We start from the raw sequence: 71323 nt of genomic DNA on the forward strand, positions 1-71323 counted from the left end.
GGAAAAATTTTAACTTATTCGCTTGATTTAATAGATTAGTAAATTGAGACTCTACTAAATGTGCTTCTTGACGACTTGTAAGATACCTTTATTGTTTCTTACCATTAAACTTGATCTTTGATGCAAGAGATAGTCTCCTAGTTTTGCTTAACCTTCCAAGTGTTGAAGTAAACGTGGGGTACCTACATCTCCTTCCACATCCCATTGATCATTCAATTGCTCCTTAATAGCTTGAATTCTAGATGTCTCGTGATCCTTTAGGTAAGTCTCAACCTCTTGCAAGCATGTGTGAAATTTGTTATGATGAAATAAAACAAGAGAGGAAAGCAAACAACTTTAAACTTGGGCAGAACAATCTACAACCACCTTTTATTCTCTGAGCTCTAGCTCTACCATCATTCTTCACAACAACAGTGATAGAATCAATGCATTGCAACCATCTTTCAAAATGGTCGCCTTGCATGGAGTTGGTTTTTGTCCACACATTCTTAACTTCATTTATAAAGCCTAATTTGCTAAGAAAAGAAGTATTAAATAGAAAGGGTTGTGGACATTTTCTGGTCTTCTCACATGCAATCACTCAAGAAACAAAAGGCAAAGAACAATGTTGTGATCTCAGATTAAGAAGTCCATTGCCCTCCATAATTGGTGTAGTTTTTTGTTTAACCTTGCAACCCTCGAAGTGTCCTTAATATGGTGATTGCTGTGTATACTGATGTGGATTAGCATCATGAAAAGCTAAGGCCGTGTCCTCTAACCATGACCAAAAAGTTGATGGGCTTGCTTTATCCTAAACTTTACTGGTTGAGCCATTACAAAAGCATTCCCAGGGCAATCCTAATAAATTAAACATGAGTAGAACAGAACAATCTGCGACTCAATGATAGTTGTGTTGTGTGTGTATATATAGCCGCGCTTGCAGTAGAGAATCTAGAAATGATGATGATAAGAGGAGAGGGAAAGTAAGGTGAGGGAATATGGTCGTAAAAGGCAAAGACGGCGAAGATATCGAGAGAGAGAGAGAGAGAGAGGGGGGGAAGAGAGAGAGAGAGAGAGAAGTGTTGCTTTCGAGAAAAAGAAAAGAACATAACAACAAAGGTTCTAAAGCTGCAAGGAAAGGACCAACCCCGTATGTCAATAGGAGAAAGCGGTCAATAGTAGAATATATCATCATACAGTAGGTAGAAGCTGTCTACACAACAAAACAAACAGAAAACATTATCAAAGAGAAATTGCACAATGGAAAAAGCTGTGTTTGATACTCATGTGGGTCCGGAGCGGGCGGGGAAAAAGTGGTTCGATTAGATTGTGCGATGATGGGCGGGGGACCATTTACACCCAGAGTGAGAGAGAGAGAGAGAGAGTCTGAGAGAGCGCCTGAGAGAGAGGGAGAGATGGAGAGAGCCTAGAGGTATGTATGTATATCACCCTACCCGTGTGCATTTATAGTGCTGAATTCGCTCGATCAGTTGTCGCAGTAAGATGAGGCTGAGATTGAATGCGATGAGATGATCAGGAGTTGTTTTATATTTTCAAAGAGAAGTTCTTGTTATCCGTTCATAGTAAGTGAAACATATACTAGGGTATAATTTAGTTGATGCAAGATTTATGCGTTGTTACCACTACTACATATAATATGGACCAGTATCAAGGCAGCAGTAGTGGATCGTATCCAGTGGTGAGCTACTTGCTTCAGCAAACGCTTCGACGCCTCTGCACCGACTCTGATTGGATTTATGCCGTCTTCTGGAGAATCCTGCCTCGAAACTACCCGCCACCCAAGTAAGAAAAATACCGACCAACAGAAGAGATCTTATTAATCAATACAGAATCTGCACTGAGTTTCTTCACATGGACCATTTATATATTACATATACACATGAGAGAGAGAGAGAGAGAGAGAGAGAGAGAGAGAGAGATCGCCTTACTTCTAACAGCCTGATTAACCGGCGATGTTTTTTAAAAAATCTACCAGATGGGATGCTGAGAGTAGCATGGTTGACCGGTCTAAAGGAAACAAAAGAAATTGGTAAGCTGATCATGATCAACCTTATTTGGATAACGGATGATTAATGGAGGTGATACTGTGTAGTATTATTTCAACTATCAATGGTCATTCATTATACTGATGCTTGATCTCAGGATCCTTGTGTGGGAGGACGGCTTCTGCGACTTTGTGGCTTGTGCCAATGCAGCTCACGATCAAGCAGGTGTTATTAGGTCTTCTGATATTAATGATCAAACAGCAGCTAGTCCAGCAAAGTCCAGCAGCAGTAGTCACGCGGCAGCAATGGACGATCATTGTAATGCGGGAGCTGATTCAGCCGTTAGTTCTGGTCATCGTCACTACCAGTACATGCAACCAGAGCTCTTCTTCAAAATGTCCCATGAGGTCTACAACTTTGGAGAAGGGTACTTAGATTCGATACTATGTAAATGTATAGTTATGGTCTAAGCAACTTCATCAGTTTTGAAAACTGATAAGAATGGCATGCTAGAACCATATGCATACGCTCTATTATCAGGATCCTAAAACTGATAAGAATGGCATACCAAAACCAGAAGCTCCATTATCAGCTAACTTGTTTCTTTGATCTCAATTTGAACAATTCCAGCTTAATGGGTAAGGTGGCGGCGGACAACAGCCATAAGTGGATTTACAAAGACCCTCCAGAAGCTGACCCACAGTACCCTCCGTCATGGCAAGGAGCTTTAGACCCTGTAGGTAATCGCATCATCGCTAATTTGTAGCACAAATATTGTTGATAAAAGATCGCCTTGATGATCAGACTAGTACTAAGTATCCTTCTTCCAATCAACCCAACTTATATTAGAATCATGAGTGCTAATCGCATGCTTATTTTCTATAATCATCAGTGAACGACGATTCATTTGCTTAATTTTATATTGATTACTGAACCCTTTGTCCGTTTGCCCTGGATTATTAAATATATGGCAGCATCCCAGGACTTGGGAAGCCCAGTTCAGGAGCGGCATCGAGGTATAATCACACGTTTTTACCACTGTTAATTCAAATGGGAATCTAAACGTTCTTGTGCGAGTACCTAAGCTTTATAATTTTTGCATGTGTTCGGATGTTTTGGGCAGACGATCGCCATTGTGGCAGTAAAAGAAGGGCTGATCCAGTTGGGTTCTTTGAAAAAGGTAAGTAAGTGAGTAAAAAAGGAGGGAGCTGTGAAAAGAAGAAAGGAAGGGGGGAAGGGGGAGGGAAAGGTACCTCTCATTGAATTATTTTTGACAATTGGGGAGAGGCGTGCATGATTCATGTGGGGTTTAGACGGGTAAATGTGGGAGGCTCGCACTGGGATCCGACAACCCCCTTCTCTGCCCGCTAGTCACACGACACGATGCGGATATCGCACATGACATGATGTGTGTATTGCACACAGTGGGTGTGTATAATCCTCAGAGAAAAGACATCTCCTCATAAGGCTTATACCACCTATACGACCAACTTTGAGTAAAGCTACCTAAGTACCATTTCCTACCTATCAGGGCTACTTGATGATGTGTCCAAGGAATACCTGCATTTCCGAGCTCAATACAATTGTGTAAATCTTCCATCTTTTCCAAGTCTTTTCTGTCGCGCAAACTCCCTAGAAAATAGTCTCAGTACAGGGCCAGTGCAGGAGAGAGATGCATTGAATGATGCCCTAGAAAAGCATGTTGAGCCTTCCACAGAGTCCAGACTCCAGACTACTACGATGCAAAGATAGGAGGATACCATCATCATTCAGTTGAAACTTACTGGTGGTAATTGGATCTGAGCTATTGTGGTAGCTGTAAATGTGTGTCTGGGGTCTAGTTTTACATAAGGTAGTAATGCCTCCGAAAGAAAGCTAGCGAGTCCGACTAGCGAGGGTATGGATATGATGCGTATGACAAGACTGCTACCATATTCGGAACTGATTCAAGACGAGTTAATCTGTAACAGTAAGTAATTAACACAGAGACACACACACACACATAGAGATAGCGACTATTGTCGAGAGAGAGAGAGAGAGAGAGAGAGAGAGATGACTCCTGGAAACGATTTGATGTCGTACTTCCTCTGTCATGATCTTCACATGTGTTTTGGGCAGACGGCGGAGGATCTGAATTTCGTGCTGTTCTTGCAAAGGAAGTTTAACTATCTGCAAAGCATACCGGGAGTGTATGCAGTGCACCCGGTGCAACTATTGCAGCAGCAGCATCAACTGCAGGCAGCGCCTCATCAATATGCCAGCTGTACTACGTCCTCCGCTTGCGGTGCAGGCGTACCGCCAGCTCTCCTAATGAGCGGCAGCAAGCAGGCCAGCGTGGCGGATGACCGACCAGATCACCACGCCGTACAGCCAGCCGGCGCGGGCCAGCTATCAACGCGGCTGGCCGCTGACGTGGCGCCGGGCAGCGGCTCTACTTACGGCGGCGGCAACGACTGCAACGATCTCCTGATGCACGATCAGATGATGATGCAGTCGATGATGATGGGCGGGGCGCCATGTCAGCAGCAGCAGGCCCATCTCATGGCCAGCAGCTTCCAAGCCCTCCTCTCGCGCCTGCCGTCCGTCCTCGTCAGTAGCGGCAGCGGCGCCGTCGGCCCCACCTCCAGCCCCTCCTCTCCCTTGTACGGCCAGCCTATCAGCAGCGCCGAAGTGTCGACGTCATCCCATGCACGACATGAATTCATGACATACCCAGTAGTACAGCCGCAACAACAACAGCAGCAGCAGCTAGAAGTAGCCCAGCTCCTTCATAGCAATCAACCATTGCAGCCATATAATACTTCAGCCCCTGCTCACTACTTTTTATCACCATCTACCCCTGTCCATCCTCATCATCACCATATTCATTACCCTCCTCCAGCTTCCCTAAACATGACAACAGCTTCCATAGCTAATAATTCCGCAATAAATCTGACATCCCCTTCCTTTTACCGTCCCCTCCATCTCGTCCCTCCTCCACTTTCCCAGCCAGCTCTCAGCAATGTTGCTCTTGTAGATCCACATACCGTCAGCTTGAGCTCTGACCAGAGAACCTCAGTCGATCATCATCTACTCCTCGGCCACTCCCATATAAGTTATACCAATCAATTCAATCAACCGCGTACTGACTCCGCCTCGTCCCCCCCTACACCTACAACTTCCCCTCTTTGATTCCCGTTTTACTACGCTTGCTTTAGAAAATATGGGCTGATCTGTATATACCTGAGAATACAGTCATTTATTGTATGATCCGTGTGAAACACAGTTTTATTGATTCTGGTGTGCCATAGTCAATGATTTCCTATCTTTTGCTCCCGAGTCCCCATAACTCTTCTCGGACCATCATAGAAATCGACAGGAAAACGCCCAGATCAAATTTGAGTTTAAACTTTCTAAAAACAACTGTTACCAGGTTTATATTCATTTTCACCAGCATTCACCAAACCTTAGCCACATGATATATAGAGAATAGGTCTCCTTTGGGATCAAATTGCAACCCAAATTACCTAGGCTTCCCTAAAAATCTTATGTAACCTTAGGTATGCAAATTGAGCTTTAACTTGGAAGTTTATTGTTATTGTCGGGTATCATAAAATGTAAATTTTGTGTTTTGATGCTTTTGTAAAATGTTGTTTCATTGTATCTATTAGGTTTCATAAAATGCAACTCTTATCATTTTTGTGTTTCGTAAATTTTCTCAAGGGGTCTATGCATAAATATGTAGGTCTATCTTGTGGATTCAACAAAAAACACTACATTAGGGAAATTTGAAATTTCCATGTACTTTGGGAACCCCCCAATACCTTTATTATTTGACCACATGATCAAATCTTGTTGTTTTACTTAAAGGTAGAGTCTACCCTAAATGTTATATAAGCTACCTTCTCAAATCCTACTTTCAAATATGGATCAAGATTTAGTTACATGGTCAAATATTTATCACTTATTTGAAATTGGGAGTTCCGAAATTTCCAAAATCTCTAATATGGTGTTAAAAGGAATTTCTCAAAATCTTTTTTTCAAACCTTCTTGGCTACCTTTTTCTATAGCGATCTACTTGGGCAGCATTTTTTCTTATGTCATAAAATAACAAATATAGAGAATAGAGTATTATAGTTTATAATTAGTCTGGTTTCGTTGTTCAGGTTGATATCTTTCTCTAACCTCCTAAGTCTTTCTTCAACATACTAACATGGTAACATTGCATAGGACATTCCAAAATGGCCATGCTTGCCCCTCCCTGATCCCTCTATTGCGCACCTCTTTGTTCCTAATCTCTCACCTAAGGTTAGGTGCATTTCACATAAGGATGGGTTTCCAAATGTAAAACAATAGCCTTCCAATAAAAAGGCTCCACATTACCTTGTTCCATTCACATCAAGGCAAAATTTGTTTTTCCCACTTTTCAATGTGGTGTGCTAAGTCATTGCTGGTAAAGGATATTTCTTGATCGATAGGAAATCATAGCCTAAGTAGAGAATCATCAAGCTTTTTGAAATAGGAGAGGAGCTCCTTCTTGGCTTTATAGTGTCACAAATCACGTGGGGAGACTTGCTTGAGCTATCGTGCCAAATACACACCATATACACAATAGGAAGCTCACTCAAGAATACAAGAAGAGAGATAGAGACCAAAATGTCTTCTTGCTAATTTCTTCTTCTTTCTCACACAATACAATATACACAAAGTATATATAAGATATAATATAAAGGAAATTCTCCTACTAAGTTAAACAATATATAATTGATTATACTAATCTTTTCTCGCTATAACTATGCCAACTATAGGTAGGTGCGATAAAGTGATAAGTCAGTTGCCATGTGAGGATCATAATGACCAATGATGTGCTAAGTGTACACATACACACCCGTCTAGTTAGGTAGTCCATCATCAACGTTCATATGTATTGAGCTTGCTATCTCAATACTTCCTCTTAAGCTCAACTATATCTCTGTAGCTCCAAGTAAGCTTCGATATTTTCAAAGCTTCTCTACACCCAATGTCTTTGTGAAAATTTTAATTATCCGATCTTTTGTAAAAATGTAAATTATCTAATCCTCTATGCTCACATGTCCCAAGTCAATCTTTCTTGCAAGTACCTTCTCAAGTGATGATGCATCTTAATGTGTTTTTTCCTAGCATGGAACACTAGTTTCCTAGCTAACTATATACTACTCATATTGTCACCATGAATACCAATTGAACCATCTCCTTGTGTATCCAAATCACTCAAATGATAACTTTTGTAGCCATACCACCTCATATGCTGCCATAGTAGCACCTCTCTACTCAGCCTCTATACTTGATAAAGAAACCATAGATTGTTTTTTGCTATTCCATGTAACTACTCCACTACCAAGGGAAAACATGAATCTCTTGGCAGATCTTTTGTCAGGCGTACTACCAACTGACTCTGCATGTGTGTATCCAAACACCTGTATATCCATACCTCTCTTGTAAAAAAATTCTATAATGCAAAGTGAACTGCACATACCTCAATCTGCATCTAACTACATCTAAATGAGCCTTTCTAGGCATCTCCATAAATTGACTGACAAGACCAACATCATAATTCAAGTCTAGCTCTATAATAATCATGTACATTAGACTCCTAGTATCCTCTTAATGTCTATTAGCTACTCCATATATACATCTTCTTGCAATTCACCATGCAATAAAGCATTCTTGACATCCAATTGGTGCAAACTCCAACCTTTGGTTGCTATAAGACAATCACATATCTAAGAGTTATCATTCTAGCAGCTAGACTAAATGTATTTTAATAATCTATACTATATGTTTGAGCATAGCCTTTTGTAAAAAGCCCATCCTTATGTCTACCAATAGAACCATCTGCATTATGCTTAATTTTGTAAATCCACTTATACAGCCAATAGCTTTCTTGCCCTTAGATAGCTGTACTAGATCTCAAGTCTTATTGCCTTCTAATATAGCCATCTCGTTATCCATTGATGTATCCCATATATGCATGACCAATAATATCCTTAAAAAACAAGTGGGCTTAAGATGCTCAATCACCTTTACCATATAAGTATAATGATGAGTACATAACCTTCAAAACTAAATCTTTTAATAGGATATCTAACCTTGTTACACTTGTATACCACTAGATCACTCAACGGAGTCTTTACATTACCATGTGCTCTTTGTACACTTGGTGTCCTAATTGAAGGAATAGTAAGCTTATCATCCCAATTCTCTTAACCCCTGGAGTAAGTTACTCATGAATATATGTGTGCATCATGTGGGCTCAAAATAAGGCATTTTTAAAATACTATTTTTATACATTTTTTATATACACAAGGGTGTAATACAAATGGGTTATTTACAAATTAAATAGAAAAGAGTTATCTTTTATTTAGAAAAAATTCACAGATAAGGATATTTATAAAGAGTGCGTGCGAGAAGTGAGCTTATTGAGCCAACTTCTTCGGGCAACCTCCATTTCTTGTTCCACACAGTCTACTTATTTCACCCCTTGATTTTTTAAAACCTCCCCCACCACTACCACCGCCATTGCCACCACTAGTGCCACTTCTGCCACCACCACTACGCTACGTTCACCACCACTACCACCATTTGTAACGCCACCGTCAATACTATTGCCACCTCCTCCACCACTACCATTATCCCCACCACCTCCACGATTGCCACTACTACCTTCACACACACACACACACGCACACACACACATACACACACACACACACACACACACACACACTCTCTCTCTCTCTCTCTCTCTCTCTCTCCTCTCAGTTTCTCCCTATACGTGTATATTCTCTTTTTCTCTTTCTAGCATACTCGATCAAATAGCACTCCATCTCATGTAAACGCTCTCTCAAGCACGTAACATTTATCCATTAATGTGATCACCCCAGAAGAATGGAATACCACGGCCCACACCTCTCTCTCTCTCTCTCTCCCTTCTCTATCTCTCACACACAAATTACTCCATGTCTTTACTCTTTCTTAGTTTAGGATTGTACATTCAATTTCTCCCTCTCACTCTATATTCTCTCTCTTTCTCTCTTTCTCTCACATATATATATATATATATATATATATATATATATATATATATATATATATATATATATATATATGTTACTCACTCACTCACTCTCCGTGTTTATCTCCCTCCCTCTCTCACTTTCTCTCTCTCATGCATGTGATTAGTCCACATTGTATCATAATGCCTCACATAAGATTATGGCATGTGTTGTAACAAACACTTCTCTTAAATCCTAAACACGTCTCTCTCTCTCTCTCTCTCTCTCTCTCTCTCTCTCTCTCTCTCATACACACACACATAATGTGAATGCTTGGGTAGCCACTCAGTGTTTTTAGAACTTTAATTTTAATGCGTTAATAGCTCCCTCCCCTCCCCCTCTCTCTTCCTTCCCCTCCTCTCCCCAACAAATATGATACAATACAATTCATATAAGCAATCCAAATGTACATTTATATTGTGTTAACTCTGGGAAACTTACTTTTGCTTGTCAAATTAAGAGAGACAAGTTCACCAAAGGCTTGCCATCCAAATGGATTCTATAATGGTGACTTCTCAACAAAATAAAATGTGGTTGTGCTAAGAGGTAGTGCTGGTATTGCATTGCTGGTCACTATATAGGTGGTGTTGGAAAAGTTCTTATGCTTCCAAATACAATGTGCAAGTTTTCTTCAGTGAGTGTGGGTTGGTGTATAAACATGTTGACATTTGCATCCATACTAAACACTCGGAGGTACACATAGCATAGGTGCATGCATGCCAAATACACTTTTCCTTTTGTGGCATGGTCCAAGAAATCCCGACAATTACATGTTGGATTCTTTGCAATGTGACATCATAACACTCATACATGACACTTGAGTTAGTTGTCTCTATTTTGAAAACCTCATGCTTCAAGAACTTCACCACTGTGCGGCCCTTCACAATTGCATCTAGAGCTGACGCTAAGTCTATCCTTTTCCCTGTAGCCTGTGAAACACCTCTTTGATATCTACATGAGCCCTCGTTAACATTTGCCTCTTGTGCCACATTTTGTAAAACAAACCCACCACTCTCCAACATGTGGATTTCTTTTATGGTCAAATTAGTGCCTCGTGCCATTGGCCATACTTGTGGAACCTTGGGCGGTGTGTGTTGAATGGAAGATAAAATGTTCCATGTATGGTCCACACTATCATTACAAAACCACATGAACTAGCGATGCATTCCATGTTGATTGCTAGCTTCTCCTCTTGAGCTAGACCACTCCATGATGCCCCAAAATGAAGGTGCACGAACCCCATGTGACGTATTTTTTATAGGCTATTTGCATTTTTTCTCTCTAGCTCCCAACATCCTTGACATTGTACACGGCTGCAAGCTGGAATCCTTCTTATAACCCAAATGGTGTCATGAAGGACTGTCTTGACTACCATTTCCTTCGAAAAATTTGGTGACACTACCCTTGATTAGTCAAAAGGAAAAGGGTCCTCAAAGTTTAGTTTTCTTATACCCTTTCTTCTAGGTATGTTTTCAGCCACATACTCAAGCTTGTGAGAGGCATTGGCTTCCTTGGACCCCACTTTCCCATCAATCTTGCATTTTCTTACTACAGTCACATTGTCCCCTCAAAAATGGAGATGTTTATGCAATTCAGTTCCTCTTGCCACACCTCCTCAACCATCCTTATTGTTGCTGAAGGTGTGGGGCTAATTCCTTGTTGTAGTCGACTCAAAATCTTCTCTACATTGGGTCTTGCATACCATGGAGGTTTTCACCAATGAATGCATGTCATTTTGTGCTCTGTAGTAGAGCATTGGCCAAATCACTGACACATACATCGTACAAGCTGATAGATCCCTTGAGTCCCTCCCCTGCCAACCAACTTGCATACATTGTCTCTCCCAAGTTCATGGTTGGCATATGAGCAATGTCCTCCACCACCTGGACAAAAATATAGCACGAGAAGGTATGGAGCGTGAGAAAACAAATGCACCACACGTCACATCCTACTATTACGAACTAGTCTTACCCTGACAAAGTGCCGCATCTCCAACGTGGATATTTGATATGCCACCAACTAAGCCAACAATCCATTGCTGGTATATTGCAATCTGCAACTTTCCCTGAGGCCCACCAAGCCCGAATGAATCACTATTGCATTGTTTGGTCATCTTCCATGAGTGCACACCTCCACATACTACACAAGCACTTATGCTCATTTTGAAAACTCTTATGTTTCCAATGAAATAAGCAAGATCTCTCCCTTCCTTGCATTGCATTGTTTGGACCACCATTGAACACTATTCGGATGGCTCTCCAATTGGTAGCTTCCTGGTCTACCATGAATCCTTGAAAATCAGTGCTTGGGTGTCCACACTTCTCCATCACCTCATTCATCTTTGTCCAAAAAAGAGCTTGTGCATATGTATCCTCTTCTTTCATGTCACATATTGCTAGAGTCATCAACTCTTGTGCACTACAGAAACACAAGAAAGAAATGGGAGAGTAAGGAGACCTATGTTGCTTAAGTTTTTGTTGTGACAATAGAATTAGGTAAGAGAAACTACCTTGGGTCATACACATGTGTTGCCATGATGCGATGCACGTGGTCAAAGTATACCCAGCTATTGTGTAGGTTGCCAGTGCCATTCATTTGCATACAATTCACTAAGTCAACCCCTAAGATTGGCCTATGTGTTGACATTTTGAATATAAAGCACCTACTATCATTGTCAACGGCTTGCCCAGGAAATAGACTACTATGGAAAAATCTCTATGCACAACGTTGCTTTAACTTTAGAAGACAAGATTCCATTCCTTGATCACTCTTAGCGCATGCTGCACAGACCATGTGTTTGAACCTACATGCATAAAATATTGATCTTCGTATGCATGGCCTTTTAAAGATATTTTGAAGTGTGTTGTGAATAGAATAATAGGTTACATGTTTCTCTAAATGAGTGGTTGGAGTTCCTTGAGCATCATCGAGAGTTTAGGGTTGGACATGGAGACACCTTGCTCACGAATCAAGGCACCCATCACTAGCCTTCTAACCACAGTCATTTGCAACTGTCGAGGTCCTGCTGCACTAAAGTCTCTTACCATTTCCTCTATGGACTTTTGTATCTCTTTGACATGAGCTCTACATGTGCCTCTTTGCACCTCATGGTTATGTGCGCCTTGATGAATAAATACTCTTGACATTGGCCTTGTTGACATCACATAATACACTACACACATCGTACTTGGAGAGCATGATGGGTGGTTCTTACAATAGAAGCATCCAAGGCTTTCGAGACCAACAACTGACATTTCAACAGTTGGTATGGTGGTACTGAGCTTACCTACATAGCATGCATTTGGACTTGATTAGTGTGATTTACTTGCGATAGGGTACTAAAACCATGTCATGCGACTCTGCAATCACTTTAATGATAGTGGAGTGAATGAAGAATCTTGCACCTGTCCATGCCACCTTGTTTGGGAAGCCAAAAATTGACTTGCCAGTATAATCTCTATTGGGACACTCTATCTCTCCGATACATTTGCTTTGGCGAATAGTACTGAGGAATGCCATCAATGTTGAAACATTGTACTTTTGCTTCATACCCTCCATTGGACACATATTGTCTATTACTGGTGGAAGCTCGTATGCCACATTGCCATCATGCAAAACTGGGATCTCCTCCACTCTCTCTATAGCGCTCATATTCTAAAGCAAATAACGTAAGACTCAGTGTTGGCCCTCGAAGACATTATGTACTCAACCACATTTACATTATAAGAGGATTGTCACATCCCCTCCTCTTCCACATCAAGCGTGATAGGGATGGTTTTGTTTTTCTCAATGTCCAAGAGGGGTGGTGAGGCTTCCACAGTTGTTGTTTTCTCAATGCTACAAGGGCTCAGGGTGAGATCTATAGTGGGGGAAGGCTGGAATGTAGACCCATTTCCTTATTCAACAAGATAGTGTTGTGAGACCAAGGTATCCATAACATATACCTAGACAGCCTCATGGTCATTGTTACAATGGACTAACGTGCTTTGTGTTCGGCCATTTGCATCGGTGATAGCAAGAACACGGTAGCCATTGCCATTGCAAATGTATTCCTTCTTCAACATTAGGAACCAACTTGTGTAGTACATAATAGGTTTGGTAGGGAGGGACGATACATATATGTAGACCTCGGTATTTGGTGTAGCACTAGATGTTGGATCCAATTCCAAAGCTATCTACACATGTACTAACACTCATGTCAAATATGCATATCATTGAAAGACTTAATGTGGCGGTGTATGTCAAATACAAGAGAGGGAGAGAGTATATAAAGTGTGTGAATGAGAGAGAGAGAGAGAGAGAGAGAGAGAGAGAGAGAGAGAGAGAGAGGGAGGGAGATAGAGAGTGTACATGCATGTGTGTGCATGCGAGTGCTATATATATAAAGTATTTGGTATGACAGAGAGAGAGAGAGAGAGTATGTGTGTGTGTGTGTATGTATGGATATGGGTGCTAGATATGAGAGAGAGAGAGAGAGAGAGAGAGAGAGAGAGAGAGAGAGAGAGAGGATATAAAGATTTGTATGGGAGGGAGAGAGCAAAAGAGGGAGATAGAGAGAGAGTGTGTGTGTGAGTGGATGTGGGTGCCACGGAGAGAGAGAGAGAGAGAGAGAGAGAGAGAGAGAGAGAGAGAGAGAGAGGATTGGAGAGCACCAAGAGGGAGCCTAGGAGAGAGATGGGGGTGATGGATAGAGTGAGGAGGAGGAGGAGAGAGAGAGAGAGGGAGGGAGGGAGGGAGGGAGGAGGTGTATGTACCTGTGAGATTAAGTAAATAATCCACAACTTGAGGAAGGGAGAGGCGTTGTGTCATAGGGGGTGTGTGGCCTTGTAGAACCACTTTGACATAGTGAGACATTAAATACATGAGAGAGAGAGAGAGAGAGAGAGAGAGAGAGAGAGAGATAAAGAGATGGAGAAAGGGACACTGGGAGACATGTTCTATACGAAGAGAGAGATGTGAGAAAGGGGGGGTGCTAGTCATATTTTTCTATACCAAATATTGGGTTGCTGCCGGTGACCCCTTCTTTGGCGACAAAATGATCCCAATCCATATGCACTCTCTCTCATCAGCCATCCTGGCCCACACGCACACACACACACATTCATATCTTGGACTCTAAACCGAAATAACTAAGACAGATGATGCAGATGTACCGACCTCTTTCTCCGTGGGTAGAACGATCTTAATCCACATGCACTTACACTCTCCCTTAAATTTTTTAATATTTTTAATAAAATAAATATATAATATCATCATTCACAATTACTTCTGAAATAAAATATATTTCTTGGTTGTTAAAAACTAATTTATAACTAATTAAAGATAATTAAGTAATTCATGAATATTTAATACTTAATCAATTATTATTTATTAGTTATTAATTTTAAGTAACTAGTTGTTGGTTATTACCAATTGTTTTTTTATTTATGGTTATTAATTTAAAAAATAATTATTAATTTCAACTAATCGATCAATATATAATTTTATTGGCTTATTAATTAATTAATAACTAATATAAATTAATTACCTATTAAGTATTAATATTTAGTATTTAATTTTTTAACTAAATAAATAATATAAAATATAATAGTACTTGTTAATTAATAGGTAATTTCTTAATTGATCAAATGATTCCTTAATTAGTTACTTGATTTTTAATTAGATAATTAATTATGAATTGGTTATTAATTTATTGGCTTGTTATTTGCTTGATTGATTCATTACTTATTAAATATTTAAATTGAAATATTAATTAATTAATTAATTATTCAAAAATTTATTACTTAATTTTTATTAGTTACTTTATTAATCAATAGATTGATTAGTAAGTAAAGTTGGTTAAAAATTAATTAAAATTTTAATAGCTAATTAATTGATTTAGTTAATAGTTAATTTTATTAACTTATTTTTTGACTCAATATTTTTTTTCTTATTAATTATTTAGCGTAATTATTTAATTAATAATTAGTTGACTAACTAATTAGTAATCTAATTACTATCAAATAGTGATTAACTCGTTAATTAATTAACTTACTAAAATAAGAAATTAACTAATTTATTAATAGTTAGTTTTATATTCCATAATTAATTAATTATTTAGTTAGTTAGTTATTTAATTATTCATTATTGATTAGTTAGTTAATTAATTTCTCAATTTGAGAGAAATTAAATAAAGTTTTTTACTTTTTTAGTTAACTTACTAAAATAAAAAGTTAACTAAACTATTAATAGTTATTTAGTAAGTTTAAAAATAATTAATTAATAATTTAATTAGTTATTTAATTATTAATAGGTATTAAATAGTAAGTTTATTAATTTCTCAATTCAAGAGAAATTAAATTATGCTTTTTACTTTTTCAGTTAACTTGCTAAAATAAAAAATTAAGTAATTTATTAATAGTTAATTAATTAGTTCATAGTTAATTGATTATTTACTTAATTATTAATTGCTATTAATTAGTTGGTTAGTTAATTTCTCATTTTAGAAGAAATTAAATAACACTTTTTGCTTTTTTTTTTTGTCTTTATATGAGTGATATATACTACAAGATATAGGCCTTATACCGACGTTAAAAGCAACGTAAATGTAAATAAAAAAATTTACCCCCATCCTCGTAAAAAGCGTCATTATTGGCGCTGATACCGATGTAAACAACGATATTGATAATAACGCTTTGCGACACTAATAACGATGCCAATAACGGCGCATGTAGGTAAATTTGCAACGCTAATAGCGACGGTAACAAGATTTTTTTTTTTGTAGTAGGCACATTTTGCACTATGTGGGCCATACAAAATAGTTTCTGCACTATGTATAATGCTTGTGTAAATAAAGACAAAGTATACTTAAATCATAATACTAATACATGAAATAAATACATGATCGCATAATGAAAGCGACTGGTACAATCATGGCAAGATATCACTACTACATAGAAAATGTCTACATAGATCAGGTGACCAAAAAAGAAGTTTGCGTGAGCTCCAGGGATCCAAGGGCGAGCTATACATCCTTGCCATCTGAAAGATCGTCCCGCTGCAAAGGAGCATTGAACAGACTTTGCAAAATAAGAAACAACTACACATCAGTCCACCATACAATAATGCATTCTAATTAGACATGGTAACTACGCACAAGAAAGATGAGTGAATTACACGGCTGCCGCGTCTATACAATCGGTCGATCAATGCAGTGAGACTGTGCATCTCTGCATATCGAGTCTCAAGGCCGGTTGAATCGCGATTTGTAATGAAGTGTTGCAAAGAAGACAAAATACTAAATGTTAGAAACATGATTGTCAGTACAAAGGATATTGCAAAAAAATAAGCAAGCAAAACAAAAGAACAACTTACAAAGTCCTCCAAATATGTCCTATGGCCGCCACTCCCAAGATGATGGACCACTCTGGCCTCTAGTCGTACCCTCGTTGCCTCGCGCTGCTGACTCTAATGTCCTGGAGAATCTGTACCCTCCTCCCTCAATCGGCACCAATCGTCCATCTAGCCACTCGGACTTTACAGCCGTACTCTTGAGTGCCTTGCATGTGTCCGATCGTTTGTGTGACATATATGCACGTATGCCCTACAGAATCCAGCTCGTAGAAAACATGTCTACTGTTGCTGAAACCGGAAATTTCTCATGCAAGGATGCTACTATGTAGTCCTTCTCCCCTCCGGTATGTTTTCCCAATGATCTAAGATGTTGTGCTGAAAAACTTATTGGCACAACTCTCTCATGCGACCCATCACCCTCCTCCCCTCATCATTCATGATGATGGCTCCTGACCTATCATCGACAAAATAGGTATATCCCTTTAGGGTATGCCTAAGATGGGTCCTCTCCCACATGCAACCATGCTCTTGGGCATATCCAGGAGACCCCTATACATTTGGTATACCGATCGGGGTAGTATCTATCGGTGTAGCATCCATAGGGCTGCCGCCTGCCCATGGCTGAGCAAAAGTCCAAGTAACTGGGGTAGACATTCCCACAGGTGTGACAAATCCTGGAGGTGACACAACTCCAGCAAAAAGACGAGACATAGACACCGCATCCGTGCCTCCACACCAACCACCTGAGCCACGCGCTCTGGAACCTCCACGAGAGCAAGGAGTAGCACCTGTATCCCGTACCGACCGCGGGCTCATTGCCTCCATATCTCTGCAGCATCCCCCTCACCCTGAAGCAATCCCTCTCTCTGGCCCAATTTTAGAGCGTCGACCTTGTCTGCACGAAGCTGAAGCATTTGATCGTGCCGAAGTAGATCTAATAGAGCGGCATGACGATGTTCGAGATAGCTCCTAGTCCACCATGTCTATGAATCTCGCCATCTGATCTAGAGACATGCGCGTGAAGATATCCTAGCAACTCCTCATCGCTCATCCCTCGACTCATCTTGATGATCTAAGTATCCACAAAGGTCACCTGCATATATAAAAAATGATATTAGCATAGTCAATTTAAATCATACAAAGCATGATAATATAAATCTTAAAAAAATGATCTCACTTAAAATGCATATCTTATGTACCCTTATAAGCGATTAGTCAACAAATTGAGTAAGTGAATGCTCCAAGTATGAAGTATCCTATGGTCCTATGTTAATCTCCTGACACAACTCCGCATACACTGGGAGGTCGATAGAGATGTTACCACAAAAGGATGAATCCATCTCATTCTCAAAGAATTCTTGGACTCTTGTATTTCCATCATTGTTACCCAATGCTGGCTTCTCTACATGCTCCAAGCTTTCGGTGGCCTCCACTCCTTGCAATATCGACACCTCTATTTGCATATTGTCGTCATCTATGCTCGGAACATCGCTTTGATAATATATTCTCGCACTTCAGGGAGCTAAAGGTATAACATACCACCATCGAGGTTGTCGCGGGTTTGGATAGAAAATTACTTGTTCACAAACACGTACAAGAGATATTAAACTATTGTGATATGTACCATGTCATAATACAATTAACAAACAAATAAATTCATGCACCTGCTCACAATGGGCCGGCAACACAAAGGTATAATGCAAATTTGTCTTTTTTTTTTTCAAAATCTATTTCGAGAAATCCAGATAGACCTCGTCGAGTTGTTGCTCCAACTCCTTCAAGTATCACTTTGAACCACTGCACATCGAATAGTATAATGGAGAAGCTACGGTAATCCACCGTAACAATACTTTGCAAGTTCCCAAAATACTCCATCTCATCTATAAGCGTGTTTGGATCCGTTGCTCGTCGTCGGCTCTCATGCTCGAACCTTGCCATGATACCACAGTCTGTTGTGGAGCGCATTTTGTCAATATGCTCCATGTAAAAATGCCGTCCACGCGACCACACTGCACTATATATTTGGTCTTGTACATTGAAACACTCAAATTAGTTATCACATATAAAATATAGATACGAAAAATCCTAAACACATCATCACCTTTGGATTACATCCCCTTGAGAATTCCCACTCCTCGGTTGAGACCTCCACTCCTTCGCGAGACGTTGCGGTCAAAGCTCCATGCAATCATCGCCTTGACATGAACCGCGGCATCTCCTCCATGCCCTTGGGACATTGAATCGGTTGATGGCATGCACTACGTCAAAATTTAGATCGCGCTTCCTCTCGATCTTGCCTAGCTTGCTGGTACCTAGCGAGCCACATCTCCATAGAGGCATGGTGCAACATACAAAAGCGATTAACCTTCTTCTCCATTGCAACATCCATTCTTTTTTCTACCCCATTTCAAACCGCTACATCTCTGGTCAGTCTATCATCGTTCTTCAGCGACCATAGCATATTGTTGTTTGGATCCACTATTGGTAGCCATTGTGAAATATGCACTAGCGCCTCTCAAACACCAACCAACCTTCAACCATGCTACCTTCTGGCTGAGCTCGTTGTCGCACAAAGCCTTTCAGGGTTTTCATGAAGCGCTCCAAGAAGAAGATCCATTGTGTATGGACAAGTTTGGCAATCTCCACTTCATCTACAAGATGCACAAGAAGGTGGATTTGTATCGTCGTGAGCATGCTAGTAGGCAGGTATTTCTCAAAGAGACAGACCGTCTCCACTGCTCCCCGCCTTGCGGATTCAATAGAGGACGTCTTAAGCTTCTTCTGTGAGATCCACTGTACTAAAGTTGATAACTTGTAAATGGCCCCACATATTTTTGGAGTAAGGCATCCTACGATCGCGATTGGTAGTACAAATTGTCACAAATGAGAAAGCATTATGAACAATGACTACACTCTAAATAGTAAAATGCACATGCCAATTACAATCCAATCGTAGCACAAACCTGACATATCTAATGTCAATCATGGGATTTTAGCCCTGATAATTGGTCGTCTTTAGAAAAAGCTGACCTAAGAGAACGCATCATACCCGTCAGAATGTGAATAGACTTGACTATTTGCTTCACAATGCACTCTTCTTTAGTGGGAAAAACCCAAGGAGCGTGAGGTAGCTGCACACGACCATCATCACTCGACTACAGCCAAAGCGCCTCCATCTTGCCTACCTCCTTCAAATCCATTTATGTCCCTATAGTGTCTCTCTTTCCTGTGATGTGATCCCATAGCAAGCTGCCCATTATTTTGAAAATATGCATGGGATCCAAAAAGTGGTTGATCTGTAAGTGGGTCCAATATGGCAACTCATAGAAAACTAAAAACCGTCGAATCCATTTGGATGTGACTCCGCGTGGACCATTTTCAGCTTGTACCAACTTGTGGCATTCATACGTGTTGGAGGTCATCCAAGAAAACCTTCCTTGAGTTCATGACCCTCTGGCAAGAAAGCGGCGTGTCCTTGATATAGCATCTTCTTCATGGTTCGTGACCTTCGGGAGTCTAACTGTGGCCTGCACAATGGACATGCATGATAACCTTAGGTAACCAGACCTGTTACTTGAGAATTATCCTAATCCCGAAAAGTCATGCATCGTCCATATAAGAATGGCTCAAATATTAGCGGACCATCGACCATCGCGCTTGCTCATATCTTGCACGGTGACCCCCTCCTCCCACAAAATCTTAAGCTTATCGACTAATGGACGAAGATACACATCCATATTGTTGACTTTGTAGCCGCCAGGGACAAGCAAGCTAAGGATGAGATGTATTTTCTTCGTAGAAAGCCATGGAGGGATATTGTAGTTGACAAGGACTATATGCCACACACTGTAAGAAGTTGAGCGTAGACCGAATGAGTTCACGCCATCCATTGCAAGACCAAGCCGAAGATTCCTTGGCTCTCAAGCAAAGCTTGGGAAGGAAGAGTCAATGTGGCTCCATGCACGTGAATCTATTGATATTCGTTGAACTCCATATATGGACCTATTCTGCGCATGACACATTGTCAAGATCGCCATGCCGGACGTATGAAACATATGATTTATACAGGGGATAAGCGGAAAGTATCTAAGAACTTTTTGAGGGATGGTTTCCATTGCAAGTCGTGTCGATATCTATGAGCACCATACTTTGAACATGTCTCCATAGTCTTGTATTCTCCTCGAAACAGCATATAATTATTGATACATGCATGGATGCTATTGTAGTCCATGCCAAGCTTTCGTAAAACATATTGTGCATCATCACAAGACTCATGCATGGTATTTGCAGGTGGTAATATATGATATTTCAGTAACCTTTAAAAAAATCATAAAACACCTTGAAAATACACAAATGTTTTTAATGATAGTGCTGAAAAGAAATCAATGAAGCTATGTACAAGGTACCTGAACAACTCGGTCACACTCGCATCGCTCCACCCGTATTTTGCTTACACACTTAGGAGTGCAAGTAGTGTCTTTAGGCAAGACACTCGGCACCCATCATATAATGGTATGGATGCTTCCTCTCTAAGCGGATCAGAAGTCTCGACATCCATGGGAATCAATGCATCGATCATTGCCTCCATCTCAGGCTTCAAGATTGTAGGTAGGTCTGGAAGGTTACGTGTCTCCTTTGGTATTGACAGTATAGATTGGGTAGTACCTTCCAAGTGGTGGATTGGCTCAGCCACTCCATCCATCGCATGTCCATGAACTCTTCTAATTGGCCGTGAAAGGTGCACTCCTCCTTGGGATGAGACGTCACCTCCCTAGATAGAAAATTTGCCAGCCACAGCCAAACTTCTTGTATATGGTATTCAATTAGCTTGCGAGTACAATGCATGATTGATATTAACTTTTCTTACCATTTGTTGAAAATCCAAGATCGCCTGATCAATGATCTTAGATTGAAACTCATCGAAGTGTCGTACGTGTTCTATAGACAATTGACATTTTCGTCTAATTGCCAGCTTGCATTGAGAGCAAGGACATGGGACATGCTGATTAAGATACACCTCGTGATCTTGAACAACAAGATCTTCATTGTTTTCCATTTTGTCTACGTTACAACAAATAATTTGTTTTTGTTATTATTCTTTTCTTCTTTCTTAAATTGTTTGAGAATGGATTTCTTCTCTTATAACTCAGTAAAAATTAACGTATGTAAAGTCTCCACCCACTCACCCACAAATTAACATATATATGTTGAAGTGTTTCTCATCTCGTGGTGTTGTACCGGACTCACTACCACTCTCTCTTTGTTTTTTATCCATTCATTATCTCCTCTCCTTCAATCTCTCTCTCTTTTTCTCTTTCTTTATTATGCTGTATGTTTATTCCCCCTCTCTTGTTCCTTCTTCTTTTTTCTCTTCCTCCCCCTCTCTCATTTTATTAAACAAAATATATATATCTCTCTACTACAACAACAACAACAACAACAACAACTACTACTATTGTTGCTACTACTACAACAACAACAACAAACAAGAAAAGAAAAAAAAACTACTATTACTACCACTATAACAACAACAACAACAACAAATATGAAAACTAAACAACAATAAACAAGAAAAAAAAACCATTACTACTACAACGACAACAACAACAAACAAGAAAACCACTACTACTACTACAACAACGACTATGACTACTACAACTATGACCACGACTACGACTATTACCACGACCATGACTATGACTACTACCATGACTACAACCACGACTACGACCACGACCACGACTATGAATACGACCACGACCACGACTACGAATACGACTACGACGACGACGATGAACGACGACCATGACTACGAATATGACCACGACTATGACCACGACCATGATGATGACTATAACTATGATGACGACGATGACGACCACAACTATGACTACAATTACGACCATGACTACCACTACCACTACTAGTATAATAAATAACAAAATAAGAAAAAATAACAACAACAACAATAAAAACTACTACTACCACGACCATGACCACGACCACGACTATCACTACCACTACCACTACAATAAATAAGAAAAGAAGAAGAAAAAAAAAAACAACTACTACTACTAAAACAACAATAAACAAGAAAAAAAGAAAAAACTACTACTACTAGTACTACAAAAAACAAGAAAACTAAACAACAATAAACAAGAAAAGGAAAAAAACTACTACTACAATAAACAAGAAAACAACAATCTCTCCCTCCTTCTCTCTCTCCCTCTCTCTCCCTCTCCCTCTCTTTCTCTCTTTCCCTATTATGTTTAATGTTTTCTCCCTCTCTCGTTCTTTCTTTCCTTTTCTCTCTTCCTCTCCCTCTTGCATTTCCTCTCCCTCTCTTTCTCTCTTTCCCTATTATGTTTAATGTTGTTTCTCTTATCTCCTTTCCCTCTCTCATTTCCTCTCCCTCCCTCTCCCTCCCTCTCCCTCTCCCTCTCCCTCTCTCTTTCTCTATTATGTTTAATGTTTTTTCTCTTATCTCCTCTCCCTCTCTCATTTCCTTTTCTCTCTTCCTGTCCCTCTCTCATTTCCTCTCCCTCCCTCACCCTCTCCCTCTCTTTCTCTCTTTCCATATTAGGTTTAATGTTTTTTCTCTCTTTTTCTCTCCCCTCTCCCTCTCTCATTTCCTTTTCTCTCTTCCTCTCCCTCCCTCACCCTCTCCCTCTCTTTCTCTCTTTTCCTATTAGGTTTAATGTTTTTTCTCTCACCTCTCTCTCTCTCTCATTTTCTCTCCCTTCCTCACCCTCGCCCTCTCTTTTTCTCTTTCCCTATTAGGTTTAATGTTTTTTCTCTCTTTTTCTCTCTCCTCTCCCTCTCTCATTTCCTTTTCTCTCTTCCTCTCCCTCCCTCAACCTCTCCCTCTCTTTCTCTCTTTTCCTATTATGTTTAATGTTTTTTCTCTTTTTTCTCTCTCCTCTCATTTTTTCTCTCTCCTCTCCCTCTCTCATTTCCTTTTCTCTCTTTCTCTCCCTCTCTCATTTCTTCTCCCTCCCTCACCCTTTCCCTCTCTTTCTCTCTTTCCCTATTATGTTTAATGTTTTTCTCTCTCCTCTCCCTCTCTCATTTCCTTTTCTCTCTTCCTCTCCCTCTCTCACCCTTTCCCTCTCTTTCTCTCTTTCCCTATTATGTTTAATGTTTTTTCTCTCTTTTTCTCTCTTCTCTCCCTCTCTCATTTCCTCTCCCTCCCTCTCCCTCTCCCTCTCTTTCTCTCTTTCCCTATTATGTTTAATGTTTCCCTCTCTCCCTCTCCCTCCCTCTCTCATTTCCTCTCCCTCTCTCTCCCCCTCCCTCTCCCTCTCCCTCTCTCATTTCCTCTCCCTCCCTCGCCCTCTCTCTCTCTTTCTTTCTCATTTCCTCTCCCTCTCTCAATACACACGAATTATACCAAAAACAAGTAAGAGAAAGAGAGAGAAAAAACAGAAAAGCAAAGCAAGAATGGAGAATGCACTCATGGCAAAGGCTCGAAGAAGGGTTTGGCGGCTCCTCTTCGCGATGGCGGCAGCTCCTCTTCGTCCTCCATATATCTCCTCCTCTTCTTCGCGAACGGCGATGGCAGCGGGGCGAGAAGCCTTCTTTCTCTCTTTTTCTCTCTTTCTCTCTTTCTCTCTTTCTCTCTTTCTCTCTTTCTCTCCCTCTCCCTCTCCCTCTCAAATGCAAGGTGTTCGCTCTCCCTCTCGCTCTTCCTTTCACTCTCTCTTTCGTGTATGTGCGTAAAATGACGCACTCCAATTTCAGCCCGTGTTTTTTCATCAGAGTATTGTCACTATTTCCATCGCTATTAGTGTCGCAATAGTGACGCCAATAGCGATGCCGCTATTGTACGTCGCAAATCGCCATCGCTATACCTCCATATCCTTGTAGTGAGAGACTCCTCTCCCCCCATCCACCGAGAGAGAATGTGTGTGCGGACGGACGGGCGTCGGTGGGGACGAATGCAGTGGGGGACAGGGAGGCGAACACGACACAGGTAAGCGCCAAGAAGGGGGCGTCAGCGCCCCCTCCCCTCCCCCCTCCCTCCCAAACCAACCCACAAATCTATGTTTTTTTTTTCCACTCTTGGGTGAAAAAAAAACCCATACCCTATTGGTCCCTATTCTTCCCATGTTGTGTATTCTCAGATATGTGTTTTATTTTTTCGCCAAAAAGGGATCACTAGTAGCCCCTTAATGGGAAAAAAAAACCACTAATCTAGTTGGGCAAGGAAAGAGAGAGTAACAAAGTGATGGGAGAGGGATGAGAGAGAGACAACATGAATAAAGCAATATTTGAACGAGTGTGTATAAGCTTCTACTTTGTATGACTATCTCATATTATGCTTCTAAGAGTGTAAAGATCTACTATTTAGAAAATTATCTCTCTTTCGCTCGTAAAGTTAGTTAAGTAAATATTTGTTAATTATTTGAGAAAATGGGAGAAGAGAGAGAAAGGGTGTTGAGAGAGAGGATATGTGATGTGTGTAAATTTTTCTCACCGGAAAGGGGTCGTCGGCAGCCTCTTATCGAGCCAAAAAAATTTGTGGCAACCCATTCCTTTTGAGAGTAACTTTTCTCCCAACTGAATTTGTGGGTTTGCTTCACCTAATAAGGAGCTTATGGTAATCCCTTTTTGGTGAAAAAACAAAACATAGATCCAAGAATATACTGCATGAGGAGAATAGGGACCAATAGGATACAAGTTTTTCTTTTTCACGCAAGAGCAAAAAAAAACCCATACCCTATTGGTCCCTATTCTCCCCATTCTATATATTCTCCGATATGTGGTTTGTTTGTTCATCAAAAAGGAGTCGCCAAAAGTCCCTTAATGGATGAAAAAAAACCACAAATCTTGTTGGGCTAAAATTTACTATCCAAAAATGGGTCATCGAAAAAATAAATCATCCGACAAGGACTTGCCAACGACCCCTTTCTGGTGAGTAAAATTTACACATATCACATGCTCTCCCTTTTTTTCCTCTCTTTCATCACTCTTTCTCTCTTGCCCTATTTTCTCTCCTTCAACTATAAAAGAACCCATTCCCCCTCCCCCCCCCCTTTTCACATTGCAAATCGTTCCACTCTTAGTATGTGACTCTCTCTCACACTCTATTCGTCCCTCACTCACTTTCCTTTGTCTTTAAAAGGAACCCCCCTCCCCTTGCAATTCAACTTCTTGTTTTTTGTCCCCTACTCTTAGTACATTTCCATCTCACTCTTTCCCCCCCCCCTCTCTCTCTCCACGCCACCTCTCCCTCTAACAGAGTCACATATACTCTATTTCACCATTCTATCCCAATCTTTTTCCCTCTCTCTCTCCCCCTCCGACTCTCACTCACACACACACACACACACACACACACTCTCTCTCTCTCTCTCTCAATCTATCCCCACCTTCCTCCCTCTCTCTATCTCCTCCTTCCTCCCTTCTCTCTCTATCTCTCTCCCTCTCCCTCACTCTCACTCTCACTCTCTCTTTCTATATCTACCTCACTCTCACACACTCTCTCTTCATCTCTCATTCTCTTATCCTAATGTCATCTCTTTCTTTCCCCCCTCTCTCTCTCCCCAATGTCATCTCTTCCTTTTCCCCTTCTCTCTCTCTCTCTCTCTCTCTCTCTCTATCTCCACCTTCCTCCCTTTCTCTATCTCCTCCTTCCTCCCCCTCTCTCTATCTCTCTCCCTCTCCCTCACTCTCACTCTCACTCTCTCTCCCTATATCTACCTCTCACACACTCTCTCTTCATCTCTCACTCTCTTATCCCAATGTCATCTCTTTCTTCCCCCCCCTCTCTCTCCCCAATGTCATCTCTTTCTTCCTCCCTCTCTCTCTCTCCCTAGTGTCATCTCTTCATTTCCCCCTTCTCTCTCTCTCTCTCTCTCTCTCTCTCTCTATCACACAATTGGTATTTCATTGATAGGAATTTGAGAAAGCAATATATCTGTAAGAAGTAACCCTAAGCCCCTCTATCATGGCCAAATCTGATTTTAAAAGACAAGATCATGTCACCCTTTATGAAGGTGATGAAAGGATTGTAGAAGGTTTAGTTTGACAAACGTTTCCCTTACCGAGGTTACTCCCTTGAAGAGTGGGAGTTCTTATCACCATTGTGCATTAGAGCACTGTGAAGGCCCATGGCAAAGGCAATACTAAGATTGACATTGAGGAAAACACAATTGTGCAATAGCCAATGGAACAAATAGTAAATAGATCCTCTTTGATTTTTGTTACGATTGCTCTATCTCCCGCTCTTATCCTATTTCGGATCATTGTTTGCAGGAAAGAGAGTGATGATCAGATGAGTCTCCTAAGGACTCTGTCTTGCCTCCATGATCTACAATAGGACGATAGGCTATTGTCACTGGCAACATGCAATCACAAGGGGGGAGTCGCCCTCCAAGAGAGCGATGATCGGATGAGTCTCCTAAGGACTCTGTCTGGCCTCCATGATCTACAACAGGACGATAGGCTATTGTCACTGGCAACATGCAATCACAAGGGGGGAGTCGCCCTCCAAGAGCGAGAGGAAGAGTAACACAAACGCGATCATTGACTTTTGCTGAGCTACAAGCAAGCATTGCAATTGCATGTGGGGAAGGAGTGACATCACGAGAAGGTGGGCATGCTTCGATGATGTAGGCAAGGAAGCACAAGAGAAAGCTCGTACTATCGAAGAGTGATACTAACGAGGAAAGAAATGACCATCAAAGCATCGAGTCCTTTAGTGCACAATAAGGGCATGGCTATACACAATCCACAAAGAATCAAACACAAAGAATCGAAAAGGAGTGCATGACAGATGCCAATGAAACGACTAGCAAGACCGCTCTCACACTCACTTGCGATAAATGTATTGTGCAAGCATGTATAGAAGACCAGTTGGAAACGTTGACGGTGAGTGCTTCTAAGAGATGGCAACATGATTTAGATTATGCTTTTTATTTATTTATGTTGATTGGACATTAATTACTTCATCATCTCATTTAGATGCAGACATCCACCCCTTTGCCACCCATCCCATTATGTTGTTTGGTTTTCATGCCTACAATTAGACAAGTCACATCGAGGTACAAGTAACTCTTAGAAACCTTTTTTAGCAACGGGTGTGTTAGAGGGATGGGTATATTCATAGTGTCATTAGAGACTCCAAGACACCAGTGCAAGGAGGTTGATGATATGATTAGAATTGACTGGGATCCCCATTGGCTAAAGAAGCATGAGGACTTTGAGGCAAAAATCAGTGGCACTGATTCGGCCTTTTTGTCAAATTGCATGTTTTATGTTTGGGATGGTAACCATCAGCTCACATCATGGATAAATGAGATACACACATGTGAGAGTCCCTAAACCATAGAACCTTAACATTCCACAATGTGTTTGTTTCTTACATCATCCTTAACATAATTCATTGTTTGCAATAGCCTTTCCAGATAATGTGAGCCAACATGTGCACCTTGACTATCACCTTGTGAAAGTAGCAAGTGTGGCAGAGGGGGAGATTTTGTTAGCTATTTCTTGTACAAATAGGTATGCAATGGACCATATTCATGAGATCCTAATATAGAATGTATATAGGTCGATACAAAAGGGGGCTGTCCATACCTTGTATCTAGACCTTGTTTATGAAGCAAGGATGCTAGGGCAAGCTCACCACGTAACTATTTTTGACAAGCTAACTGATGAGGGAAAGACATGGGTGCAAGCGCACAGAAAGCCGGCGCACATTCCTCCATGGTACAAGGCACCATTGATTGCATTGGCCCATGTTATGTGGAAGGTAGTAAGTTCTTCAAGCTATCTTAACAATGTTTTTCCTTATGCAAATTTTCCTAATGCAATGATATTGTCCCTAATTACCAAGTGCAATATGAGTATGATATGGCAGTATGATCGATCAAACAGAAACATACACAACTCTCTGAATTTGAGTTTAGAACCAAGTGGGGTGAGGTGTATTATAGTGTCAATGAAAAGCTCATAAAAAAAACTCAATGTTTGCTAAGAGTTGCAGACCCTAGTCTCGGAGAGAAGTGGCATCAGTAAGTTGCTACCTCTTTGTATCTGCCATCTATATGTACTTATACTACATTTGTCCAAAGTAACAATGTTTTTGTCAATGCAAAAATGTCTCATGCTTGGAGTGGGGCTCCAAGACAGAGGGTGTATTGAATGAGGAGAGAGTATACACATTGACATCCTCAAAGCTAAATGAGGCAAATCATGTAAGGATATTGAAGGCCATGGAGAGTTCTGACAGAAAAATTCGAACATTGATGGGCATGCTTGAACGTATGTTATTCTTGTTCATCTAAATTATGTGCATCATAAGTTTGATGAATTGGTACTAAACAACATATATTTGATTCAAGCTGATGAAAATGCACCATTTCAAAGTTGGGTAAGACAAGAGACCTTCTGGGCCATGTTGCAAGACAACGGAAAGTGATTGGTTTTAGTTTGGAGGACTACTATACCATTCGAGTGGACCACGATTTGTTCTTCCAATACACCCAAGAGATAAAGAGAAAGCATAGAGAGGAAATTTTTTGCATTGTCTTCCATGATATCAAGCTAGAACAAGATATAGAGTCTTAGAAGTCAACAAAGTTGGCAGCATGGAGGCTTTTGTATAGGTAGTTTACACTATTCTTCTTTAGTAGCATGTATGTGGTGCTATCTTGCCAATCCATTCAAGATTTGTAATGGTAACTTTGAAAGTTAGGTTCATGTATGGGCAGATGGAGAGGAGGACTATAAAAAATCTTCCATAAGAGTGAGGACTAGGCAAACGTGCAAGAGGATCAATGCATGTATGAGGATTACTAGATAGAGCAACAGTGGGACGAGGAGGTATATCAAAGATGCCCTATTTTTCTCGACTCTCTAGAAAACACCATATTGGGGAATATGGAAATTTCCCATAAGTTTGGGACACGTGGTCAAATCTTTGGATTTGTCATAACTTGAACACTATAACTCCAAATGGAGCGCTCTATAGCTCAATAGATTCCATTTTTCAAGCGCTTTCCAATGATAGGTCACATCATATGGTTTTGAGAAACTTATGGGCATGTTATCCAGGTGCCACCTTTTTAGTATTCAAAAAATGGAAATTGGGAGATTCCCAAACTCACTAATATTGTGTTAGAAGATGAATACCCCTCTAATGAGAAAAGTTTGTACAAAAAATACTCAAGGAAAAAATAAAAAAAAGAGACACAAGGATCCAGAGGCATGGTAAGTGAAATGAGTTGGATTCTTAGGAGTATATTGCACTTTGTTGTCTCCTAATGAAGAGATTATGATGGGTTTACAAGAAACTGATACTAGTAGTGCGGTTACTATAAAAAGAAAACATAAGAGCAAGCACACATCCAATATAATTGAAGATTTGGTTTCTCCACACGTAAAAGGTTTGATGTTTTGAAGTACTATAGCCAAGACATCTCTTGTGTCCCTCTAGTAAAAATGTTTTTTTGAATATGAATCACAACCACCAAACCATGTAGGTCCCTTCATTGATACCACTGAAGAGTAGATCACAATTGAAGGCATCACGGAGGAGGTTCCTACTGTGTATGATTGACCCTTCCTTCTTGTTGTTTCCATCGATAATGCCACTGAGGCCAACACCTTCATCCTTGTCCTCTTTCTTCTCTGAATCTTCTCCTGATAAGACTCCACTTCCTTCCCTTTCATGTTATGGGCAGACTGACTAGCCTCATCACTGGCCTTCTTAGCCTTTATCTTTAGCTTTTTGGCTCCCAAAGCAGCCTCGTCCTTGATGTTGCCAGCCTCATCGCTGACCTTGGAGTTGGTCTTTTGGGCTTATTCTCGATGTTGTCTCCGAATGAGACATCCTTATCTTCGGCTTGGCCGGTAGCCTTATCATTGACGCCCTCCACCATGTGCTGAGCCGAGACCTTCAATCTCTGCATCATCTGCTTCACTTGGCTTTCAACCTTCTCAGCGGCACCTTGCACTTAGTCTATCATGCCCCCTTTCTTCACACCGATCCGGATCAGCCCACCAATAGATGTGAATATTGTAACTCAGAGTTGAGTGAGTTGCTCTTTTGCTTTAGAAACAGCAATGGCCCGTTGTTGTAATGCGAAGTCGAGTCATATCTACCAGTGCTCAATGGTTGAACAAAAGAAGTTGATGATTGAGCTAATGATACAGAACCATTACTTATTCCAACACCAATCAGCTACATGTTGTCCCTTTAGTTCATTGCACAATCAGTGTTTGCATTTGTGGCATTAATTCCATATGCTCCTGTAGCAGGTGGCATAATCAAGCTTGCAGCCAGATTGTTGCTACATGCAAGGAATGATGAGAACATTCCCATTTGTAGTTGTTTGCTACTGCTAAGTACTTGCTCAACGTGACTGTTTGAAGTTTATCTTGAACTGGTTGAAATTGCTGTGGGCCAATGATATGGGCATGAGACACAAGACCTTCCTTTGAAGGTATTACATGGCTATGCTCATATCTTCTTCCATCAGACTCGCAACTTCATGTTCACCTACTACCATGGCATCTTGAGAAGATATAAATTTTGACCCAATGCTGCTGCTACCAATGTGTTCTTTCCCTCATCAGCAGGTAGATCTCCAACAAGAGGTGCAACTACAACAACACCTCCAAGCCTGCTCATACTAAGGACCTTCACTTGTAGTTGCAAAAACTTGACATACTCAGTAGTTTCATCAAGAATTGATGCATTTTCAATCTTATTAGAATTTGGAACCAACTCTTGAAGCGCCTTCATTCGTTCTGGTATCCTCTCCCATCGGAGCTGCTTAGCAATACTGTGGGGATTAGCTGCTTGACTTGGTCAAGCTCTTACATGTGGCTTTGGTGCCCCACCAACATCACCAATTGCACCTTGAGACTATGCCATCCTTGTATGACTGTCATATTGTGATATTGAAATACTTTGGCTTGTCTGCATCTGTCAAAAGTTACTAATAGCAAGTAGACTTCTTGATCCAACACTAGGCAGGGTCTCTGGTTCATTGATGATGTTGACAGCTGCCTGGGCCTTCTTTCCTTGAAGTCAATGAACTAGTAGAGAATCTTTTGCAACATGGACTTCATAGAAGGAGAGAAACTTCACCTACTAGCTACCTAGCTCAACCTGGCTTTGCTAGTACCATGTTGAGAAACACGGATCTAAAGCTAGTTAGCTATGGTGGATGCAAATCAGACACACAATACATGATAGAGAGAACAGATTGTAACTAAAGTGAATTAGGTTCCAAGATATATTAGCTTGGACTCATAAAGACAATCTTGAGTAACTCAAATTGATAGTTCCATTGCTTTTGAAATGAGTGTCAAGTACATGCTTATATAGCTTTTCAATAGTACCACTCTTCCTCACTGTGCTTAGGGGATTCAAGGCATCTCTCCCTAGAGCTTCTAAAGCATAAATCTTTTCTCATATCTTCCATACAAACCCTCTTATGGACACCCTCTTTTAGGTATACATCTAGCCTCTACGGGCATACATACAAGCATCATTTGCTATTATATATATATATATATATATATAGGGAGGGAGAGGAAGAGAGATAAATAAATGGAAGAAGGGAAAATAGAGAGGGGGAGGGAGAGAGAGAACTAGAGAGGGAGAGAGAGATATAAAAATAGAGAGAGAGAGAGAGAGAGAGAGAGAGAGAGAGAGAGAGAGAGAGGGAGAAGTAGAGGCAAAGGGAGAGAGAGAGAGAAGGAGAGAAGCAGCGAGGGAGAGAAATATATAAAGAGAAAAATAGAGAGAGGAAAGGGAAAAGGAGAGAGGAGAGAGAGAGAGAGAAAGAGAACTAGAAGGAGGGAGAGAAAGATAGAAAAATAAAGGGAAGAAGGGAAAATAGAGAGAGGGAGGGGGAGGGAGAAAGAGAAAAAGTGGGAGATAGAAAAGTAAAGAGAAGAAGGAAAAATAGAGAGAGAGAGAGAGAGAGAGAGAGAGAGAGAGAACTACAAAGGAGATGGAGGGAACCCATGAAGGAAAAGAAGAAGGAGAGAAGCGTGAAAGGATTATTGAGTTCTTCAAGCTTTGAGGTAAATGCAGTTTCTCTTCTCTTTTGATTTTTCAATTTTCTTTACTTCTCCATTTCTTTTGTTTATGAAAGCGTGAAAGGATTCTTCTTCAAGCTTTGAGTTAAATTTATTTTCTCTTCTCTTTTGATCTTTCAATTTTCTTTGCTTCTCCCTTTATTTTTTTAATGAAGAGATTCATAGAGAGAGGGAGAGGATCCACTTCTCGTCCTTTTGGTACGCGGTTGGTATAGTCATCCACTTGAGATTGCTCATGCCAATAGTTGTCTTATAGCCACTGTTGAGCAACTTCATGCCATTAGTAACCTACAGGCTGATCCTACATATCATTCTAATGTTTCACTCTATGCCATCATTTTGGCTCATGAACTAGAAGTGCTCTTCAATCTACAAAACCATCCATTTCTTCATAAGATTCTTACAAAGGAGGAACTACATGTGGCTAGCCACTTTCCTCTTTCCTGTTTACTCACATATATCACCACTTATTTGTGTAGTTTGGTTATGCAACCATTTGATCTAGATGCATTTCTAGAATGGGAGCCTTTCTTTAGGTTTTCATGTCTTCAATCACATTAACATGAACTATAATAATTTTGGCAAGGATTATTATTTAAGGTTGGTATAAGTAAAAAACTTCGTGGTTTCAAATGGAAAGTATCTTCAGCATGCCTCAACCATTCTTTGATATTTTCTCATCCTTTTTAATCTTTGTGTTTTCACCTTGTGAACTAATGCTTGACAATGCCTTCTCAAGAGTTGCAATTTCCTTGACTTACATTGACTTAGTTGTATTGTGTAGAAAAAAACACATATATAGGAAAAGTAAATTCTCAATGATTTTATAAAGATCGTGCCTATGCAAATATGGACTCTCCACAATGGAATGTCTAAAATTGGCCTACAACTTGGATCTTTTAGGTACTTATCAAGCATCCTTTCCCAATTCTTCTTCTCAAGCTACTTTGCATTATGCATACAATATATACATGGACTCTTTGAATTGGATCCATTTGAAAGATTGTACATGTAGTTTAGGGCTTGGGATCTCTAGTTGCATGCCACTCTACTTTGTATCATCCAAATCTTTTGACCTCCAAGATTCTCCCATTCCTTCACTCACTAATCATTTGCAATATATATATTTTATGAAAAATCCAATGTAAGGTTTCAAAATTCTCAACTATAATATGGAGTGCACACACGTTATAAGCATATAATACTCTTAGTTTGACATAATCATGCTATCATTGTAAGAAAAACTCCATGATAGATATATTTCTCAACTCAAAGGAGCCTAGAGAAAATATATTATGCTCAAATTGGATACTAAACCATTTTGGATTTTCCTTGAATTTGTTCGATCAAGTATCATATTCATCAAGGTGATGATAACCTATTCTAGCTTTGTATCCTTCATGATCTGACACTCATTGAGCTCGAGCACAAATCTTAGGATGCCATCAAATTCATATGGAGTAATTTCAAGTAATGGAATAGAGTATGGTTACAAGGCCTCCAAGTTGTAAACTATCTTATTGTATTTGTTATATACCACCATCTCTCTTGTTGCTCCATGGTTCATATCCTCGATATAAAATAGAGCTCCTAGGACCTATAGAACTTAATCATTCATATGATTTTGATTGATAATGTATTTGGTAATATCAATTCATGTAGCCTATATTCCTTTATCTTCAATTGAAGAGATTTGCAAATAGTAGTGCATCATCTATTGGACATAGCTATCTCATCAAATGAGGTTGAATATTGCTTGGGTTAAAAGCTCGTTTTCTTTCAAGAATATTCAATTTTCTATTTTGTAAACTTTTGGTACTTTTGATCCTTCAAGATCACTTTGATAGATTTCTTATTGAGAAGAAATTTTCTATGTGCAATACCCTTTCTTCATTGGGTTGCAAAATCTCTCTATATTCAAGATCAAAACACTCAATTATATAAAATACTTCAAAAAATACTTTTTGAGATGAAGAAAGAAGTTACAAAGAGCTTATTTCATTGCATATATCCTATTCTTAATGTTGCCACTTTCTACCTTCATATCTTGAATATTCCAAAGTTTCCTATACTATTAGTGAACCCTTAATTTTATTTCTTTGAGCATCAATTTGTTTGAGATTCAGAGGGAGAGAGAGACAAAGACATGGAACTGTAATAGAGAGTAGTGAACTCTCTTGTTCCCTTCTTCTCATTCTTCCATAATGCTTACTGAAATCTAATCACACATAACTGATAAACACACTAGGTCACTAACTGACCATACCACTAATTGTGGTTGAGTCTGATCGACTCAATTATTACAATGCACATGTAGAGTGACCTTAAGATAACAACTATCTAGATAAGGTCGGTCATGTCGGTGATATTGATCACGATCTTGATTCTCAACACTCCCCCTCAAGCTCAAGATAATTGTTGTACTCCAAGTAGCTCTCTGAAATGCATAAAATTCTATTTACCAAGTGATTTGGTAAAGATATCTACTGCGTGGTCTTCTGTCTTCACATGGAGTAGATCAATCTTTCAGAAAGTACCATCTCCCTCCTAAAATGGTAATGAACTTCTATGTGCTTGGATCTAGCATGATAGACAAGGTTGCTAGCCAACATCACACTACTGAGATTGTCAGAATGTAATGTGACTTTGCTGTCCAATTATATACCCAAGTCATATAGTAGTTTCACAAGCCAAACTGCTTTGCATGCCGCTAAGGCTACACCCCTATATTTTGCCTATGTACTAAACAAAGCAATGGTCGGTTGCTTCTTACTACTCCAACTGATCATACTGCTACCCAAATTGAAAGAATAACCACTCATTGACCTCCTGTCATAGAGACAACTAGCCCAATCAGCATTTGTATAACTTATCAAGTCGAATGATTTTCCATGCTCATAAAACAACCCATAATAAATAGTACTCTTCATGTACTGCATAATTTGCATGATTGCATCTAAGTGTGGCTTATGAGGTTTCTGCATAAATTGGCTACTCAACCCCACTGCATAACTCAAGTTAGGACAGGCAATAGTAAGGTAAATCAAGCTACCCACCATCTATCTGTACATATTGACATTCTTGATCTTAGTCCCAATATCTACTGCAAGTTTGACATTCTGATCCAATGGTGTTTCCATGGGTTTACACTCCATCATGCCATATTTCAACAACTTATTATAAGCATACTATTTTTGTAATAGCCATATGCCTTGAGGTGTAGACACAACCTCAATCCCAAGAAAGTACTACAGTTTTGGATATAACTTTCCATTAGTCCATTGATCTATATTCTTGTTTCTTTGTGACATATACATTTCTTTGGATGTAGAAGACATAAAATAAGGTTTGTTTTTCTTACATAATAGCTTGTACTTATGATTGACCTAAACATGGAGATGATATCCCTCTCTCCTATACCTTTGATGATGATTCGAGCACTACCATCTCCATTTGTGATATTGATTCGACTCCACTCATGCCCAATGTGGTGGGCCAAACTCAAGCACTACCTTTGATGACGATTCAAGCACTAGCATCTCCATTTGTGATATTGATCCAACTCCACTCATCCCCAATTAGGTGAGCAAAAATCAAGCTTTTATGTAGTTTTCTTTACTCATGTTTTGATAAAAAGAGACTATGCTATTTAATCTCAATTGATCTAGATATAAGCCATCAAATCCTCAGCATTGGGTATTCTATTCTAAATACTAGCCTTTAGACTCTTAAATAGGGCTAATTTATAACTTAAAGACTATTGGCTAATTTGTGCATTTTTAAAAAATAAAGAAACTTTTGAAAGTTTTGAATTTCATGTCTTTTTTAATGATTTTTGAATTATCTCTCTCTATGTTGAGGTGAAATCTTTTACAAGGCTTAAACTTGAGTCCAAATTTTTCCTAATGACTAAGTTGAATTCTACTTTTGACATGCACTAAGACATTGGTAGGAAATGATATAGATATTTGGCTATTTGAGTAGTACTTAGCACCTTAGGTTTTTTAATCCCAAGAGGGGATCAATATTGCACTAGATTTACATGCTTTTGTAGCTTCTAACTGGGCTAGTTATTATGATATGCATGTATCTACAAGTACTTTTTTCTTTATTCATAGCAGTTGATATATATCATGGTTGAGCAAGAAGTAGCTGATTATGGAAACTTTTAGTTGTGAAGTTGAGTACAAGGTGACCCTCATAACTATGGTTGCATGTGCTTGACTTAGATATCTCTTAGGTTATGTAGAGACTCTTTATAGGCAATATCAACTTTGCCTATGTGCTAACACAAGACAACCTTGCAAACCTCTCCACAAAAGCTTTTCCTTATGAGAAATTTGAAGATTTCTACAAATCTTTAGGCTTACATCCCTTTGTGGATTGATCTATCCATGGAGTATAGTGCTTTCTATACCTGAGTGTTAGCTCTTGCTCATCCTATCATTCATAGGAGGAATTTATTATCACAACTGAGTAGTGATGTTTATGAACACACTTAGGACTTCCAATGCACTTTTTCTCCTCTTTATGAGGGTTTTCCCCCTAGCTTTATATATACACCTATTCATTTTTAGGGAATACTTAGGCTTGTAAATCTTCTCTATTGATATCTCTCAATACACTTTAAGTTGTGTGCTCTCAAGCCTCATATTCTATAAGCTGTGTATATGCATTCTAACAACCCTAAATTCAATAGAACATTTGGTATACTTAATTAATTTATGATATGTGACACTTAACTTGTAGAGTGGAAAAGCCATTCCTTGTATCCACAATTGATAAATTTTTAAAGTTGAAAAGAGATAAAGAAATAGTTATAGTACTATAAGTCAATTCCAATAACTTTTACCATTTCTCATTTTTAAGTATATGTACAAATGGGATTACATTGCGATCCTCAAAACTAAGATGTCAAAATTCAAGTTTTGAATAGCAAAAGGAGTGCCTTTTTAATCGTCTTCATGAGATTATATACAAGACATTTTGAATATTGTATATAAAGCCTTCGAAAAATATAATAAAGAAATTTGGATACTTATTAGACAAAATCATTTGTTAAACTAGACAAGTAAGATGCATGCTATACTCATAAGGCAAAAGTAAGAGCATTGTCTTGTTGAATGGCTTCAAATACCTATATACAGATATTAAATTATACACTATTTGACTTAGTAGGCCACTTTCCTTAATGTTGTATCTTATCTATACTTTATGTACATTGTGTTGTGGAAAGAAGAAGAAGAAGAAATCAACAAGAAAACGTTTTAGCTTCCATGTGCATGGTGTGTGTGTAGTGCAACAACTCACGCAAGTCCCCTGACCAAGCAATTCTTGATAGTTGAGTGTTTGATGAACCATCATTAAGTGCATGTACATCATCGTTGCACTACGTACAAGGGGGAATCACCATTGTGAAGACATTTTCCAAATAGCTTAAGGGCTATTCACTTCATGTTGTTTTTTATGCCTCCATGGAGGCAATTGCTTACTTTTCATCACTCCTTTACCTCTTCATCTAAACATGGCCACATCATCATGACCATGTATATGCTTGGCTCGGGTAAGTTACTCATGAATATGTGTGTGCATCACGTGGGTTCAAAATAAGGTATTTTTGAAATACATTGTTTACATACAAAATGGTGTAATATAAAGGGATTTTTTATAGATTGAATAGAAAAGGGTTATGTTTTATTCAAAAAAAATCATAGATAAAGATATTTATAAATAGCCCTTGAATGCACATGATGTAGAGGATATACATATAGTAACTTCCTCGAGATGCTTGGTAACTTCTTTCCATTACATGTGAGCAAAATTAGCCCATTGCAAAAGTTGTTGGATTGTGTTTTGTGGCCTCTCTTCCAGTTAATGCTATTATTAATTATTATGGGTGTTCACATGTGCTTTAAATGTGCTTGTTGTATGCCCCCTCTTCATTGTACTCATCCACATCCCTTGCTCGTCATAGTGGTCTAAGCTCTTTTTTCTATTTCATTGTTGGGAGGGGTTGATAGGCACTATTTGTTGCAAATAAGAAAGGAAGATGAAGAGGTTGCAAGCAACTAGATCCACAACACAACAAGATTCAATCACACTAGACATCTTATAATTCTTAGGATTCAAACCAATCAAACATAATTAAATGTATGAGCTAGCAGATAGGACATAGTCCTAGTTTGCATTAATAAAAATACGATATTCATGTAATTTGAAAAATACAAGACTATTAAATGATGATACCTAAAAATAGGGAATATAATACGAGAATATATTAGTAAAAAAAATGATTACCATATTAGATTAAGAAAATGAGTAATGGAAAAAATATTTAGTACAAAACATTATTTCACTTGAAATGAAATAATGTTCCCCTATAAAAATGAGGATTGCATTATTCATGCCATGTTTAACCGATCTTTATAACCACCCGATTATGAAGACAAAGGCAAAAATGTTTAAAAATCAAATTACAATGAGTTGTCTAAGTATATATTTTAACTTAATGACCTCTTTTGGGATAATTAAATTTGAAAATTAGGATATAAAATTTATATTATTTTATTAAATAATTAATTAAGTACAATATTAAGCAAGCTTATAATCATTTTTATATTATTAAGTATGATAAATTTAAGATGAACTTTAACTAGATTATTAAAATTGAATTTAGTAGTTTGAAAATCAATGATTAGTGAAATAAATTTAAGTTAATTTCTATTTTTAATAATTAATAATTAATAATTATATTTTAAAAAAATATACAAAAATGTAGATAATATAAACAATTTTGCTAATGAATTTATTATTCAAATAAACCTATTAGGGAAAAACTTACAAAATAGCAATAGCCTTACTTGATGAATTCATTATTCATGTAATCTATTTAAGAATAGGGGAAACCTTGAGAATAGTAACAACTTTCGTTGATTTTAGTTTTCAACTAGCCCTATGTAGGAGGAGGGGAAAGCTCATAAAAAGATGGAACTCAAAATATTTTGGGTTTAAGAAAATTGACTCATTAAGTATACAATTCACTCCTAAATGAGACTCATAAATAGTTGAATTGTAAGGTAGATTCATAAATGATTGGATCATAAAGTACATGATTATAATGCAAATAATTCATATATAATTCTATGCAAAACACACAATTAACTTCAAATAATTGAATCCGAAAGTAAAAGATTGCAACACAACTAGCTCATATACGATTAAAAATAAGGCACACAATCGAAGCAACATCAAAGTGTATAAATTGAGGCAATAGAAAGTAAGTTATGAATGGTGTTTACAATAGCTTTCATAGCATATAAATCAACTGAGTTGCAGCAATGTGAAAGCATGTAGATTATGAATAGTTTTTACAATGTAGTTGTGTGTTTGTTTACACAAAAATTTCTCATTTGTATTTCATGGGCTTGCCTCATTGACATTTGAAGTGCTTGCTTCGTTGGCATTTGAAGTGCTTGCCTTATTGACATTTGAAGGGCCTACCACATCATGTACATTCTCTTGAATCGTGGCTTGCATGAGCTCATCGAGAAGCTATTCAAGCTCCCACTCTCATGATTCCATTGTTGGTTTATCACCTTATCTCTAATGGCCTTGAGCTCTTCTAGAAGATCAACAATATGCTATCATGTCTCATCTCTTTCTCTTTGTAGCATATCATTTTCTTTTGTGAAAGTACATCATGTGCCAAGAGACCAAAACAAAGATGCTGACCATCTAACATCATCAAAGATGAATGAGTCAATGGTGGGAGCAGTGGCTATCAAACCCCCATTTCGGCAAGGCAAGGAAGACTTAGAAGATATTCTACATCTCTTAGAGCAAGGAGAAGCTCCCAAACACCTGACTAAGGGAGAAAGACAGTGGCTAGCTCGGAAGGCTATAAGATATCGCATGGTAAGGATGGTGTGCTTAGGAAAGTTCCTTAAAAATTATTTCTTGTAAATATCCAAAAGATGTAAAAAATTTCTAGAATAGGATGACATGTAAAAAAAGCAAGTGGCTTTCAATCATTTTTGGTGGGATTTTATGCAAAAAGAAGGATTTGCGAAATCACACGATGCATGATTGCAGTTTACAGGCACACTCTGAACTGGGAGAAGAAGAATGAGTGATTTGGGAGAAGTTTGACTAGGTGTTCTAGTATTTTGCCCAACTTTCAAAGCCAATAGAAGCATTAGATTGGCGGTCTGAGCAGCAGAGAAGAAACTAGTATTTGATGCACATTTTTTGTCTACAAGGGATTTATCTTCTCAGGATGCAGAAATAATTTGATAGGCTTCACCTCTATGAGTATTCTTCTATATCTCATATTTCTTCAAACCCCTTCTCTTTCATCAATTGCTCTTCTTGAATCTCCCTTTAGCCTACTATCTCTTACCGCTGGTGGTAGACTTTTGACCCCAAATGCTCCAACAGTGGTGAACTTGACGTGAAAGTCGGCAGAGCAGGTGTTTAAAGATGGGAGATTCTACAAGTTCAAATGGTGGTGATGCTTTACAACATATGATTGCTTTGTTGTAGCAACAATAACAACATGATTTGTTGTTACAATAGTATATGCAAACTCGGCACAAAGAAAAATGAATTGATTCCTTAACTATGAATGCATTGCAGGTACTGGGACAGGAGTTGAAGCAATTTAAGGGTCAAAATGTTTCAGCCTTCATCTGATTGTATTAAGAAAAGATGTTTCATGGGGTACCACAAAATGCATACAATTCATATTTCTCCCATTCAGCCATGCATGCATTGCATGATTGGATTGATGAATTATATAGAAGAGATGCTGATTGGGCAGCTTTTAAGAAAGCTTTGAGAGAAGAGTTTTTCTTGGAGGATACATGATTGGCAACTAAAAAGACATTTGCAAATTGCATTGAAGAGCCCAATAAAGGGTTGATTGCTATAGCTTTGCTCCATGAATTTGAAATTTGATATGCAGAGTTGGATGCCAATAAGCAGCAATTGCTAGAGAGTAAAAAATTTGATTTGTTTTTTAAGGTTGCTGATCATGTATTGTAGGAGAAGCTGACTGATCGTTTACAAAATGCTTCTTCTAAAACGGGGCTGAAATCAGATTGGGCTAATGTAATTGAGGTAGTGTATATGTTGGTATAGAGAGAGCGGATGAAATTAAGATGGAGTACATGCACCACACCTGCCAGTGCTCAAAAGGGGGGTAAAATTGCAGCTAAGATGCTTATGGCTATGGTAGAACAATAGACTATACCTGTTGGTCCAACTCTTAAAGGTGATGCTGTGGATGAATTAATCAAAGACATGCATGATTTGAGACTGAATTTGATAGAAATCTATGAAAAGGTCAAAAATTTGAATGTTAAGGTCGAAGAGAAGAGTTGGGCAACAACCCAAAGATTGTACAAAGAAGGATACAAGAGGAGATGCATTCGATGTGACAGTTTACATAATGAAAAGAAAGATTGTACAGCCTACCATGAAGCAAAAGCGAAAAGGTTAGTCTTTTGGAAAGATGGAAAAATACATGCAACAGAAACTGGTCTTCCAATAGAGCCAAATTTTGGAAATGGTGGCATGCAGAAGAGATTGGAAGAGATGGCAACAAGAAGGACATCATTTGTTGCCATAGATGTAGCTACATATGGGTTAAGAATTGAAATGACCTAAGAAACTTCTAAGGAGTATGACTGAAGCAAAATCTCATGTTTGGATGCAAGCATTAGATTATATGGAAAAAGAAAAAACAACAAATTTTGTATTGGCTGATGCAAGTCAGAGAGTATACAAGGGAGAGCAGGATGGAGTACACTAGTGGATTCATTTTCAGTCTATGCTTATTTGGTTGAGGTTCATAATCAAGAAGCTCTTATGGAAGAAAAGAGAAGAAGATATAAGGACACTGCTAGTCCTTCCTTTTTAGTCCCATCTAAATGCATAACACAAAGTAAAATGGAGCAGCAGAAAGAGGCTAAAAAGACCATACATGAGCATGTTATGGAGGATGCATCTCAAGAGAAGAAACAAGAAGGGAAGAAAAGGGGCAATCAACCCAATTGTAGGTTACAATTGAATCTTGAGATTGATTTCCACAAACCTTAAAAAGGTCCTAGAAGATCGTATACTTGGCTGTAGAGTGGAATTCATGCTAGGTGAAGTTCTTGGGATCACGAAGCTTGAATTTCATGATGCAATCATTGATATGCTGAAACAAAAAGATAGTTTGATGGTGAAGTTTTGCAAGCATTGATACAGGTTGACAAAGAGATAGAGAAACAACTTCAAAGAGAATATGATGATGCATGTAATTTTGATTTAGAGCAAGCTGATGTGAAAAATGGATTAAATGAGAGTGTAGATAGCAAGCTTGTAACTGAAATTGATCTTATGGGTAGCAATAAGCATAGAGAGAAGGCTATGTATATTAGGGATGTCCATCAACACAAGTAATGAAGAAGAAGATGCTCATTTTATTCCAAGCAATCATTATTCACGAATGCATTGGGCTCGTGCTACAATAGAGACAATTGTTAAAATGGAAGAAAGAGAGATGCCTTGCATAGCTCTCTTGGATCATGGTTTTGAAATCAATGTTATGGCATGCAAATTGTATGAGAATGGAGGTTGGCCGATTGTTGATGTAGATCCAAGATGGCACATGCGAGTAGCAAACAAACGTCAGGGGATCTTTATGCAACACCATATTGGGGAATATGGGAATTTCCCATAAGTTTGGGACATGTGGTCAAATCTTTGGATTTGTCATAACTTGAACACTATAACTCCAAATTAAGCATTCTATAGCTCAATAGATTCTATTTTTCAAGCACTTTCCAATGATAGGTAACACCATATCGTTTTGAGAAACTTATGGGCATGTTATCTGGGTGCCACCTTTTTAGTATTCAAAGAATGGGAATTGGGAGATTCCCAAACTCACTAATATTGTGTTATGCGGCTTGTCTGAATATACCCGTGACTATTGGAGATGCTCAAAATTCATGTAGTTATCTAGTGATATTGGGATATCCATATATTTTGGAATCAAGGTTGGAAACAAAAGTCTTGGATGATGGTTTGTATGCTCAGGTTCGGAGTAAAGACAATACAAAGGCAATATAGTTTCTCACTATTTGTGTGAATCATCCCTACAATCAAGACAAGTTGCGGGATAATCCCATGCCACCTAATGCACACGAGTTTAAGGGTTTTTAGACAACACTGCTATAAGTGGAGACTATGGCAGTGCCTCTAGGAAGAAAATTATACCTCGAGAAAGGGGAAAAGTGTGTTTGTGTCTGGATTGCACAAATGGACATCATGTAGTCTTGGTAGTTTTAAGAATATTTTAGCCATGTACAGGGTTGAAAAGAAATGTGTAGGGTGGACTGAAAAAGAGCTAAAGACATATGGTTTGATGACTGGAAATGAAGGTATTTCAAGGATGGTTGATGTTGATACAATGGCTAAAATTTTTACAGTAATTAATGCTTAAAACATGGCAGAAAAAGAGGTTATTTATGTTGATGCTTTAGAGATGTATATGAAGTCGTTCAAGAGTTTGCAAAGCATGAATGTTATGGGCTGCAAAATAGGACTGAAGCAAGGGTGGATACAAAATACAAAATAGTTGTAAAGAAGGTTAAGCTTGTGGCTTTGCCTTTATCACCTGAAAGTGATGGGTTGGTTGAAAAAGTGACTCAACAACCTAGTTTACGAGATCCACATGGAGTAGGACATAAACTTACATTTGAAACTTTACAAGAGTTGAAAATTGGTGATACAAGCTTTTTTTTGCCTAGAAAGAGTTTATTTCTTGCAGATGTTAGCAGGGCATGGGAAAGCCTTTGTGTTTCAACCAGATGAAATTGGATGTGTTGATCCGGTGCACCTATGGTGATCTTTACAATACCTCATGTGCAATGTAATTTAAAGCCTATTACAGTGCCTCGGGCATACTTGCCTAAGCTGCTAGAGCTTTTGAAGAACGAGAAGATCAGAATGCGGATTTCGGAGCCTTCTTCAGCTCCATATTCGAATCGGTGGTTTATTGTTCCAAAGAAGAATGATGCTTTAAGGTTTATGCAGGGTTTACAACTAGTTAATAAAGTCACCATAAGAAATATTGGATCAGGCCCCATAATGGATGAATTTGCAGAAGTATTTATAGGCAAGGTAATTTACTCTATGGGTGATTTATATTCAGGATATGATCAGTTCTAGCTTGAATTGGAAAGTCGTGATATCACTACCATGAAGACACTGCTTGGATTGGTTAGGATATGTATGCTTCCACAAGGAGCAACCAATTCAATGGAGTATATGAGGAATGCTATGCATAAATTTTTGAGGGAGTATATTCCTCAGTTGACCTTACCCTTTCTTAATGATGTGCTGATCAAAGGATGTGATATCTATGAGAAGAATAAAGAGTTGAATGAGCATGGGTGTAGAAGATTTGTGGCTGATCGGTATTGTTGATTGTGATAGGATTTTGAGTCGTCTTGAAGAAATCCATTTGAATCTATCAAGACAAAAGTTAGTTTTTGGAGTGGAGGAAGTATTAGTTGTTGGGCGCATGTGTGGACCATATGGAAGAAAGCCCTCACGAGTAAAGATTGATGCCATAAGTAGGATGTGGGAGACATGTTCAAATGTATCTGAGGTGAGAAGATTTTTGGGTGGATGTGTCTTTTACTTGATATGGATTCCACATTTTGCTCATGTAGTTGAAAGTTTATATAAGCTCTTGAGAAAAGGGCAAAAGTTTTGGTGGGGTAAACAGCATATGAAGGCAGTTCAGAAGTTAAAGAGCTGAATGATTTCATCCCCAACACTAAAGAGAGAAAATTATGAGAATGGGTAGCCTATTATTCTCACTATGGATACAAGCCCAATTGGCATTGGTTGGCCAGTGGGTTAGGATGATGCTGATGGGAATAGGTATGCCATTTGGTTTGAAGCAAAGGTCCTCAATAAGCAGCAATGGTGGCATTCTCACGTCAAAAGAGAGCTTTGGGGTGTAGTGACAGCCCTTAACTGTGATAGGGAGTATTTTATGGGAGCTCATGTAGTGGTAGAGACTTATTGTCTACCTTTATTAGGCATGATAGTAAATGGCTCAACTCTTGATATTGCCATGTTACGGTGGATTGCATAAATAAAGTCACTTAACCCGATTTTCAACATATTGAAGGTAGAGAAAACCCCATGACTAACATGCTTTCACAAGCAAGGTTCGAAGATGAAGAGGAGCTAATGGAAGATGAGGAGGACAATGTGATAGGTGATGAAAACAACTTTATGACAACAGGGAAAGAGTATGCAGCTGTTGTTAGTACACTAGGTACAACTGTTGTAACAAGGATTTCAGCAATAAGAAACTAGCTTACAGCCATGGGGAAGAGATGGGCAATAGAGAGAAAGCATCATCAATGTTATGATTTAGTGAAAATACAAATTTTGGAAGAGCTGTATAAGGATGATCAGCTGAAAATATGCCAATATCTCAACCTCATGATAAAGAAGATTGAGTGGTTTGAAGTTGAGCTCAAAATGATTAAAAGAAAAGCTTATGGGTTTTTCTTGAAAGACAGATATTTATGGAAGCATGCAAAGAAAAATAGAGGAGCTCCAATGCATGTATTGGGAGATAGAGCTTCTCAACAACAGGTGATGCAAGAGTTTCATGAAAGTTTATGGGCTGGACATAGAGGAGTTTGGGGCACATTTGCCAATATAAAAAAGAAGTATTGGTAGTTGAATATGTATAAAGATGTGGAGAATTATGTGTAATCATGTAGTAACTATCAAATGTATTCCATGGTAAGGCATAGAGATGGGTTGCAACCAATCTATCCATTATCTATGCATTACAAATGGGTAGTTAATTTGGTTACCATGCCTACATGTTTATGGAATATGAGATATCTTGTGCTTGCACAAGAAGACTTGACAAATCAAGTGAAAGGTATGGTTGTGTTGGTAAATTGTTTGCAGATAGAGGAGAATTGGATGCGGATGAGACTTGTGACTTCTTTTTACGATTAGGTATCAAGCTAGCTTTAACTTTAGCCTACAATCCTGAAGCAAATGGCAAAAGTGAAAGAGGTCATCAGCTTATCATTAAGGCATTAGAAAATTCATGTAAGGGCAAGATGAAAGAGTAGCGAAGAATGTTACCTTTGCTTTATGGGCTAATAGGACCAGTCATAGTGTAGTTACAGGGATTGGACAATAGCTAATCATGCCTATTGAGGAGACTATTGCTACTTGGAGTGTTCTACCATGTGTTCATAAATGAGACATAGATAGAGGAGAGGAACCAAGAGCTCAGTCATCATCTCTATCTTCCATTCATTATTCCATTGAATTTTCTTCACTTACTAAAGAGTAAGTTATACACTAGATTTAACTAACCATGACTAACTCTAGTTAGTTCACATTGACTAACCCGACTTATTAAATGTCCTACACTTTTGTTGATACAACTTGACACAGCTAAGACACTGTCAATCACAAACAAGATCTTGAAGTCTCAACACTCCCCCTCAAGCTTAAGATAAAACCTGTATACCAATTAGCTATCTAAATTGACAGAACTTATCTTTACCCAAAGACTTGGTAAAGATATCTGCTACCTACTCGTCCATCTTCACATGCATAAGATGCACTTTCTCTACAAGAACCATCTCTCTAATAAATATTAGTGTACCTCAATGTGTTTAGTCTTGGCATGGTATATTGGATTTGTTGCCATGAGTACACTACTGAGATTGTCACATAACAAGGTCACTGGAGCATCCACCTGTATGTTCAAATTAGACAAAATCTTGAGTAGCCATGAAATCTCACATGTTGCCAATGCAACACCCTGTACTCTGTCTCAGTGCTAAACAATGCAACTGTAGGTTGCTTCTTGCTGCTCCAATTGATCATCCCGCTTCCAAATCCAAAGGTATAACCACTTGTAGATCTATAATCGTATGAGCATCCTGCCCAATCTGCATCCGTGTATCCAACCAATGACAAGGGCTTATCTTCCACATGAAACAACCCATAATCTATAGTGGACTTTACATATCTCATAATCCACCTAACAGCATCCAAGTGTGGCTTTCTAGGCTTCTGCATGAACTGACTTATGAGCCCAACAACATGACTCAAATCAGGCTTGGTGATGGTTAAGTAGATCAACCATCTACCTATACATAGTCACATCATCAATTTCAGTATAGCAGTGCTAATGTCCAACTTGACATTTTGATCAAGAGGTGTATCTAGTGGTTTATATTCAACTATGCCATATTTCTTCAACATTTCCATGGCATAGTGTTTCTACATCAATCATAAACCATTGTCGGCCTTGATTACCTCAGTACCCAAGAAATACTTCAATTTACCTAAGTCCTTAATACCAAATTCAGATTTCAGCATTCACATAACATGTTGCATCCCCAAGTCCTCATCACCTGTGATTATCAAATCATCAACATAGATAACCAGTACTACCAAACCTTTAGCTATATTTTTTGTAAATAGACTATGATCAGCCTTGGCCAACAATTTATCCCAAACTTTGCAAGTAATTACTAATCCTTGCATGCGAGGCTCTTAGAGCCTGCTTTAAACCATACAATGCTTTTTTCACTTTGCATACATAATGCTAAACATCAGGGTGTGCATACCCTTCAAGTTGATCCATATAAACATCCTCTGCTAAATCACCATTGAGAAATTATTCTTGACCTCTATCTGCTGCAAATTCCAACCTTTAGTAGTAGCCAATGCAATCGGTGTTTGTATGGTTGCCATCTTTGCAACATGGTTGAATGTTTTCTCATAGTCTAACCCATACTTCTGAGCATATCCTTTAGCAACCAGCCTAGCTTTATACCTCTCTACATTGCCATCCGACTTGCATTTAATCTTATAGACCCATTTGCAGCTAATGGTCTTCTTTTCTTTTGGCAGTGGCACAAGATCCGATGTCCTATTTTTAGCCAAGGCAGATATTTCCTCATCCATAGATGTGCACCAATTTTTATCCATCACTGCTTTAGCATATATAGTAGGTTCTTTGAACTCCGTCACTTTTGTCATGTAAGCATAATGCCTCGTATAATGCTTCGCATAATAACCACTTTCATGTGATTGATATCAGGTTTGTAGCCATACAGCTTCTCAAATGGTGTCATATCATGAATACTTGCCATGGGAGTCCTGTTCAAGATATACATGGTTGTCATAATAGCCTCAACCTAATAATAGAGTGGCATCTTCTTCTCATTCATCATTGCACATGCAGCTTCCATTAAGACCCTATTCTTCCGTTTAGCTACCCGATAGTGCTGTAGTTGCACATAAGCTAACTATGTATGCCATTTTTAGCCCAAAAACTATCAAACTTATTTGAACACCATATTGGCGAATATGGGAATTTCCCACAAGTTTGGGACATGTGGTCAAATATTTGGATTTGTCATAACTTGAACACTACAACTCCAAATCGAGCATTCTATAGCCCAATAGATTCCATTTTTCAAGTGCTTTCCAATGATAGGTCACATCATATGGTTTTGAGAAACTTATGGGCATGTTATCTGGGTGTCACCTTTTTAGTATTCAAAAAATGAGAATTGGGAAATTCCCAAACTCTCTAATATTGTGTTTTTGACACATACTTCCCACCACTGTTAGATCTCAAACAAGAGATGTAGCAATCAAATTACTTTTCAACCTATTGCTTAAACTGTTGAAAAACAGCAAACAACTCATTCTTTGTTTTCCGTATATAAACCCAAGTATAGCGAGACTGAAGTCATAAATGAATGCCACATAATACCTTGAGCCTCCCATAGATGCATTATGGGCTAGCCCCCACACATGAGAGTGAACCAACTGCAACGGTTGCACACTATTTCTTACATGCTTGACAAATGGCAACCTTGATTATTTACCAAACTGACAAGCATCGTAGACATGACTAATATCCATGTAACAAAACTTGGGTAGACGTGTAACAAGCTACTTTTTCTGCATCATTTGTGGCCGCTAAAGATTAACATGCCCCACTCTTTTATGCCATATTTTAAAATCTCTAACTGTGCCAGAGACATGGGCAAACATGGTTGGTTTTAGCTGTGGCAAAGTGGCATCAAGAGTAAACATATTGCCATTCCTATGACCATAAACAATCAATTTGTAGCCATTACCAAACTCCTCAATGAAGCAACCATGCTCACTAAATCTAACCTGCAAATTCTGCTCTATCATTTGGCCCATAGACAATATATTTTTAGTAATTGACGGGACATGCAATACATCATGTAAGTTCTTCTTCTTGCTGTCATGGACTACCAAAGGCACTTTTCCTTTATGTTCAATGCTATGTTGCATGTCATCCCCTGTGCATACATAAACCTTCCTCTCGGGCATCATGCTAATAAATCAGATACAATGAGGCATCATATGATTCGATGCCTCTGAATCAATATACCAAACAACATCCTTAGTAGACTTCTCAGCAGCCCTATCTTTCACATCTGTCATGACAAACAATCTATCCCCAAAAGCATCATCTGTCTGACTGGACAATGCATAATGTCCATGTTGCTTCCCCTGCTTCTTCCAGCAGTCATTGGCAATATGACCGCACTTTCCACATTAGTGACAATCCTTATTCTTATTAGAATTATCAGATGGATATTGTTGTTGTTAGAAACCTTTGCTTCTAGAGCTAGATCTCCCCCTGCCTCTAAAATTTCCACCTCCTCTTACATTTGAACCCTGCTGGTTATTATTACCATAAGATACATTGTGTTGTCTTCCTCTACCAGAACCATAACCTCTACCATAGCTATCACGACCATGTTGATTTGAATAGAAGACAACATCCTTGCTCTTAGAATTGCTAGAGCATGAAGCCAAGTTTAACTCCCTCATGAATAAGCAATGCAACCAGCTCATTAAAATTTTGCATTTTAGCCTGCACAGAGATGGAAGTATGGAATGACTAATGTTCAGATCCCAAACCATTTAATGTTACTACAACCGAGTCTTCATCCTCAACTTGTGTGCCAACGGATGCTAGCTGATCCGTAATAGTCTTAATCTTTAAGACATAATCCGGTATAGATCTACCTTTTCTCTCCATGTGGTTGAATTTTTGCCTTAAGTGTATCTTCGTGGCACTAGTAGTTGTGCCATAATACCTGATCTATATGTTCCATGCATCTGCTGGTGACTTACAGTTCATGATGATCAGCATTACCATAGCATCTGAGAGATACATGCAACCTGAGAGATACATAATTTCAATAATCAACATCTCTTTCAAGGCTAAATCTGAGATGTATACATGTCATACATGCTTTAAAACATCCAAGACATTTGCTATTTCATGCACGAGTCTATACATACTCATACGGGCACTATTCAGTTCATGTACAGCAAGTACAGGTATCAAATATCTTGCTTGTAGATTATAGTCAGTCAATGCTCAGACAAAACAGGTTTATTGAGCTCCAAAATATCCTCAAAGTACTTCATACATGTATTATCAAATGTAGGGGTCAATACATGACCATATAGGTAACCATAAACACCTTGTCTTCAACAGACAATGTCATAAAATGCATTCCTTGTTTGTAATGAGCCAAGATAACATCACTACATTTGTTTCCAGCTTCAAATATTAGCATACAATCCTTTTCTTAGTCCACAAGACATGTACCAAGAAAATGCAAAATCATACATCTCACAAGAGGTCAATCAAAGTCATGTTGTGCTTCAATATAAACCAATGCTTTGCTAACAGTTTATGATAGTTTTTCAATCTGTCATACACTCTCAAATCTGTATATTATAACACATAAATCTCTCTTGAAATTGAGAAAATGAAGCACTTGAATCAGCCCAAAGTCATCTCACAGTATAGGCACAACATCCTCAAAGTGTCCAGCATCAATCCTAGCCATTCAGGCATCAAGTGAGCATAGCAAAGGAGCTTGAATCATCAAGACAAGGGGTTGCCCTATTTTACACAACCTGTAGATTATTCTTCACAATCCAAAACTAAATATATGGTGGTCAATCTCAATACCAAGTGTCAATAGTTGATGTCAGGGTTCAATGCCACTAACTACGGTGTCACCAAGTAAAATAGGCTACCATTCAGCTGAACTTGAAGTGGAAGAGGACTGAACTAGGAAGGATATGATTTGGACAACTGGCATGAATTTGTGCCTATTATTCCTAAGATTCAGTAGTAGTAAATAATGAATCATAAGCCTCAATCAAGGCTATATGCAGGCTAAGATAAGTCTAGACCAAGTCTAGAGCAAGCCTCCATTGCAGACCAAGAGAAAATAGGGTTGCCAATCTCCATTTCAAATTGAGGTGAAGCTGCCCTATAAATTGAGCTGAAAGCTCATTATCTTGAGCTTAACACAAGCTTAACAAAGCCCTGCAAGGCATCCACAGAACCTACTGTGATACCATGTTCATAAACGAGACATAGATAGAGGAGAGGAACCGAGAGCTTATTCATGCTCTCTATCTTCCATTCATTATTCCATTGTATTTTCTTCACTTACTAAAGAGTAAGTTATACACTAGATTTAACTAACCATGACTAACTCTAGTTAGGTCACACTAACTAACCCAACTTATTAAATGTCCCACACTTGCTGATACAGTTAGATAGAGCTAAGACACTGTTGGTCACACACAAGAGCTTGAAGTCTCAATACCATGGGAAGAGGGTTTGAATAGAGAAGAGTTGCTAGTCCTACGCATTAGACAGTTAGAAAGAATGCATGAAGACATTGAGATAGCCATGAAAAAGTTGAAGACTGCAAGGATCAAGAACAAGAAGATGCTTGAGAAGTGACATAGACTTCGACCATGAGCTATACAAGAAGGGGATTGGATACTGGTTTATGACAAAGCTTGGAAAATCAACATAGTGCCAGTCAAAAGATGGCAAAGCGATGGTTTGATCCATATATGGTAAGGTTTGTTTTTTACAATGCTACCTATGCATTAAATGAGATGGATGGGATAGCTCTAAGGATTTCAGTGACTAAAAAACATATCAAGCTCTTTAAAAGTAGGAAGGCTTCAACATATGAGTTGAAGGAGTTCGACACTAAGCATGAACACGAGAATATGGAAGAAGAAGAGGTAGAAGATGAAGACAATGACATGGTAGAGGATACTTCTTCTAACACTGTAGATCCATAAGACTTGAGGCCCATGCCAGAGGATGTGTAGGTTAAGAGTGGCTGGATGTCATGCCGCTAGGCGAACAGAGTGTGGAAAACTCTAGAGTGCATCATTGTCGTGACATTGCGTGTCTACCACTGCGAACCTGAAGGCAGAGTTTTTTGCCAAGATTTTGAACTCTTTAGTCAATATCATTATGAGTTTATTTTCCGTTGTGTGTATCTTTTGTATTTGCATTTGCATGACGCACGAGCACAAGTAGTTAGGCTAGACACAACTTCTTCAATGCATTCATAATTTTTTGTGTGGGAGCATCTCTTGATTGGTTGCATCGCATGGATCCAACATTGCAAAATTTCTCAAGTCATGAGTGTATGAGCACAAAAATTTATTTCAAAGAATATTTCCTTGTTAGGGCACAATGCATGACTCAAGGAAGGAAGTGATGACAGTGTAGCTTCTTTGGATACATAATCTTCAGTTTACCACAGACAATGATGCTACAACTTAAGGAATCTCATCAAGTTCAGATGCAACAAATGTTACCGTAATAAGTCTCCAAAATGAGAGGAACATTGCAGCCTGCTATAGGATGCTCCCTTCATAAACCATCTTAAACACTTTAAACACTCTTCTCTTGTCATGGAATTGATGTTTTGAAGAAAAGCAATGCTAGTGACTCAAGCAAAAGCTTGAATGCAAGTAGAGGAGGTTCACAAAAGGATCATAATCACAAGTTTTGAAATTCCTTTACCCCTGAATTTACAAGTCTAGTACGAAAGGAAGATCAGCGGGACAATATAAGGATAGAATATAATAGCTTTTTTTAATAAATCCTTAGCTTTAATAAGAAAAGCTATGAGCTTTTTCAACCATGTGCTCCAGATTGGGAAGAGGAGACGACGGTGAGTCCTTGTTGCCTACGGGCTTGCCTGCTATTGAGGAAGGATGGCCATGTTTGTGTTTGTGAGAAGGCGTTTGCATATCAAGGCCTGTTAAATATGGGAAAGCTACAAAGAGCAGCCAATTAATTGACGTCGGGGTACGAGCGAGCTTAGGAGTTCATGAGGAGCCAATGACTTGGACTTTTGAGAGGGAGATTGCCATGGTGAAAAGAAGCTTAGTGTGCTTTCTCTCGGACTATTGTTGTTCTTGTCGGATGATAATATGAAGAACAATAGAAGGCAAAGGACGTCAAGCTTTTGGGCATGAAGGTGCAATCTCTGATTACAAAGAACTCATTGGAACTCTCAAAGGCTTTGTTGTTGACAACTTGTTCCATGGAAAATGACAATCTTCAAGTGAACATTGGTTCTTCGATTCTAGGCTTGACGATCACCCAAAGAGGAAGCGCACATCAATCAAAGTACAGAACCAGTGCTAAGGTTGAAGAGCAAGGGTGCAGGATTCCGATTTGATTCCGATGTGGGCTAAGGTTGAAGAGCAAGGGTGCAGGATTCCGATATGATTCCCCTGAGAGAAATCATACGAATTCCAATGATTTGGTTTCAATGATCATGATAAAGCTAGAAATTGTTTGTTTGATATTTCAATATTTTGAGAGCCATATCCTTGGCTGCTTCAACAGCTAGGATGACGATACATGGACCAGTTTGTCGTAGGTGATTGATAGTGAGCGGAAACTCAATGATGAATGTGGTAATGCTTCTTTTGGTCCAAGCAATGAGGAGTATATATAATTTTTTGTTGGATATATCAGACCATGTTTGTTGGCAGCTCACAGGGAGCTTACGCTGGTGCCAAAGTAGGCTTAAGTTTGTTCGTGTTTAGAGGGGAGGCCTCTACTGGCTGCGAGCCATGAAGGTTGTCGGCTGTTGAGCTGTAGTCATAGTCTAGGAAAGATCTAGAGGTGCAAAAACAACATGCTAATCATGGCAAGAGCTCCCACAGACCAAAACTAGAAACTTCGTATATATTGAGACTACAACATCATAAAAAATGCAGATTGAAAAAGTCAAGAACAAAATCAAGTGTTGGTGCTGTAAATGGTTGTGTCTTCTGTTCAAGGAGTAGCATCACTCATGAAGATATCCAAGGTTATCAGAGCAAAAGGTGAAGCATCTATTGAAGGATGTGAAAGCAGTCAACTGGAGCCCAAGTTGGAGCCCGTACCTGACCTTAGGATTGTACTTTATGACTACTCAATTCATTTGCAAGCTTGTCAATCTAGGATGTACTGTAGTGAATTTTGATTGGAGTTGTAATGTGTGAGAGGGCTTACAAACCTCCAAGACCTTGAGGAATTGTTTAGTAGCTTGTACTTGTCTTCTAGGGACTAATCTTGATCTATCATCATTGAACACCTCATTGTGTTAAGCCATAGAAGAAAAATCAACAAATTTCAAGTGTAACCTCACTCTTGAACTCTTCATACCTAAACATGATCAAGCTCATCTTAGTTGAAATGATGTATTGTGAAGATTGTATTCCTTGTATCCCCACTTTGTCTTGCTTTGTCTGCATATGTATTTGATTGGAATGTGTATCCTAACCATTCTTCTTACTCCATGTAGTTGCCTTGAGTTGAGTACTCTTCATCCTTTGCTCCCATCTTGTATAGCATGCTTACGACAAAGCAACTTTCATGAACCCCCACATGTATTATTCTGTGCGCGACATCTAGTGAACCGAACGTGAAAGCATTACTTTTGACCATCGAGATGGGAGATCCACCTTCTTCATGGACTGCTTCTTCCATTTTGACCGTTGAGATGAAGACTTTATTACAAACACTTTCTTCAGCTATTATGATGTAGAATCAACAGATACAATTATCTATGTAATAACAACAACAGTTACATCAGTAACAATTGTATTAACAACGAATGTTGTATCAAGAACAAGAGCATACGCATGGTGCAACTAAAGCGATCAAGGCTGGGGTTAGTGAGTGCAAATTATTTGATGGCTGGAATGTTTGAGCCTATCTTAAAGCCTTTGAAAGCCATATGTGCTTCTTCGGAGTTCTGTCCAATTGGAGCAATTATTTCTTATTGCTTGTCAAACCTGATTTTTGCAGGTTAGAGTAACTGATTTATTTGTGCAATACTAAAACTAGAATGTTTTCAAGAAAGTGCTTAAAGATAAATATTTTCTAGAGGATTATGGTATTGCTACACAAAAGACATTCAGAGAGTGGGTCTATCAACCTAACGAAGGACTTGTTGCTTCTTTTGAATTGTTGTGGGAGTTTGAAGAACGATATAACCAGTTGGATGTACAAGAGCATAGAGCCCGAAACTCAAAGAAAGTGGAGTTATTCTTGCAGGTGGTTGATCGTGCACTTTAGGATGAGTTGGGAGAGCTTCTTGAAAACCGTATGTAGCTTATGGGATTGAAGATGGATTGGCAAGATGTTGTTGATGCGGTTTCTACATTGACGAAGAGGCGGACTAGATGGAAGGCACACTTGCAGAAAGACATGCGAACACCTCTAGCGATGTCTTCTCCTACCTCGACTTCTCCTACTTCTCCTATTGCACCATCCACTACTTCTTCTATTTCTCATGTTGTGCCTATGCCTACTTCTATGCCTATGTCTATGTCTATTCCTGCTACAGTTGGTAGACCATCTAAAATACCGACTGTGGAAGATACAATGGGGAAAATTTTAAAGAACTTAAAAGACCTTCAGAACAAGATGACTAGAAGGGAGCAGCAGCAGCCAGCTCTACCCTAATTTCATCTATCCCTAAAAATTCTTCCATGATGACGAAATCTCAGGGAGTCGAAGTGCTTGTTGAGGAGAAGCATAAAAGGGATGAAGATCCAGTTTCTCGGCCTTCTTATTCAAAACCAGAGCAGTGTATGGCTGATCATCAAAAGAAAAAAGTTCAAAAAGATCAAAAATCCCCGAAGACAAAGGATCCAAAGCCGCAAAAGCAACCTGGATTCAAGCCGCTTTCCGAAATTGAGACAACTACACACTTGAAGAAGAGTAAAGAGATTGATTTTGATGAGGAGGTTACTGATGGTCTTTATTATGACAGCCTATTATGCTTGGATACTATGGAGGATCTTTCAGCATTGCTAAAAATTGAAAATCAAGAGTTGTCATATGTCTTACAGGTCAATTCTCTGGCAAAGAATTGCAAGATTGGTGATTTCATGCAAAAAGAAAATTTGGGTGTTGAGAATTCTCAGCAAACAGTGTTCTTTGCTGAAATGTTTCAGCAAAAAGATTTACAAAGTGCCAATTTACAGTAGCAAACATGATTTGCAGCTGAAGTAAGCTGTGAGCCTCATTGTTGGGCTGTTTATATGCACTCTGAAAAAGATATGACTGATTTTTGTCAGTCAAAAGAGTTGGGTGTTGTTTATACACAACAAAATTTATGTTTACTAGGGTATTTATAGCAAGAGTTGAAATTTGCAAGTTGTAGCAAAGAAGCTAGAGTACAAAGACAATATGTTGACTAGAAGGTCAGATTACCTTTAGACAGTATTGATGATTTGCCAATGATGGATATGAATAAGATTGGAGTCACCGGATGGTCTAATGATGAACCAGCCAAAGAAGATCTTAAAGCTATGGAGCAGATTTTTGCAGAAGAGAAGACTATGCCATTAGATGTTTCGATGATCTATGAAAACTTATCTATTTTGACTCTTCCATATGATCTAGGAGGATGTTGTGATAACCCATGCCACCTTACCTACATGTCATATTACCAAGATAATTTCCCATATGATCTTGGTGGGAACAACGTTGTGAGTGGTAAACAAGTTGGTACATGTCGGAGGATATGCACGTTTGGAGGGGGCGGATGTCGTGACACTACGCGTCTACCAGTGTGAACCTGAGGGTAGAGTTTTTCGCCGGGATTTTGAACTCTTTATTCAACATCATTATGAGTTTATTTTCCGTTGTGTGTATCTTTTGTGTTTGCATTTGCATATCGCACGAGCACATGTAGTTAGGTTAGGCACAATTTCTTCAATGCATTCATAAATTTTTTTGTGGGAACATCTCTCAATTGGTTACATTGCATGGATCCAACATTGCAAAATTTTTCGAATCATGAGTGGATGAGCATAAATATTTGTTTCAAATCATATTTCCTTGTTAGGGCACAATGCACGACTCAAGGCAGGAAGTAATGACAGTGTAGCTTCTTTGGATACATAGTCTTCCGTTCACTACAGACAATGATGCTACAACTTGTGGAATCTCATCAATTTTAGATGCAACAAATGTTTCCGCAATAAGTCTCCAAAATGAGAGGAACATTGCACCCCACTATAGGATGCTCCCTTCATAAACTGTCTTAAACACTCTTCTATTGTCATAGAAATTCATGAAAATGATGTTTTGAAGAAAAGCAATGCGAGTGACTCAAGCAAATAGAGAAGGTTCACAAAAAGATCATAATCACAAGTTTTGGAATTCCTTTTATCCGTGAATTTACAAGTCTAGTATGAAAGGAAGATCGGTGGGACAGGATAAGGATAGAAGAGAATAGTTTTTTTAGCTCCATATTCGGAGGAGGAGGAGGAGACGACGCTGAGACCTTGATGCCTACTGGCCTGCCTGCTGTCGAGGAAGGATGGCCATGTTTGTGTTTGTGAGAAGGCGTTTGCATATCAAGGCCTGTTAAATATGGGAAAGCTATAGAGAGGAGTCAACTGATTGAGATCGGGGTACGAGCGAGCTTAGGAGTTCATGAGGAGCAAGTGACTTGGACTTTTGAGAGGGAGATTGTAATGGTGAAAGCAAGCTTAGCGTGCTTTCTCTCGGACTATTTTTGTTCTTGTCGTACGATACTATGAAGAACAATAAAAGACAAAGGATGATGAGCTTTTGGGCATGAAGGTGCAGCAATCTCTGATTACAAGGAGCTCGTACGAACTCTCAAATTAGGCTTGGACATTGATAACCTATTCCATGGAAGATGATAAGCTTCAAGTGACAATTGGTTCTTCGATTCTAGGCTTGACGATCACCCTAAGAGGAAGTGCACATCAATCAAAGTACAGAACCGGTGCTTCCCCATCGCTAGCCATGGTCGGTTGAAGAGCAAGGGTGCAGGATTCCGATATGATTCCCCAAGAGAAATCATACGGATTCCAATGAATTTGTTTCAATGATCGTGATAAAGCTAGCAATTGTTTGTTTGATATTTTAGTCTTTTGAGAGCCATATCCTTGGCTGCTTCAACAGCTGGGACGACGATACATGGACCAGTTTGTCGCAGGTGATTGATAGTGAGCGGAAACTCAACGATGAACGGGGTAATGCTTCTTTTGGTCCAAGCAATGAGGCGTATATATAATTTTTTTGTTGATCAACGGATATATCAAAGCATGTTTGTCGGCAGCTCACGCTGGTGGCAAAGTAGGCTTACGTTTGTTCGTGTTTAGAGGGGCGGCCTCTACTGGCTGCGAGCCATGAAGGTCCTCGGCTTGCTGAGCTCTAGTCATAGTCTAGGAAAGATCTAGAGGTGCAAAAACAACATGTTGATCATGGCAAGAGCTCCCGCAAACCAAAACCAGCAACTTCGTGTATAGGGAGACTACAATATCATAAAAAATGCAGATTGAAAAAGTCAGGAACAAAATCAAGTGTTGGTGCTGTAAATAATCATGTTCTGTTCAAGGAGTAGCATCACTCATGAGGATATCCAAGGGTATCAGAGCAAAAGGCAAAGCATCTATTGAAGGACGTGAAAGCAATCAGCTGGAGCCCATACCTAACCTTAGAATTGTACTTTATGACTACTCAGTTCGTTTGCAAGCTTGTCAATCTAGGATGTACTGTAGTGAATTCTGATTGGAGTTGTAACGTGGGAGAGCGCTTACAAACCTCTAAGACCTTGAGGAATTGTTTAGTAGCTTGTACTTGTCTCATAGGAACTAATCTTGATCTATCATCATTGAACACCTCATTGTGTCAAGCCATAGAAGAAAAATCAACAAATTTCAACTGTAATCCTAGTCTTGAATTCTTCATACCTGAACATGATCAAGCTCATCTTAGTTGAAATGATGTATTGTGAAGATTGTATTCCTTGTAACCCCACTTTGTCTTTGTTTGCATATGTATTTGATTGGAGTGTGTATCCTAACCATTCTTCTTACTCCATGCAGTTGCCTTGAGTTGAGTACTCTTCATCCTTTGCTCCCATCTTGTATAGTGTCCATGTGATAAGTGACTTTCATGAATGCCCGCACATATTATTCCGTTCGCAACATCGTCACTCAGCTTTCTTATTGATCTAGAGAGCCAATGCCATATTAGTCATTAGTGTCAGTGTCTGTAGTGTGGATGGTTCAAAAATACTAGATTTTTGGACAAGTTTATATTTTGGATATTATTTCTTGTAAATTTTGAAAAGCTGTAGTAGACAACTTCTAGAATAGGATGATATGTAAAAAAAGCAAGTAGCTTTCAGTCATTTTTTGGGGGATTTTATGCAAAAAGAAGGATTGGCAAAATCGTGAGACATGCGATCGTAGTTTACATGCAATAAACAACACTCTAAACTAGGAGAATAAGGAGTGGTCTGGAAGAAATCTATTCAAGTATCCTACTATTTTACCCCTCTTTTGGAGCCAATGGAAGCATTAGATTTGCGGTTTGAGTAGCAAAGAAGAAGCTACTATTTGATGCACGTTTTTGGTCTACAAGGGATTTATCTTCTCACGATGCAGAAATAATTTGATAGGGTTCACCTCTATGAGTATTCTTCTACATCTTCTATTACTTTAAATCCCTTCTCTTTCATCAATTGCTCTCCTTGAATCTCCCTTCACCCTACTATCTCTTACCCCTATGGTAGACTTTAAACCTCGAATGCTCCGACAACGGCTACCCTTATCCCAAAGAATGCTAACCTGAAGGAGTCCAAGAAGAGGAGAAATGATGAAGTATTATGTAAAGGAAGAAGGATGAACAATGGATGTGTGTTCAAAGGTAGAAATTACTATAATGAAGTTAGGATACTATAAAGAAGACAAAGATAGGTAGTCATGTCAAAAGGATGAACCCTTGTACCCATAGGTTGCAACTCAAGAAATGGAGTTTGAGAAGGGGGAGGATGAGCTCGATCTTGATCTTGAAACACCTCCACCCATTGAGATTGAGGGTGAGGCCAATTTAGCGCCCTCTTGTGATACACAATATGCCTTTGATGAAGAAGTACATGAGGAGATAGAATTAGAAGATGAGAATGGAAGGGCAAAAGGAACTTGGGTAGGGCATCCATGACATGGATCCAACACTTCTACTTTAGATAACCGGACATGGATCCAACCTCAATAGCCCCAACCCTAACAACCAATCAAACCCACAAGATTCAATGATGATAGGATAGAAAGAGAGTTGAAGGAGAGAATCATGAAAATATGGGAGGAGATATTAGAATATGATAGTGACGAAGAGGAAAAAGACTTATTAGATGGAGCTATACAAAAGATCAATGGAAAAGATGAGATAAGAAAAGGCATAGAAGAACAAGTAAAGTTAGCTAGGAATAAGCTAAAAGAGAAAGAAAAGCTAAAGAAAAATATGCAGAAACAAGTAGAAGAAAACAAGAAGAAGAAAGTTATTTGAGCAAGTAGAAAGAGGTGGAGGAGAGAAGCTAGAAGAATGAATGTGGAGAGCTAGGAAGCCAAAGGAAGAAGATATGCTAGAACAAGCAAAGATGGAAAAGATAGATCAAGGCATGAAGGGCTAGGAAGAAGAGATAGAGGATGACTTAAATAAAAACAAGAAGGAAGAAGTAGAACTCAAAGTCACTACTACTCCCTACATAGGTGTTTTTGGCTCCAATGCTATGGTATAACTCTTACAAATGCCCGAATTCTCCCCCAAAAAGACTTAAACAAGTTTAGAATAAGCTAGAGTGACCAAAGATCAATGGGAATTACTCATACCTTAGGGTCTTGGCTGCCATGAAAGCTTGAAATGAAGCTCTTCTTCTTGGTCCTAAGCAAGTGACGAATAAGATAGAGTGAGCAAAAGATCAATGGGACTTATTCATACCTCAGGGTCCTAAGTGCCATGAAAGCTTGAAGTGAAGCTCTTCTTCTCAGGCCTAAGCAAGTGATGAAAAAGCTCATTGAGTATTAATTTTTTGAATTGATTATATCTAGCTTTTGCAATTAGAAGCTCTTCTTTTTAGGCCTAAGAAAGTGATGAAAAAACTCCTTGAGTAGTAACCTTTTTGAAATGATTATATCTAACTTTTGCAATCATAGGATTCCGTCGGGGTGATTTCTTCCATGAATAATTCCATCACTTTCAATGTCAGCATTGGGTCTATATTTTGTAGTTCTTATGCACTAGTTTTTTAGCATTCTAATGACATTATGAACCTCATTTTGGTCTTGTATAGTTGCAAATAGTGGTTTCTAGATATATTGTACTCTTAATACTTCTAGACATTCTCAGGTAAATAGGTTACTCAATTCAAATCTATAAGTTTTGAGATGTTTGTTAGGAAGCAAAAATAGGGTTTTTTTGCTTATAGTTTACAAATTATGTGTGTTTTGGAGTAGTTAGGAAAAAATGTTTTCCAAATTTTTACTATACACCTTTTGTACAAAGTTACAAGGACATTCTTATTATTTAAACCTTAGATTTATTATGATGTCTAAAAATAACAAAAATTCAAGTACTCAAAAGTTGAACAAAAGTAATTACCCTCTTTGGAAGTTTCATATGAAGAGCTTTCTTATGCGAAAAGAATTGTAGGAGTTTGTCTAGTAACAAAAAAAGATTGAAGCAACATAGATTATATCATATTCTTTAGTCTTGATAGTGCTATAGTATTCAACATTATCATTTATCTATCATCTAATTCTTTCCCCGTTATGCTCTCATTGAGTAAACCAATTTTACAAAATTGGAGATATTGATTGTGCTAGATAGTCCAAATCATGTAGGTCTTCTTGCGTGTTGACTAGATTGCTAGGCTTGAAAGAAGTATCCACACATAATTTTTTCCCTTGATATTTTTGTTGCTACTAGTTCTTTTGATATGTTAGCATACTTGCTAAGTATGAATTTCTAGTCTCCCACAATGTGGAAGGGCTATAATGGATTTGGCTATCTTGCTATTGTGACTATAATTTCACGTGTACTAATGGCCATATTGATAGATAGCTCTAAGATCGAGGGTTTCTATATGATGGGTGTAAACTTGGAGATGGATTAGATTTAGTAAAACATACTTAATGGTTATGATTATCTAACACATTGTGGACATTATGTTAATTTTTCCTTGTTTTTTGATGGTAGTCATCATTGGTGATTGTTGTTGTCAACTATTATTAGGAGTGATAGTAGGTGGTGAGATAGCCTTTGGCATTATGGCCCATGTTAAAAATTATGGGAAATTTCAGCCAAATGCTTTCTTTTGATAGACTTTCTTGGTCTCATCAAGCTAAATTTTTGACTTCCAATTTCAAAAAATAGCCAATATGTATAAAAATTTACATATTTCAACCTAAAATTTTTCCAAATGAAACTCAAAAAGAAGGTTCTCTTTTAACATTCACCCATTTTTCTAAACTCTTCATTATTGATTAAGTAACCATTTGCCCACCTATCTACAAACTAAAAGTCATAGGGATCTCTTATTTTCTTACTATATTGTGGTATTGGTGGGCTTTGACTTCTAGAAGCAACTATTGTTGCAAATTGAGAAGAACTAGAAGAAGTTGTAGTAGCCTATGGTTCCTTATAGGTATTTACTTTGGTCTTGGAGTTACTAATTAGGAGTGAGGCAATGACCGTAGGATGCAATGGTACCCTTTACTGCATAGTCAAGGATCTATTAGAGGGAGGGAGAGAGAGAGAAATAAAGAGAGGGAGGGAGAGAGAGAGAAATAAAGAGAGGGAGGGAGAGTAAAATGGAGAGAGCAATAAAAAAAGGGAGAAAAAGGGAGAGAGAAAAATAAAGAAAAGAAGAGAAAAGAGAGAGAGGAAGAGAGAAAAATATATAGAGATAGGGAGAGAAAAGATGAAGAGAAAAATAGACAAAGGAAATTAAAAAAGAGAGAGGAGAGGGAGAGAGAAAAATAAAGAGAAGGAAAAATAGAGAGAGAGGGATAAAGAGAGTGAATATGTATATATATCTATATATCTATATATATACACATAGAGATAGAGACAAGGATAAAGAGAGAGAATATGTATACACACACACACACAAAGGGAAGGAAGAAGAAAGGAAAAGGAGGAGAGACATAAAGATAAGGAGAGTGAGGTAGAGAGAGATAAAAATATATAAATAGAGTGAGAGATAAAGAGAGAGAGAGAGAGAGAGAGTGTGTGTGTGTGTGTGAAAGAGAAAAAGAGAGAGGAGGGAAAAAAAAGAGAAGGGAGAGAGGAAGAGGTAAAAGAAAAGTAGGGAAAACATACACACACATAGAGAGAAAGAGAGAGCTAGGCTATGGCAAGTGAAGATGGCCCAAGATCTTGATACAAAGCTGCAACAAGAAATCATATTGAGGTGGAACTGGGAGATTTCCTCTGGATTGGAAGAAGCCAAAGAGCAAGCAAACCATACTTGAAGTAGATGACAGCTGAAAGATTCGAAGAGCTAAAAAAAGGAGTGAAATCAACCAAAGAAGAACCAAGGAGCCAAGAAAAGAAGAAACATGTAAAACAAAAAGAAGAGTTTTGGTCAGATGAAGATGACAAAGATGAAAAGGGAGAGAATAATCTTAGCCCTGATCTTAGAATACCTTGTTCCCAACAAGAAGGAGTTGACTACTAGTACCTCTGCTACTACCCTAAAGAGAATAATCTTAGCCCTGATCTTAGAATACCTTGTTCCCAGCAAGGAGTTGACTACTAGTACCTCTGCTACTACCCTAAAGACTACTACATAGAAGGCTATCCTAAAGACCAATACCTCTATATCAAATAGACTCCTAAAGGAGATGGATACTACTACCCTAAGTATTTTCCCATCAACTACCACCTAGAAGGAGATTTCATCTACACTGACTACCCCTATCTCAAAGAATTCCAACCGAAGGAGTCCAAGAAGAGGAAGAAATGATAGAGTACTATGTGAAGAGAGAAGGATGTAGAATAGACGTATATTCAAAGGTAAAAAGTATTATGATGGAGTTAGGATATAAGAAAGAAAATGAAGATAGGTGGACATGTCAAAAGGATAAATCCTTGCATCCACATGTTTCATGTCAAGAAATGGAGTTTCAAAAGTTGAAGGATGAGCCCGATGTTGATCTTGCAACACCTCCATCCATTAAGATTGAGGGTGAGGCCACTTTGGTGCCCTCTTGTGAGGCACGAGATGCCTTTGATGAAGAGGATGATAAAGAAGTAGATGAGTAGATAGACCTAGAAAATGAGAATGGAAGGATGAAAGCACCTTCCTCACGTATTCCAGCCATCCCTATGGTAGCACCTCCTCATGTTTAAATAGGGGAGGGGAGGGGGATCCTCCCTCTCCTATGTGTCGCATCGCATGGCCTTAAGGCTGAGCAAGCTGCAGCGAGGAGCTTGCTGGCCCTTCCATTCCCCTCTCCCCCCTCCAGCATGACCATCACCGACGGGAGGATAAGAAGAAGAAGAAAAAAATCCATTAATCTTAATAGGTGGTTCAAGCGTGATTTGGTATATTATAGTCTACAACCTTGCGGCTCTAAAACAGGGCCTGAAACAGCCTCAGATGCCCAAAATACACAGTGCTCTTCACGCACACCAAATCTCACTGCAATCTGAGATTTTTGCTTTGCCCTTCTTTCGATGCCTCCACAGGCACTATCCAAGAGAAAGAGTGGAAGGATGGGAGAGCTTCTTACCCGTGGCTTGCTTACTCGAACCTTTCTTCTTCTCCTTCACTTCAGCCTTCGAAATCAGCCTCTCTTAGTGGCGCGGCTTTGATACCATGTCAAGAATCATGTGGTGGGGGGACTTGCTCAAGATACTGTGCCGAACACACACATAATGCACAAGGAGAAGCTCACTCAAGAGACAAGAAAAGAGATGGAGGATAAAACGTTTTGTTGCTGGTTTCTTCTTCTTCTTCCACACTCTTTACAATGTACACAAAGTATAGATAATATATAACATAAAGGAAAGTGGCCTACTAAGTCAAACAATGCATAACCAACTACACTAGTCGACTGGCGCTATAACTATGCCAGCTGTAAATAGGTGTAACAACTTGAATATAATAAGTAATGAGTCAGTGGCCATGTGAGAGTCATAATGACCACTGATGTGCTAAGTGTAGATGTGTGGACCCATCTAACCAGACGGCCCATCATCAATGTCCGCATGTGTTGAGCTTGTCATCTCAACATCCCCACCTTCCTCCCTCTCTATCTCCTCCTTCCTCCCTCCTCTCTCTATCTCTCTCCCTCTCCCTAACTCTCACTCTCACTCTCTCTCCCTATATCTATCTCACTCTCACTCTCTCTCTCTCTTCATCTCTCACTCTCTTATCCTAATGTCATCTCTTCCTTCCCCCCCTCTCTTTCCCCAATGTCATCTCTTTCTTTCCCCCTTCTCTCTCTCTCTCTCTCTCAAAATCTATCTCCACCTTCCTCCCTTTCTCTATATCCTCCTTCCTCCCCCTCTCTCTATCTCTCTCCCTCTCTCACACTCTCACTCTCACTCTCTCTCCCTATATCTACCTCTCACTCTCTCTCTCTCTTCATCTCTCACTCTCTTATCCCAATGTCATCTCTTTCTTTCCCCCTCTCTCTCTCTCCCCAATGTCATCTCTTTCTTCCCCCCCTCTCTCTCTCCCCCATGTCATCTCTTCCTTCCCCCTTCTCTCTCTCTCTCTCTCTCTCTCTCTCTCTATCACACAATTGATATTTCATTGATAGGAATTTGAGAAAGTAATATATCTGTAAGAAGTAACCCTAAGCTCCTCTATCATGGCTAAATATGATTTCAAAAGACAAGATCATATCACCCTTTAAGAAGGCGATGAAAGGATTGTAGAAGGTTTAGTCTGACAAAGGTTCCCCTCACCGAGGTTTCTCCCTTGACGAGTGGGAGTTCTTATCACCATTGTGTATTAGAGCGCTGTGAAGGCCCATGGCAAAGGCAATACTGAGATTGACCTTGAGGAAAACACAATTGTGCAATAGCCAATTGAACAAACAGTAAGCAGATCCTCTTTGATTTTTGTTACGATTGCTCTATCTCCCCCTCTTATCCTATTTCGAATCATTGTTTGCAGGAAAGAGAGTGACAATCGGATGAGTCTCCTAAGGACTCTGTCTTGCCTCCATGATCTACAACAGGACGATAGGCTATTGTCACTGGCAACATGCAATCACAAGGAGGGAGTCGCCCCTCCAAGAGCGAGAGGAAGAGTAACACAAACACGATCATTGACTTCTGCTAAGCTACAAGTAAGCGTTGCAATTGCATGTGGGGAAGGAGTGACATCAGGAGAAGGTGGGCACGCTTCAATGATGCAAGCAAGGAAGAACAAGAGAAAGCTTGTACTATCGAAGAGTGATACTGATGAGGAAAGAAATCACCATCAAAGCATCGAGTCCTTTAGTTCACAACAAGGGCGTGGCCGTACACAACCCATGAAGAATCGAACACAAAGAACCAAAAAGAAGTGCATGACAGATGTGCCAATGAAATGACTAGCAAGACCACTCTCACAATCACTTGCGATAAATGTATTGTGCAAGCATGCATAGAAGACCAGTTGGAAACTTTGATGGTGAGTGCTTCTAAGAGATGGCAACATGATTTAGATTATGGTTTTTATTTATTTACGTTGATTGGACATTAATTACTTCATCATCTCATTTAGATGCTAACATCCACCCCTTTGCCACCCATCCCATTATGTTGTTTGGTTTCCATGCCTACAATTAAACAAGTCGCATCGAGGTACAAGTCACTCTTAGAAACATTTTTTAGCAACAAGTGTGTTAGAGGGATGGGTATATTCATAGTGTCATTAGAGACTCCAAGACACCAGTGCAAGGAGGTTGATGATGTGATTAGAACTGAGTGGGATCCCCATTGGCTAAAGAAGCATGAGGACTTTGAGGCAGAAATCAGTGGCACTGATTGGACCGTTTTGTCAAATTGCATGTTTTATGTTTGGGATGGTAACCATCGTCTCACATCATGGATAAATGAGATACACACATGTGAGAGGCCCTAAACCATAGGACCTTAACATTCCACAATGTATTTGTTTCTTACATCATCCTTAACATAATTGATTGTTTGCAATAGCCTTTCCAGATAATGTGAGGCGACATGTGTGCGTTGACTATCACCTTGTGAAAGTGACAAGTGTGGCAGTCTAACGTGTCCATTTGTTGTCTTCAGGACACGTCTTAGGAGTCCATCGGAAAGGATGTCTAGAAAGCTCCACCCGGCACTCTCATGGAATATACGGGGTTTGCAATCTAGGACTTTCCGTGTTTTCCACGTAGCGGAAGTATTTTGGCCGTTCCCACTTAGGACTGACCTAAATCAGGGTTTTTCCTATTGGTAATCTAAATGGTAACTAGCATCGAATCCAAGCGAACGCAGTATGCCCTAAGCATATCCTCGATGACTTTATTTACTCGCTCTGTTTGGCTGTTAGTTTGGGGATGGTATGCCGTGCTAAAGCAGAGTTGAGTCCCAATAGCTTCAAAGATAGCTCTCCAAAAGTGTGACGTGAAGAAAGAATCACGATCACTAATGATTCTTCTGGGTAAACCATGTAGCTTGAATATCTCCTTGATAAAAAATGTCTGAGGACTTATAGTTTGTCTTTACTGGAATAAGGTGTGCAACCTTAGTGAGCATGCCAACCACAACCATGATGGAGTTGTATCCTCCTTGGACTTGGGGTACGCCTATAACAAAATCCATGCTAATGAATTCCCATTTCATTTGGGGAATGTCAAGCGGTTGTAGTTTCCCTGGCATCTTGACATGTTCGGCTTTGATACATTGAGAAGACAAACAATTGATGACATATTTGAGAATGTCACCTTTAAGCCTCTCCCAATGCTAGCTCTTCCTAACTGCATTAAGAGTCTTGGCATAGCCAGGATGTCCTGAGAACGGGGAATCATGAACTTCCCACAATATCTTCTGCTTAAGTGATTGGCTTGCTGGTATACATAGCCTTGTTCTATAGTAGACAAGTCTACTATTAACATAAAATTCATGATACTTTGCCTGCAACTTTTGGTTTTGATCCTTGATAGAGATCTCCCTTAACATTGTTTGGTAGGCTGGATCATGGCATGGATCCTCTCTAGCTAATTCAAGTATTGGATTGTTTGGCATAGATACTTTTGTAGCTAGAGATCTAGCTGTTGATGGATTCTACAGGATTTGAGAGTTAAGGAATGCCTTGCGGCAACTACATTCTCTTTTCCTGGTCAGTACTTGATTTCAAAGTCATATTCCTCCAACACTTCAATCAACTGACGTTGCCTCATGTTGAGCTCATTCTAGGTAAAGATCCATTTGAGACTCTTATGGTCAGTTACTAGAGTAAACTTGTTACCCAATAGGTAGTGTCTCCAAAGCTTTAGAGAATGGATGACAGCTAACCATTCCTGATCATGCGTAGCATAATTCTTTTCATGACTCTTCAATTTCCTTGAAGAGTATGGTACTAGATGACCTTCCTGTATAAGTACACACCCCAAGGAAAGAATGCTAGCATCAGTTACTACCTCGAACTCCTTATTGAGGTCTCGAAGTTTTAGGATAGGTGCTAATACCAAACTTTGCTTCAATCTGTCAAAGATATTTTGTTCAGGAGTTGACCATGCAATGGAAGTTTGCTTCTTCAGTAAGTCCATCAGAGGTTCTGCAATCAAAGCATAGTTTTTTATGAAGACCCTTTACCATCCTATCAATCCCAGAAAGCTGCGTATTTCTTTGACAGATGTTAGTATTGTCCATTCTAGCATATCTCTGACCTTGGCTAGGTCCACTGAGATTCTTCTGCTGATACTATGAATCCCAGATATTCAATCTGACACTTGAAGAATGCACACTTCTCCATCTTATCATACAGCTTATGTGCCCTCATTGTCTCAAGGACAATCCAGAGTTGGGATTCATGATCTTCTTCCTGTTTGGAATAGACTAAAGTGTCGTCGAAGAAGACAAGAAAGAAATCATCAAGATATGGCCTAAAGATATTCTGCATTAACCTATTGAAGGTGGCAGGTGCATTCTAAGCCCGAATGAAATAACTAGGAACTCAAAGTGCCCATATCTTGTATTGAAGGCCATCTTGGGGATATCTTCTTCTTTGATCCTTATCTGATAGTAACCTGACCTAAGATCAATCTTGAAGAAGATCTTTGCACCCTGAAGATGATCAAGAAGCTCATCTATCCTAGGGATAGGGTACTTGTTCTTGACCGTTGATCGATTCAACCCTCGGTAATCAATACATAGTCGAAGTGTCCCATCTTTCTTTTTTTGGAATAGTACTAGAGCTCCCCACGGTGAATTGCTAGGCCGGATGTAGCCCTGATCTAGTAGTTTCTTGAGTTGTTCCTTTAGCTCAATTGCTTCTGGTATGGACATTCTATAAGGTCTCTTTGCACTGGCGCAGCTCCTGGTACTAACTTAATCTCATGATCCACTTCTCTTTGAGGCGGGAGTTTAGTCAACTCTTCAGGGAATACGTCCGTGTATTCCTTTAGCCAAGAAGGCCCTTCATTAGAATCTTGCTTCTAATCTAACTTGTTGAGTTTGATCAAGTAGACAAGTAACCCTTTTTTGACTCCTTTTATGATCTGAGATATTTTGGCCAATTGGTTTCTCGGCACTCCAGCCTCACCTTGGGTTGTGACTAATTCCCTTTCAGATTTTCAAAAGGAAACTTGACCCTTTCCACAATGAATGTGGGCGTCATTAGTATTAAGCCAATCCATTCCGAGTAGACACTCATGGATACCTAAATTCATGACTAAATTTGACTGAAGTCTTCTTTCCTCCCAGAAAGAATTCCACCTTGGCAGTTTGCACTACAAGGATTTAAGCTTATAGCGATGGCAAGTAGCGACAGCGGGTAGCGGCGACGCAAATAGCATCACTCCACAGGGAAAAAAAACAAGCCAAAACTGAGCACGAGTTTATTTTGATTTTTTGTGCTTTGTGTTTTGAGAGAGAGAGCGAGGGAGAGAGCGATCGTCGTGAGAGAAGGAGAGGAAGAAGACTTGTCCCTGCCGCCGCCGCCGCCGCCGCCGCCGCCATCATTGTTCGTGAAGGAGAGGAGGAGCCGTCATCGTGAAGAGGAGCCGCCCCACAGTCGCCATATCTCATCGGTGAGTCTCCCTCTCTCATTCTTTTGCTTGTTTAAGGTTTAAATCACTTTCTCTTTTGCTTGTTTAGGAGAGGAAATGTGAGAGAAAGAGAGGGAGACGAAGAGAGAGGGAGAGAAAGAGAGAGAAAGACAAAGACAAAGACAAAGACAAAGACAAAGACAAAGAGAGGGAGAGGGAGAGGGAGGGGGAGGAATTGAGAGAGGGAGAGAAAGAGAAAGAGAGGGAGAGAGAGAGGGAGGGGGAGGAAATGAGAGAGGGAGAGAAAGAGAAAGAGAGGGAGAGGGAGGGAGAGAAAGAGAGAGAGAGAGGGAGAAAGAGAAAGAGAAAGAGAGGGAGAGGGAGAGGGAGAGGGAGGAAGAGTGCATTCTC

General features: G+C 39.1%; 1 protein-coding gene and 1 pseudogene across 2 annotated transcripts; one reads left to right on the forward strand and one right to left on the reverse strand.

The window, feature by feature from the left end:
- Positions 1-1335: 1335 nt before the first annotated feature.
- Positions 1336-5555, forward strand: LOC148019764 (uncharacterized). 2 transcript variants are annotated; one of them, XM_087699930.1, is made up of 8 exons: positions 1336-1562; positions 1646-1782; positions 1976-2029; positions 2143-2412; positions 2616-2721; positions 2960-3001; positions 3109-3165; positions 4104-5555. In XM_087699930.1, exons 1-8 carry the CDS (start codon positions 1509-1511, stop codon positions 5154-5156), a joined length of 1773 nt encoding a protein of 590 aa, XP_087556056.1. In that variant the 5' UTR covers positions 1336-1508; the 3' UTR covers positions 5157-5555. The 2 variants fall into 2 exon arrangements, with proteins under 2 accessions (XP_087556056.1, XP_087556057.1); XM_087699931.1 differs by lacking the exon at positions 3109-3165.
- A 25038-nt stretch (positions 5556-30593) lies between these two features.
- Positions 30594-31325, reverse strand: LOC148019765 (bHLH transcription factor RHL1 pseudogene; annotated as a pseudogene).
- Between the last annotated feature and the right edge of the window lie 39998 nt (positions 31326-71323).

This window comes from Lygodium microphyllum, chromosome 19 (genome assembly GCF_053477565.2).
Source record: "Lygodium microphyllum isolate KBCC chromosome 19, Lygodium_microphyllum_v1.1.10, whole genome shotgun sequence".
Lineage (NCBI taxonomy): Eukaryota > Viridiplantae > Streptophyta > Polypodiopsida > Schizaeales > Lygodiaceae > Lygodium > Lygodium microphyllum.

Coding starts and splice junctions, on each gene's coding strand:
- LOC148019764 (XM_087699930.1), top strand. CDS start 1,509: ATGATCAGGAGTTGTTTTATATTTTCAAAGAGAAGTTCTTGTTATCCG. Junction 1,563..1,645: donor GTTCTTGTTATCCGTTCATA/GTAAGTGAAACA, acceptor AATATGGACCAG/TATCAAGGCAGCAGTAGTGG. Junction 2,413..2,615: donor GTCTACAACTTTGGAGAAGG/GTACTTAGATTC, acceptor GAACAATTCCAG/CTTAATGGGTAAGGTGGCGG.